At 38.1% G+C, this 72,089-nt stretch overlaps 4 protein-coding genes across 7 annotated transcripts; 1 reads left to right on the top strand and 3 right to left on the bottom strand.

Annotated features, from left to right (window-relative positions):
- Positions 1–27,805: 27,805 nt before the first annotated feature.
- Positions 27,806–40,352, bottom strand: LOC311065775 (uncharacterized protein). The gene is made up of 3 exons (XM_084086519.1): positions 39,840–40,352; positions 39,586–39,695; positions 27,806–27,956 (listed from the first exon to the last, which is right to left on the bottom strand). The coding sequence occupies exons 1-3, from the start codon at positions 40,145–40,147 to the stop codon at positions 27,856–27,858; spliced, it is 519 nt and encodes a 172-aa protein (XP_083942645.1). The 5' UTR covers positions 40,148–40,352; the 3' UTR covers positions 27,806–27,855.
- LOC311065774 (uncharacterized protein) lies at positions 30,499–32,695 on the bottom strand. The gene is made up of 2 exons (XM_084086518.1): positions 31,769–32,695; positions 30,499–31,570 (listed from the first exon to the last, which is right to left on the bottom strand). Exons 1-2 carry the CDS (start codon positions 31,833–31,835, stop codon positions 30,771–30,773), a joined length of 867 nt encoding a protein of 288 aa, XP_083942644.1. The 5' UTR covers positions 31,836–32,695; the 3' UTR covers positions 30,499–30,770.
- A 1,041-nt stretch (positions 40,353–41,393) lies between the features above and the next one.
- sh3glb2a (SH3-domain GRB2-like endophilin B2a) lies at positions 41,394–64,024 on the top strand. Of its 4 annotated transcripts, XM_084087196.1 has the most exons (12): positions 41,394–41,547; positions 41,850–41,991; positions 45,562–45,690; positions 49,561–49,694; positions 49,772–49,864; positions 55,968–56,030; positions 56,380–56,403; positions 56,997–57,086; positions 59,234–59,334; positions 60,639–60,653; positions 60,742–60,952; positions 62,373–64,024. In XM_084087196.1, exons 1-12 carry the CDS (start codon positions 41,485–41,487, stop codon positions 62,478–62,480), a joined length of 1,173 nt encoding a protein of 390 aa, XP_083943322.1. In that variant the 5' UTR covers positions 41,394–41,484; the 3' UTR covers positions 62,481–64,024. The 4 variants fall into 4 exon arrangements, with proteins under 4 accessions (XP_083943322.1, XP_083943324.1, XP_083943323.1 ...); XM_084087198.1 differs by lacking the exon at positions 56,380–56,403; XM_084087197.1 differs by lacking the exon at positions 60,639–60,653.
- On the bottom strand, positions 64,014–70,691 carry prrt1b (proline rich transmembrane protein 1B). Its single transcript, XM_084087200.1, has 4 exons — positions 70,543–70,691; positions 68,407–68,990; positions 65,368–65,496; positions 64,014–65,282 (listed from the first exon to the last, which is right to left on the bottom strand). Exons 1-4 carry the CDS (start codon positions 70,550–70,552, stop codon positions 65,136–65,138), a joined length of 870 nt encoding a protein of 289 aa, XP_083943326.1. The 5' UTR covers positions 70,553–70,691; the 3' UTR covers positions 64,014–65,135.
- Positions 70,692–72,089: the final 1,398 nt, after the last annotated feature.

Below are 72,089 nucleotides of genomic sequence, written 5' to 3'. Positions count from 1 at the left end.
TAATTGAGCATTTTTTATTCACAATGGTTATCTTCGTAATTTTTTAACTGTTTTTCATTGTATTGCTATATATATATATATATATATATATATATATATATATATATATATAAATATATATATATATATATATATATATTTTGCATTACAAGACATTTGAGGTAATCTGAAGAATAAAGTCACAAATCTTAATAGTACTAATAATAGTTTTTTTTTTCTCCAGATTTTGGGATGAAATATGACTTGGACGTTTCTTGAAAGATTTCATGACATTCACTTGTACGCTCAAATATCCCCAAACTCCGTACAACTAAATACAAAATACATAGCATTTCTAAATACACAGCAAGAAATTACTTTGATACTCAGTTTTTTTATACTTGTTTTCCAGCACAAATATCTAAACATTCTTTAATCAAGATACATTTACTGGAGAAGCAAAATGACTTTGAATAATGAGTCTTGATCAATGAAAAATGTATCAAAATGAAATTAGTTTATGCTTAAAATGAGATAAAATATCAGAAACATTTAATTAAGTTTATTTTTCTGACCCCACTGGCAGATATTTGTTCTTGTTTTAAGCACAAACTCACTTCATTTTGACACATTTCTCAGTAAACCAGACTTAATATTTTCACTCATTTTGCTTCTCCAGTAAATGCATCTTGATTTAACAATGTTTAGATATTTGTGCTGGAAAACAAAACAATACTGAGTAAGAAAGTCGTTTTTTTTGCAGTGTACAACTTCTATAAGAGCATGTTGACTGGAAGAAGTCTCAATATGTTCAGATATTAATTTTTAGCATCACTCTCAATGCAGTCAGTGGCTGTTTGATTACTCACAATATAATCATCAGCCACATTATTAAAGTGAGTTTCATCTGCTCTTGAAAGCATTAGACTGAGCTCACAGACTCAATTCTCCAATACAGAACCAGCTGGCTGGTTATTTCCCTCCACTAAAAATCCCTTGAGACGAATTGTGCCGGAGTTTTGCAGTAAGACAGATGCTTTTGTTGAAGACTAAGTGTGTTTTGTGTTCCTCAAGTGCACTTGATAAGCTGTGATCGACTCTGTCGGTGCTGCTCATATGAACTGAGTGCTTGTCGAAATCTGAATTCAAAGCACATGTTTGTTTTTTTACACTTTCAAACCGTTCTCGTTTATTCTAATGAGAGTACACTCACTTTAATGTTAGCGCTTCAGCATGTTGGCCTGCTAAATCACGATCACAGCATAAGCACTAAATAATATGCAGGTTCAGCTTCGGATCTTCCGAGCAGAATGACGTTCATCCGTTCAGCACCGAACACTGAGATCTTTACATGTTCTGTTAGAGAGCACAACATGCACAAGCCCTTCATATCTCTTGCAAATAAGCTAACGTTTTAATGCTATATTAATAAAATAGACCTATAACTTAATAAATCTCTGTAATTTCAGTGAAATTCACTTGTAGTTCTGTATGTAGCGCACTATTTTTGTGAATCTCAAATGTGCTTTTAATCAATAAATTTTAAGAAACTCTTTCACCCGTTCTGTTTTGTTGTCATGTCATTATGGATGCGATATATTATTCTTCCATATTTTTTTCACTAATTAGCATTGTCTGATAAACAGACGGTTTTTCCTGCCTGTAACTCTCTAAAAGGTTTAAACATTTTTAAAAAAGAGTCCTTTTGGTTATTAAATATTGTGTAACGAGTTGATTTACATTACCATTTAAAAGTTTGGGGTTTGTACATTTTTTTTTTTACATTTAAAAAAAAGAAGTTTTATTTGATCAAAAACACTGAAATATTGTGAAATATTACCACAATTTAAATTAATAGTCTTCTATCTGAAGAAATAGTCAAATGTAATTTATTCCTGTGATCAAAGCTGAATTTTACTCCAGTCTTCAGTGTCACATGATCCTTCAGAAATCATTCTAATATGATGATTTGATGCTCAAGAAACATTTATGATTATTATCAATGTTGAAAACAGTTGTGCTGCTTTATATTTGTGTTTTCAGGATTCTGTATTCTGTATTTAATGCATGCTTGCTGAAGAAAAGGCCTACTAAAGAAATGTGTAGGCTACTCACGCCTCAGAAAACAAATTCAATTTCCATGAATATGCATTTGAAATGAATGAAATAGTGAGTTATGTAACAGATTTTGTCCCGTCTGAGTGTGTTTTACAGTGCCGTTTCTTCCTCAGCGTGTCGGTTCTCAGAGGTGGACGAAGTACACAACTTCCTTTACTTGAGTGAAAGTACAGATACTACTGGTCAAATATTACTCCGTTACAAGTAAAAGTTGTAAAGATCTATTTTTACTTAAGTAAAAGTACAGAAGTACTAGTTTTTAAAAATACTTAAGTATCAAAAGTAAAAAGTAAATGTCAATGCATTGTTTTATTATTGTTGCATTGTTGTATGTAATACTTAAAGTACCGTATGCCTCTGAATCTACGCCTGCCTTCCTAACCCTCATATCAATATCAAATTTATTTCTAGAACACAGTTCCAGTAGTGGGACTGAATGTGGGATTGAATGTGAGATTGAATGTGAGATCGAATAAGTCACTCAATAACGTCCACAATGGTTTCGAACACCCAAATGGCTGTTCCCTCAAATATTGCCCTATTTAAAGTTGTTTGGCTTTTAGTATGAATATGTTAGCCTTACTGTTATCTATAAGCTATTGTGCTCCAAAACAATGACAAAAGTCACATTTAGAAGACCAAACCCAACGTTGAAAATGAAAATCAGGTTTATGTCAGAATCCAATGTCAGATTGACATTGATCTCCAACGTTGGACAGACGTTGTATTGTGGTTGAAAATGAAAATCGGGTTGACGTCAGAAACCAACATCAGTCGGGTTCTGACGTCAACCCGACTTTTATTTTCAATCAATATCCAACGTCAATCTGACGTCGGGTTCTAATGTCAACCCGACTTTAATTTCCAACCAAAATGCAACCAAAATCATCCTCTGACTGATGTTACTTTCTACTCAAGGACCTTGACAGAATTGTAGTGGAGTAAAAAGTACAATATTTGTCTTTCAAATGTAGTGAAGTTAAAGTAAAAAGTTTCCAGAAAAAATAATACTCAAGTAAAGTACAGATACTCAAAAAGTGTACTTAAGTACAGTACTCAAGTAAATGTACTTTGTTACTGTCCACCTCTGTCGGTTCTGCAGTGAGATCACAGTGTGTCTCTCAGTGAGCAGTTCTGCTTCCTCCTGACGGTCAGCTGACAGCACATCATACACCAAACACTGTCTTCTGGAGCCATCTGAACACCATGACTCGTCCTGAACGGCCGGAGCGCACATGATCCTGCAGGTACAAGAGAGGACAGGCATCATTAGCATAATGCAACTCTATGTGGGATAATGTACTAATGCCTTTACATGCTCAAAAAACAGTTAAAGTCCCCCTGTGGTGAAATCCAGCTTTTAATGTTGTTTATATGTCTATGTGGTGTTTTTAATTTGCTTTAAGACAAACCATGTGTAAATTCATAAGTCGACTCCATTGCTGAGTATGTTCTCCTTAAAACTGCAGTGAACCAAAGACAGTCTCAAAAACACGCTTTGAAATCGCTGGTGTTTCTGACGTCACAAACTACCTTGTAACCAATCAGATCAACGTGTGATCGTCAACCAGTGGATCTCTGAGCTGAGTGAGTGAGTGGAGGCGGGGCTCATTTGCATATTCATAGAATGGCATATACAAAATGAGGCAAGGGTGTCGAGTTACATTCAAGATATTTTAAGGCATGAAGAATTTGTTTTCAACCTTGTAACCAATCAGATCAACTTGCCGTCAGGCTTTAGCATATCATTAACTGCTGTGATCCCGATTTATACATTTAGCAATATAGCGAGTGAATTTGTATATGATGTATATTATTATTATGTATGTTAATGATGAACTATATGCCTTTCTCCACTGACGTTCTGAGTTGTTCTAAGTATTTCTGAGGATGCTGATTTTTAGAAGGCAGCTGTGTGACTTTGAGATGGCGAACGCAAACATGGTTTGTGTAACATTAGCATAATGTCTGATAATGTAGGCAAGCAAAAGGATAATCATATTAATTATTGTTATTTGTCCGACATATTAAAGAAGTGATACCATTGTGCAGCATTTACTACAGTAAAGTTTACCGAGTGGATCTCTAAGCTGGTGTGAGTGAGTCAAGGCGGAGCTAATTTGCATATTCATGGTTCTGTGCATACTAAATGAGGCAAGGGTGTAGAGTTACATTCAAGATATTTTAAGGTATGAAGAATTTTTTTTCACTGTAAAAAACTTTAAAAATATGTAATTTTGGTGATCAAAAATGAGTTTTAAGGGATACAATTATTGACTACAGGGGGACTTTAAAATTATAGGATAATTTCTGACACGGAATGAAAAATAAATAGCCAAAAAAGGTACAATTTACAATTGAGACTTTCCCCCTGCAATTTTGAAAAGAAAAGTTAGAAACTCACAATAAAATAAAAAAAAGGCTATGAATTGTGACATAAAAAGTTACAATAAGTTCCTTTTATGGGAGCTTGTTCCCACCACTGAGTATAGAATAAAAGAAAGATAATTTCATCTTTTTTCTCACAATTCGGACATTTTTTTTTCTTGAAATTACGAGTTAACGTCTCGCAATTCTGACTTTTTTCTCAGAATTGTGATATGTAAACTCGTAATTGCGAGTTATAAAGTCAGAATTGTGATATATAAAGTGCAATTCTGACTTTTTTCTCCTAATTGTGAGTTTATATCTAGCAATTATGACTTTTTTCTCAGAATTGCAAGATATAGCTAGACTTGCAATTACGAGAACAGTTAAGAAAATTTCACCTTTTTTCAGAATTGGACTTTATAGAATTGGAATTTTTCTTGCAATTGTGATTTTATTTCTCAAAATTGCATGTTTATATCTCGCAATTCTGAGAACAAAAGTCAGAATTGTGAGATAAGAAGTTGCAATTATACCTTTATTTATTTATTTAGGCTTTTTTCGTGGCGGGGGAAAACAACTGCGAAATCTCAAATCTGAGAAAAAGTAAAAATTCTGAGGAAAACAGTTTATAACTCACAATTCTAAGAACAAACGTCAGAATTGAGACATAAATTTTATTGAATAAAAGTTTTTAATTTTTTTATTCAGTGGCGTCCCATAACCGTTCACTATAATCAGTTTGTTGATTGGGTTGTAGTGCCCTCTACTGGACTTCAGCTGTACTACAGGCTCCTCAGCGAGAGATGCAGAATGACCTATAATGAAGTACGCCGTCACACTGATGCAGAGGATGATGAGGAGGATGGTCCCGGGACCCACGTCCACCGGCGCGCAGGCGTTCGGACACGCGCAGGGACTCTCCACCCACATCTGCAGGAGCGCGCGCTCGCTCAAGCTCACGCTGGACGTCACGGAGCGACTCGGGCTACATCGGTAATGAACTACAGTCTGAGGCTCGCTGTCAGGAAACACTGAGGAAAGACAATCAACAGCTGAATGCATGACACATATATTGCTTTTTACATTTAGTGAAATTTCTCTGAATTATGAAGGAGGATGAGTGCCACTTAAAGATCTCGTGAAATCGTTTAAGGAAAAGAGTGCAAGTTTTCTTGAAGATCTCATGATTTCATTAAATAGTTAACAGCCTTTTGCTTTTACAGCCATGAAACGTGATTCACTTTTTTTATCGGGCAAAAAATTGGGCACAATTAGTGCAAGATATTTTTGCTCCATTTCCCAGCTAGAGAAATGCTGTAATTTTTTAAATGCAAATCCAAAATCTGCAAAAATTTTGTTGACTTTTAGTAGGCTAGCATGTAGAAGTGCTCATAATTACAGACAATATATATATATATTTTTTTTTTAACAAAATGAAGGAAAAATATAAATGTAAACAAAGAGGCCTAAATTGCAAATAAATATGCATTTAAGATAATAAATGAATAAATCATTTTTAGATAGACAGACAGACAGACAGACAGACAGATAACAGCGATAGATAGATAGATAGATAGATAGATAGATAGATAGATAGATAGACAGATAGACAGACAGACAGATAGACAGACAGACAGACAGATAGATAGATAGATGGATAGATAGATAGACAGACAGATAGATAGCTAAATGCCTGCTGAATTAAAGGCGTCTTGATGCAGTAACTTACTGGAATAAGACACCGAGAGCGTCTTCTCTGAGTCGTTATAGCTGAATGTATTGCCCTTGTGTTTGCCGTAGTTGAAGTATTGAGTGTCGAACCTGTTGTCCTGATGAACCCTAAAAACAGCTCTCATGAGTTTCACTTCACATAACATTACGTCACGTCTCAACATCTACAGATAAAGACTGGCAATGAGTTGACAATGAAATATTCTAAAGCTTGTCTCCATGCATCCTAACAGTTTTGTGTGATCTCCTCACCGTCTGCTGACACACACAGCCACGCCGGTGCAGTCGGTGTCGGTGGAGCGCTCGGGCTCGGAGAAGGCCAGACACGGGCTGAAGGACAGCAGCACATCTGGGGTTTGAGGCGCTGATGGCAGGGGTTTCAGTCGCTGGATGAACCCGTCCTCATCCGCCACCGAGCCCAGATCAATGAGCCCGGATCCGTCCCGCATCAGACATTTACACTCATTCACTTTAATACAGCCGCCGTGTCTCAGCTCGGATGGAGGATCCGCTGCCGTGAGTCCTAAAGAGAAATAAAGCACAGTCAGAGAGAGAACCATAGTGAACGTTCACTGATACTGAGTCTGAGAGTCTGAACACTAACTAACACTGCAGTCCGTTCACACACCAGTGAGAATCAACATGAGTGTGTCAGATTCCTGCAGAGCTCCACACCAACATCTATCTATCTATCTATCTATCTATCTATCTATCTATCTATCTATCTATCTATCTATCTATCTATCTATCTATCTATCTATCTATCTATCTATCTATCTATCATCTATCTATCTATCTATCATCTATCTGTCTGTCTGTCTGTCTGTCTGTCTGTCTATCTATATTGGGGAAAATGTAAATTATACTGAATTTACCATATATACGTCAGAGGTTTAGAATAATTAAGATTTTTTAATGTTTTTGAAAGATGTCTTATGCGCATTTATTCGATCAAAAATAGAGTAAAAGAGTGATATTGTTACATTGTTAATACTTTTAATTGTAGGCCTACATAAATTATTAATTACAAAAATGTAAAATGTCTTTTCTATGTGAATATATTTGAGTAACTTTCCTTATAGAATGCTCTAACATCTTTTTCATTTTCTTTTCTCTACCGAACAGCTTAGGAGATGCATCCTAAGATGCACAGATCTACCTCTAGTCCACCTTCATTCCCACACCCACCTGGCCATCAATGTTTCATTAAATATGAAATATGCAGTCCATAACCAGTGTCTGCTATGCACAATCTGTTCCTTGTTCATTGCAAATGTTTTAGATTGTTCTATTAAAGCTCATTATAATCTTTGAGACCGGTATTATGGTAGCTGCAACACTTCCTAGGGAAGGGAACTTTCGTGTAGGCTGGTGATCTGACAGAACTCGTCCAGCAGGAGCCAGTCGTGGGCCGTATCGCTCCAAGATCCTCCAATCAGCACCAGGACATCAGCGAAAGCCAGAGTCGTTACTTCTTATACTGTCTATGGTCGTTACTGGACCTTATTTGTGACTATATTCACCTTTATGCTCTCAGCAGTTACTACATTAAATTGTGTCCTTATTTTAAAAAAAATATATATTTAAAGATGGTTTTAAAGTTGAATCAATTCTCTGGAAAGTAAATGGCATTAAATCTGAGGTAATATGAATCAAATTAACATTTGTATATTGTTTCCTCCTAAGGCTTCTTCCTCAGACATCTACAAGGGTATGGCAAGCCGTTTTAGCTTAAAGTACCCAGCGTTACTCAGCGTAATTGCATTTTTACTAGTAAGAATTAAATTTGAGAGCTCTACAATTCAATTCTTACTAGTAGCAATTACAATTAGAGAGCTCTACAAATGAATTTTTACTAGTCATATGTCTCCATTGACTTCCATTCATTTTTAATTACGGAGCTCTACAATTGAATTGTTACTAGTAAGAATGAAATTGCAGAGCTCTTTAATTCAATTACAGAGCTCTGCAATTATACATATCTTTAATTCATTTGTTTTACTTGTAAGTATTTAACTAGAGAGCTCTCTAATTGTAATTGTTACTAGTAACAATTGAATTGTAGAGCTCCGTAATTAAAAATGAATGGAAGTCAATGGAGGAAGAGAGAGGCCCCGCCCCGGGCTTTGGACCCGGAAACAGAGGTTGCTAAGCAACGAGGCAGCCAGCAACAAACAAACAGACAGATAGACAGACAGACAGACGGACAGCAACTTTAGTGAAATAGTTTAACTTTACAAACGCTTTACAAATAGTTTAACTTTACAAACGCTTTACAAATAGTTTACAAACGCTTAACTTTATAGAAACAATAGGAAACATGAAACGCGTGTTAAATTACACTCGACAATGTATCGACGGTATATTACCTGAGAGAAACGCCAGGTGCAGCCGAACAGATGCCCAGAACACGACAGGTAAGTTAACATTATTAATACAAAACTCACATATATGCAGAAATAACAGTCACAGGTTGCCAAAAAGACGATGGCCCAAATTGTGTGCCGAATTGTTGTGCCGAATTTCGACCGTAAAAGAAAGATGTTGTCGACTCCTGCCAGATTTCCACACACGCGTGATTCCTGTCAGAAACTCTGGATTAAGTGTTGTTTTTAGTTCTCTTTATTAATGGTGTGATTAATTTGTACTTTTCATAATACTTTTACTAGGGCCATAATAACGCCAGCATAAATTGTACGATCTGGGTTCCACTTGAAAATGTATAAGTTATTCCTTATGATTTTTTTAAACCATGGTTCATGTAACGTTAGCTGCTAAGTTACCACAAATTGGTTGGAGTACCACAGTTTAACCATGGTTTTACAAACGTATCTTGAATTACATTCAAGCCTAGTTACAACAAACAACAACAATCATCTATGTTACAAAATAACAACAGAAAGACAAGTTACCATGTAATGAGACTTTATTACAGACGTTACATAATCTTATCTTAATATTAACAGGTGCCTTTAACAATCTTGATTACAACCTTACTTGGTTACACTTTATTTGAATGTGTCCCTGTTACAGTGTAATTATAGATTTAAGTACTGAGTAATACTAATTAACTACATGTACTTACTATAGGGTTTGGGTAGGATCAGGATTTGGTTGAGGGTTAATTGCATGTAATTATGCGTAATTTAGAGTTATTACTATAGTAAATACATGTAACGTGTGTAACAAGGACACATTAAAATAAAGTGTTACCCAATTAATTACTTAATTACTTCAATACATTACTAAAAGTTTATTTTCTTTTATTGGAAAATGTTTACACATACTAAATAAGCAGTATTTTTAAGAATGTTTAATATGATATCCACTCACATAAGATAAAGACATGGAGGCAGATGTGTATGTGTGTCTGTGTGTGTGTCTGTCTGTGTGTCTGTCTGTCTGTCTGTCTGTCTGTCTGTCTGTCTGTGTGTCTGTCTGTCTGTGTGTCTGTCTGTCTGTGTGTCTGTCTGTCTGTCTGTCTGTCTGTCTGTGTGTCTGTCTGTCTGTGTGTCTGTGTGTGTTTTGACAATCACAAACATGAACTTAAATCCAAAACCTGCTAATTATCCATATGTGTCAATGTCAAGCGTGTTTTCTGATTTTATTTGTAATCTTCACACTGGTTGGTTCAGTTCAGTCTCATGCTGTTGTGTGTTTTCCAGGATCCTTTGACTCTCTTTTTGAAGTGAGAAAGAAACTGGCATCGAAATGCCATGGCATTGTCCATGAAGGAATTCGAAAATCAGATGGCACACAAGTATGTTGCTCTTTCTGGATACAGCAAACTTTTTGCCTCTTGTTTCCTTCTGTCTTTTTTATTCAAAACATGTTTTAAAAAAGATTGTAGATTATCATGTAAACAACAAAAATGAGTCAGTTCACTGACGTTTGCAAATGTTTTCTTTATTTTTTTAGGTGATCATCAAATCTGTTAAGAAATCCCTGTTTGATTTCTACGTAAGTTGACACGATTTTATTCTTCATGAAAATTACTATTAATAATTATTTATTAAATTCTTATTCGGTAATTGATAATTCTGTATGTAGACAGCATTAGATAAAACTGAAATAGACAATCAAAGCCTTGAAGCGTCAGTTGTAAAGTACATGTAAAGTTCTTGAATTTCCCTCACTCGTTAGTAAGGAGGTTTGAGGTTAGGAGTCAACTAACCTTTTGTCAATCTCTTCTTTCAGATGGGGGATTCCAAACCTTTGTGTCGAGAGGCAGCTATAATGCGGATGGTGGAACATAGCGACCATGTCGTAAAGTTACATGAATGGTTTGACATGAAAGATCACGACATCTTAATTATGGAACATCCAGATATCAGCATACCCTTGTTTGATCACATCAAAGCAAACAGAGGTCGTCTGACAGAAGCAGAAGCAAAAGACATCATGCAGAAACTCATCGCTGTGTTATGGCACTGCAGTGAACAGGACGTTTATTATAAAGGCATAAGCCTGAAAAAAGTACTCATCAACCCAAACACCAGGCAGATCAAGTTAACCGGATTTTACAGAGCACTGACCACCAGAGAAACACGTGAGCTTGCTTTTTGAGCACAAGTCACTGATTTATTATGCACAGGATATGGACATAAGGGTGTTTTACTGAAAACTGAAAACTTACTGCTTACAGGAAAAGGCGATCATAAATCAAGTGGAGAGAGGAGAATTCACGCTTTAATGGAAACAAAGAAAGGTTTACACCGAGTGCTGAAGGGGATGGTCAAAGGAGAATGGTTTCATGGGAAAAATACAGACTTGTCCAAAGGTGAGACCAAAAACAAGAACGAAATGGAAATAGCATTGCTTGGAAACATGTAAAGCTCTTACACAAGTGACAGTAAAATTACCTTGATGACAAATAAGCAAAGTGTAAAACACAGCGGATTGACAGGGAATGTTTAGCCATGAATAAATGTTCATGGGCATCCAGAGAATGCCATAGTAACAGCAACATTACTTTACATAAACTACATACTATCTCAAAATCAAACAGACTAGAGACTAATCAGTTCTCTTCTGAAAACTTTTACAGAATGTCTGGATCTACTTCGGAAACTTCGTCACAGAGAGACATGGATCACCTTTCAGAACATTTTAGATCATGACTGGTTTAAAGAAACACCAGACCCAGATGCAATTGATTCCGAGCCGACAGACGGTGAGTCTCTAGTTAGAGATAATACACCATAGACAGTATAAGAAAGACTCACACCACTGATCTATATAGAATGTCACTGTGACGTCATATAACGTCAAACGCAGGTCAATTAAAGCACACTTTCGCTCATTTTCTTCATTACTTTGCTGTTAGTTTTCTACTGGTATTTCTCGCAGTGTCGTTATTTAGCATTTGAAAATGGGTTCAATCTTTTCTTGTGTTAATTGTGTAGGTGTATGTGACAGTGTGGAGAATTTACACAAAACAGAGAAAGACAAGACCAGCTCAAGTCAGGGTAAGAAAGAGGACCAGACATGTCAATGTTATTGGAATATGTAGAGTATGTAGAATATGTGAAGTTTTGTTTTTAAAGTCTAATAAGTCTAATAGATAATGTAGAGCGAGGCGGTTGTTATAGCGAATACAACCCCGACAGGCTGAACGGGACCCCGACGCGAAGCAGAGTCGTTATTACATGGCTACCTACCAAATAAATCAATAATTACTAAAGGATAATTCACTAACATAACATACTTAACATGTATAGATGAAAGATGCGTAAATGCCTTTAAACAGACATTAAAATTTATTATTACATGGCTTGGTTGAATTCCAATGTAGAATGCGGTCTGTTATTTCTTGATATCAGGCCGCTGTGAAGTATAACACACCGTTGCCATGAAAAACAGAGCGTTGCTGTGGATGCTTTATTTAGCGGAAGCGATACGATAGTTTTTAAATCAATAAACTCCTTTTTAAATGATTTATTTGGTAGGTAGCCATGTAATAACGACTCCGCTTCGCGTTGGGGTTGCATTCGCTATAACAACCGCCTCGCTCTACATTATCCCATACTTAACTTAACTCAGATTTTTATTGAAGTTTTTATGCTGTCTTTACAAGTCTTAAAAAGGTGAAATTTCTCAAGAATAATTATTATGCCGCGTGATTCAAGTCTGAAAATCAAGATGTTGTGCTAATCAGATGGCAAATTCATGAATTCTACATTTGAACATGTATGGTTACTAAAGAATTACCAGGCGACATCTGGATTGCCCCATTAACATTCACACACACAACTGAATGAAACTTAATGAATGTAAACTTAACTTAATGACTGTGTTGAAAAGTTAAACTATTTTTAATTTGACACTTAAACAGAGAACAGAACATTCCTGCATGTGCTCACTGACCGACAACTGAGAAAGCAGATTGCACAAATTAGACCTGTCTGAAAGCCCCAAAAACTCGCTTCATAATTTACAGCAAGCTTAGTTGCAGCAATATTAGTGTCTAGTAATGTATATGGTTATGCAATCTTTTATTAATAGTATTTCATTAAAACCATCTTTTGGTTATATCATTTCCCTCTTTAGATCAGACTTCTCAGCATGTCACCAGTACCAGTGAGGCCGAAGTCCTCCCCATTGCAGAGGAACCTGGTCATGCTAAAGTCGATGATGAGTGTACGGATGACTCCTTCCAGGACTTAGTCAGAGACTGTAGAGATGATGTCCCTCAAGTTACAGACTGTGCCACGTCAGACTGTGGAGTCAACAACGTCCATGTCGGACTGACAGGGGACACTGTATCACCTCGGCTGAAGAAACTGGAGGATAACAAGATTATTGGTAAGTTGACTGTCATGACGCCAACATAACACAATATAGACAAACTTTTGATATTATATCTGTCTTTACTAATGTCAACTCCTATTTTTCTTTTAACAGACACCGGTTTCTACAGCTATGAAATCGGCAGGAAGCTCGGTGAGGGAGGCTTTGGAAGCGTTTATGCAGGGATTCGCTTGAAAGATGGCCTTGAGGTATCACTTATTTTACTTGCATTATTTATCTATCAAAGTGTTCTTGCCCTATCTTATACTCGAATCATTATCTTCTTTTCAAGCATTCTCAGTGTATCTTATGTTCACTACTTAGAGCACTTGACCTTTCAGACCTGTTTAAATTGTTAGAAATGCTCTATATGATTAGAATTTAAATTCAATAGTGCAAAATGCCCGTGCAAAATCAGTTTTTAAGTGTGTTTTTAGTAATTGTTGGTTTGGTGTGTTTGAGTGCACATTGTTACAATTACACAGCAAAAGTTCAGTGACATTTTTATTTGTGCATGGTAGAAAGCACACAGTGAACTCCGAGAAAACGCTATGCTTGAGGAAACATTTTGTGAATAGGCAACTACAAATGATGCCCGTGAAAGAGACTGTGAACACATTGAAAAGGATACGTTTAGTTGGTGAATAGCATTTACACAGTAGCGATAACGTTAAGCGCACCAGAATGAAATATAATATTCAGAAGTAAACAGCATAGCTGACTTATAGATTCAGTTTACATCCACAAATGAATAAGCGCGTTGATTCAGGGAGTGCAAAGTGCCCATGCAAAATCAGTTTCTGTGAGCTGATCGCTGAACAAAAAAGTTCAGGAGATATTTCTTAGCGACGGCTGATTTCAACAGTTTCAATATGATAAAAAATAACTTTTATATTGATTCAATGGATTAATTGCATTTTGGAGAAAAAAAAGTGTCATGAATTTATTGCATTTTTGGGGGAAAATAATCAGTTTTTATAATAAATCTTTGAAAATCAAAATCTGGATTTGAATTTTTTTATGTTATTATAACCTAAAGATGCTATGTGAAAGTTTGAAACAGAAAATAGTGGTTTTCATCTTGCCACTTTCTTGGTAAAGAAAACACATTTTTACTCAAATGAATCAAAATGGATTTATCATGGATTTATCACGTTTTGGAACCAAACTATAATATTCAGAAGTAAACAGTGTAGCTGACTGAGTGTTTATGTCAGAGTGTTTATTTTTAAACCACAACCTTCTAAAAATGATATATTTAACGATATCTTTTGCATTTCTCATCCAAACAACGTCAAACTTGGCACTGCACTTACTCGTGCCCGTGGCAAGACACCTGTCGGGTTTGAAATCCATCGGACTAACGGTTCGAGAGATATGCGAATAACACACACACAGACACACACACAGATAGACACACAGACAGACAGACGTTCCTGTAATTTATAGAGAGATGAAACTGAACATGTCTGTTCAAGGTTAATGACTGAAATGACATAAACTCTGCACACACATTGTAAATAATTCTAACAAAAATCAATTTTTTGTGTTGTTGATCAGGTGGCGATGAAATTCGCTGACAAAGAGGATATAGAATGGATCGACATTGTAAGTACTCTGTTTCTCTCAGTCTATTTTTCAATAGACATACAGGTATTGTCAGTAGTTTAGTAGTGGTCTACATCCTTTCTCCATGTAATATCATAAGAATTGTCTTTCTTCTAGGAGGGTCATCCTGAACCCATTCCATTGGAGATCGGTCTGCTAATTCTTGCCAGCAAAGGCCCCAGGGTTCCCCAGATCATCCAGCTTCTGGACTGGGTCGAAGAGCCTGAACGATACATTATGGTTCTAGAGCTGCCTAAGCCCTGTGAGGACTTGTTAGAATTTTTGGAGTGCCTCGAAGGCAACATCGGAGAAAGCAGAGCATCGGTTATCATGCAGCAGGTAACCCTCGCAGCTCAAACTTGCTGCCAACGTGGAGTGCTGCACCGCGACATAAAGCTGGGAAACCTGCTGATTAACCCGGACACCCTGGAAGTCAAACTAATTGACTTTGGGTGCGGCGAAATCCTGACCAATGCGGGATACACGTCCTATGCTGGTATGTATTATTCCTCAGAGCTGTACGGTGGGCCTCAAACTTTGATGACGGGTCATTAAGGTGTTCGACTTGCATCATGTAATGGGATCCACCATTGTGAATCAATAGCATCAAATAATTCCTTGCATGCTGATGAATACCTAGTCAAAATGTTGCTTTAATACAAACTTACAAATCAGACAAAATGTATTTTTTCCAGGCACACCAGAGTACTGCCCCCCTGAGTATGATTTAAACGGCGAGTATCACGGGGAACCAGCAACAGTTTGGTCACTCGGGATACTCTTGTTTGTGCTGCTGTGTGAGGAATATCCAGAGTCAGAAGAATTGGACAAGCTCAATGATAACATCTGGACCAAAGAGGGCTTGTCACAAGGTAAGATCTTCATTTCAGCAAAGTACACTTGCAATTCTAAATCATACAAAATAGAACAAAGTTATACAAATGGTTGTGTGGGTAATGCAGTAATATTTAGATCTTTCAGCTTAATCAAAGAGAGCGAGTGTGAAGTTTAAGATAATAATAGGACTCTCTTCTCTTTCTTCACAGAATGCTGCAAATTACTTTGCTCTCTCCTGCAAAGAAACCCAGAGAAGCGGCTTGAATTGGACAGTGTTTGTCGCCACAATTGGTTTAAGAAATTTAAGTGTCAGCCTGAGAATAATGAGATTATTGGTAAGTTTACTGTCATAACTCTGACATAACACAAGACAAACACACGTTTGATACAATATGCCCTTACTCAGGCACATAGCAATTTTCATATCAACTCTTCTTATTTTTCTTTTAACAGACATCGGTTTCTACAGCTATGAAATCGGCAGGAAGCTCGGTGATGGAGCCTATGGAAGCGTTTATGCAGGGATTCGCTTGAAAGATGGCCTTGAGGTATCACTTATTTTACTTGCATTATTTATCTATCAAAGTGTTCTTGCCCTATCTTACACCCTCTCAGTGTATCTTATGTTCACTACTTAGAGCACTTGACCTTTCAGACCTGTTTAAATTGTTAGACATGTTCTAGATGATTAGAATTTAAATTCATGAAACTGAACATGTCTGTTCAAGGTTAATGACTTACATGATATGAACTCTGCACACACATTGTAAATAATTCTAACACAAATCCATTTTTTGTGTTGTTGATCAGGTGGCGCTGAAATTCGTTGACAAAGTGGATATAGAATGCATCGACATTGTAAGTACTCTGTTTCTCTCAGTCTATTTTTCAATAGACATACTGGTATTGTCAGTAGTTTAGTAGTGGTCTACATCCTTTCTCCATGTAATATCATAAGAATTGTCTTTCTTTTAGGAGGGTCATCCTGAACCCGTTCCAAAGGAGATCGGTCTGCTAATTCTTGCCAACAAAGGCCCCAGGGTTCCCCAGATCATCCAGCTTCTGGACTGGGTCGAAGAGCCTGAACGATACATTATGGTTCTAGAGCTGCCTAAGCCCTGTGAGGACTTGTACAAATTGTATAAGCATCTCGAAGGCAACATCGGAGAAAGCACAGCATCGGTTATCATGCAGCAAGTAACCCTCGCAGCTCAAACTTGCTGCCAACGTGGAGTGCTGCACCAAGACATAAAGATGGGAAACCTGCTGATTAACCCGGACACCCTGGAAGTCAAACTAATTGACTTTGGGTGCGGCGAAATCCTGACCAATGCGGGATACACGTCCTATGCTGGTATGTATTATTCCTCAGAGCTGTACGGTGGGCCTCAAACTTTGATGACGGGTCATTAAGGTGTTCGACTTGCATCATGTAATGGGATCCACCATTGTGAATCAATAGCATCAAATAATTTCTTGCATGCTAATGAATACCTAGTCAAAATGTTGCTTTAATACAAACTTACAAATCAGACAAAATGTATTTTTTCCAGGCACAGAAGTGTACTGCCCCCCTGAGTATGATTTAAACGGCAAGTATCACGGGGAACCAGCGACAGTTTGGTCACTCGGGATACTCTTGTTTACGCTGCTGTGTGAGGAATATCCAGAGTCAGAAGAATTGGACAAGCTCAATGATAACATCTGGACCAACGAGGGCTTGTCACAAGGTAAGATCTTTATTTCAGCAAAGTACACTTGCAATTCTAAATCATACAAAATAGAACAAAGTTATACAAATGGTTGTGTGGGTAATGCAGTAATATTTAGATCTTTCAGCTTAATCAAAGAGAGCGAGTGTGAAGTTTAAGATAATAATAGGACTCTCTTCTCTTTCTTCACAGAATGCTGCGAATTACTTTGCTCTCTCCTGCAAAGAAACCCAGAGAAGCGGCTTGAATTGGACAGTGTTTGTCGCCACAATTGGTTTAAGAAATTTAATTGTCTGCCTGAGAATAATGAGATTATTGGTAAGTTTACTGTCATAACTCTGACATAACACAAGACAAACACACGTTTGATACAATATATGTCTTTACAAGTCTTAACAAGGTGAAATTGCTCAAGAATAATTATTATGCCGCGTGATGTTTGCCCAGTGGGCCAAATTCAAGTCTGAAAATGAAGATGTTGTGCTAATCAGATGGCAAATTCATGAATTCTACATTTGAACATGTATGGTTACTAAAGAATTACCAGGTGACATCTAGATTGCCCCATTAACATTCACACACACAACTGAATGAAACTTAATGAATGTAAACTTTCATGTAAATAGCTTTAAAATGTAAAACGAATTATTGTATGTTTTCTTTTTAATAAAAGATCAGATAAAATAAGAAAAATAACTTTATCGTTGAATCGGAATCACCAGGCTCCACCCTTGTAATCGTGATAGTAATGAAATAAAATGACTATTAATATTATGAAATAATATGTTTGGACATTTATGCAGGCATTAAGCAGAAGTCAGGTGGATAGCGTGAACTATTCCCATTACTTTAGATTTATAACATTACAGATAAGATTTTAATAGTAAAATGTAAGTTATGTCATTATATTATTGCTTAATTTGACGTCAGAGATGGGTCTAATAGTTATTTTCATTTGTTTTTTCTTCATTTCAGAAAAAGCTCCAGAACGTAGGAAGAGACCTGGTTGGTTCCTCAGGCTCTGGAAGGGTGTTTTCTGCAGCTCTTCCAGTAGTGCTCTGAATGTTGTGGAGCCTTTTATTCCTCCAGCAGATCCAGATCACTCCGGCGTCAAGCCAAATAATGGTAAATCATTATTTCTCCATTTTAAACAGTATTATCTTGTTTTCCACTCAAAATAAGGCTTGTTTTTACAGAATATTAAAATTATTTCCCCCATTATAATAGCGCTGACATTTTTTAAATAAAACAATGAATCTAGCAACAGACACTCTACTGACTATAAGTAACTTTTCAACTACATGTCAACTTATTCTAACCCTACCAGTCTACTAATACTCTACTAATACTCTAATGAGAGTTAGTAGACATATAGGTGTAATGTTACTTATAGACAACTGAATGTCTGTTGGAGGAGCATCACAATAAAGAGTTTGCAGATATTAAGCAGAGAGTCTGTTAAACTAGTAAGAGTTTAATAGTAAAATGTAATTATGTCATTATATTATTGCTTAATTTGACGTCAGAGATGGGTCTAATAGTTGTTTTCATTTGTTTTTTCTTCATTTCAGAAAAAGCTCCAGAACGTAGGAAGAGACCTGGTTGGTTCCGCAGGCTCTGGAAGGGTGTTTTCTGCAGCTCTTCCAGTAGTGCTCTGAATGGTAAATCATTATTTCTCCATCATAATTTAAACAGTATTATCTTGTTTTCCACTCAAAATAAGGCTTGTTTTTACAGAATACTAGTGCAAAATGCCCGTGCAAAATCAGTTTTTAAGTGTGTTTTTAGTAATTGTTGGTTTGGTGTGTTTGAGTGCACATTGTTACAATTACACAGCAAAAGTTCAGTGACATTTTTATTTGTGCATGGTAGAAAGCACAACGTGAACTCTGAGAAAACGCTATGCTTGAGCAAACATTTTGTGAATAGGCAACTACAAATGATGCCCGTGAAAGAGACTGTGAACACATTGAAAAGGATATGTTTAGTTGGTGAATAGCATTTACACAGTAGCGATAACGTTAAGCGCACCAGAATGAAATCTAATATTCAGAAGTAAACAGCATAGTTGACTTATAGATTAAGTTTACATCCACAAATGAATAAGCGCGTTGATTCAGGGAGTGCAAAGTGCCCATGCAAAATCAGTTTTTGTGAGCCGATCGCTGAACAAAAAAGTTCAGGAGATATTTCTTAGCGACGGCTGATTTCAACAGTTTCAATATGATAAAAAATAACTTTTATATTGATTCAATGGATTAATTGCATTTTGGAAAAAAAAGTGTCATGAATTTATTGCATTTTTGGGAAAAAATAATCCGTTTTTATAATAAATCTTTGAAAATTAAAATCTGGATTAGAATTTTTTATGTTATTATAACCTAAAGATGCTATGTGAAAGTTTGAAACAGAAAATAGTGGTTTTCATCTTGCCACTTTCTTGGTAAAGAAAACACATTTTTACTCAAATGAATCAAAATGGATTTATCATGGATTTATCACGTTTTGGAACCAAACTATAATATTCAAAAGTAAACAGTGTAGCTGACTGAGTGTTTATGTCAGAATGTTTATTTTTAAACCACAAACTTCTAACACCGTGTCCTAACTACACGCGACGCGATAAAATTCCAGCGACAGGCAATGTGTCTGTCCACACTAAACGCGACGTGACTGTGAGACACCACAACGCCAGTCAAAAATCACAGCCAATCAGAACAGCGTGTGGGCGGAGTCTCACGGCAAGTGACGGCACTCGCAAGAAAATGGATAAGTAGCTACATAATCAAATTCACAAATATTACACCATTTAAAAAATACATAGGCTACTGAGTTACTAAAACAATCTTTGTCAAATAATACACTTGTTTGTTCACAGTTTTAACGTTCTTGTTTCCATTTGTTTAATTTCAAGATCTGAGGTGAATTATATCCATTGTTGCTTTCACAGCTACAAAGCTGGAGCACTAAATGATATTCAAAGTCACATTACATGCTTTTAACATTAAATAAAGCACATAAACAGTACCTGAGATTATCATTGCCACACTTTGTGTTTGTTATTCCAGCGCGACGTCGCAGAAAAATAGAAACAGTTTCTAAATTAGAAACGTTGCGTGTCGCCGTCGCGCCTGGTTAGGACAAAAACTCTGATTAACATGGAAAAGATACCTTTTATCGCGTGTAAACACAGTTTATCACACTTTTATCACAGTTCATCTCCAACCCTAATCAAACACACCTGAAGCAACCAATTAAGGTCTTCAGGATCACTTGAAAATTAAAGGCGTTTGTGTTTGATTAGGGTTGGAGATGAACTGTGCAGGACAGTCGATCGGCAGGAGCAAGATTGGGCACCCCTGCTCTATACTGTGAAGTCGCTTGTGGGCGTTGCCGTTGGTAGTGCTGTCGCTCTAATGTTAGACCGCTCGTCTGGCCACATCTATACAAAACACCATCACAAGTGATACAACTATATTATTTTAATTTGACTACGAATTAATATGCTGTTGGGAGAGTGTTTTTATATTACCACAGCAGTGTTCAGTGGATTAAATAATTAAATAGATTAACGATCGATCAATCTACAAATTAAACTCACTCATACTGTCATAAATTACTAAAACGTCATCCGAATTTGACAAATAATCAATTTTCTCTTCCCTAATAGTCAACATTATGCAGGGGAAACTGTAAAATGAACTGCAGCAGTGCTAAGCTTGCGTCATAAAACTACAACACTAGTTTTTAAACTATAAATTGAACTATAAATGTATGAATTAAACTCACTGAGACTGTCGACAGTTTCTTTTCCATGCATCGTTTTATTATATCCATGTTTGTGGTTAGTTACAGATAGTCAAATCATATAAAACAGTGAAATCGCCCTCAAACTCTTCTGTCTTGCCTGCACTGCACTCCAGACGGTAACGGGAGCTGAGCTCCACTGAAAGGCTTCTTTCCTATTGGTTGTCACTCGCGAAAGCGGCTTCTCATTTGCATAAAGTTGAAATATAGCCTATAGGTGTCAGGTTTAGAGATGAGTCAGACAGGGGAGTAAAATAAACAGTAGTTTTATTTGGAACAGAAGCACGGAACCATCAGATGTTGTAATGAGTTGATAAATGAACTTACCTGGAGAATTAACAGAATGTCTTTTGCAGATGGAGGAAGACCAGGCTGGTGAACGGAGGATGAAGGAGATCAGTGGTGATGGCAGATGGTAAACAGGAACACAGACTGAAGATGAGTATCGCAGTTAATTAGAACAGGTGAGTCTCAAGATCTCTATCCCACACACCAGAGGGAGCGGAGGAGGCGCAGGCCGCGCAGGTGGATGTAGCTGGAGAGCAGCAGGGGACTACCCGCAGCAATGGAGGGGAGGGGAGGAGGAAGGGGGGAGCACACGAGCCCCAGAGAGAGGACCAGGCCGCAAACCAGTTAAAGGGATACTTCTGGGATACGTCTCCGTAACGAGTCTGCCTGGGATTTCGAGATCACCCAAAATGTCCGGGATTCGGCTTTTGCGTTCTACAGTCGCCATTCATTATGTTTACTGTGGCGAGCAGGACGAGGCTGACGGCCGCGGGAGAACGGCGCGAGGCCGGTGGCGTCATTACTGAGACGTATCTCTCACGGAGGTGCGGGAATTTTCTTAGCAATGTTAAAACGCACATCAACCGATCACTTGTTTAGCGTTCATGTAAACACTACATTCAGATTCACCAATCGGAATGAATTCTTCAGTTAGATTGAAACAAGAGGTGTGCATGTAAACAATGAATGGCGACCGCAGAAAGCAAAAGCCGAATCCCGAAAAAGGAGGATGGTAACCCCTACTACTCAGCTTTCTCCTACTACTCAGCTTTCTTCACAGAACAAGAGCCTGCTAGCTTAGCTTCCAAAGAAAGACGGCTGACACTGTGTACATTCTGTGAGTGAGATCCCACCCTCTATGGGCGGGTTGAAAACATGCGGAACAGCTCCTTCTACTGGCTGTAGTCTTTAGCCTCTGGCCAGAAAATCCTCCGATGACGCAAAATGACGATTTTTGCGTCATCGGAGAATTTTTTCCAGACAAAAAATACATAAATCTCTCCTCTCAGGGGGATATGAGGGTGGAAAGCACGGTAATTCGAAAATACTACAGGTTTTCTACTAATAGTTAGGGAAAGTTAGGAATTTTTTTTGCCAATCTGCAAATTTTTTTCTTACCAATAGCTTTTTTTACCATGTGTTCCTATAGGTGTCTAGTAACACCTCCCAATTTATCCACGGCCAAATCCTCGGGAAAACGCCTGGAGAGGCAATCAAAGTTGGGGTGCCCAGACGGCCTGGGTAAAAATAATGATTTTTTTTTCTTTTTTTTTTTTCAATATTACCTTTTGAGATGTCTAACTAGGGGTTTTTAGGGGTGCCAGATCTATCCCAGCCATTAGTTTTGAGTAAAAATGACTCCAAGTCCATACAAAAACCACATAAAAATGGTTTTATTGAACAATTACAAAACAAAACTTATTAAATCGGTTTAAGGCGAGACACTACAGGTTAATAGAGTAAAATTTTTAAATAGCAGATATCACCATGAAACTTTCCCAGTTGATTAACTATATTAAGATGAGAAAAAAATGTATTACAAGTTTTCTGTAATTTAATGTTTAAATATGCAAATTAGGCAATATCTAATTAAATATGCGCTAATTTGCATATATAAAATAAAATGAAATCTGAGTATTGGATAAAGCCAGGTTAAAAAATATTTTATCATTGTGTTCACATATTAGATGGGAAAAAAATTACAGAGGGATTTATGGATATCTACTTTTGTTATCCTGTAAATCCGAAAATACTGTCAATAGCCTTAAAAAAATGATTTTCGCCATGTTTTTTGGAATAAAATGTTATATAAATCAGACTAGGAATAATATATTTACAAATCCCTCTGTATATGTCTTCATAATATAACTAGTGTATATAGGTGCTACTGAAGTGGAGATTTCGGACTTGGAGTATGAGAGAAAAGTCATTTTGAGAAAACGGGCTTTAAAGATTTATCATCAGCCAATGAGATTGTGCATTCAGCCCTTTTACTTTCACGATTGGTTGCTGATAAAAAGGAAATGACCATATTTGGATCCGACAGCATTGTACAGGAGAGAGAGAGCTTCCTAACAGTGTGTGTGATGACAGGGAGCAGACAGCGATCGCGGAGCAGCATGTTTTTTCAGCAAGTCTGAAAGAAGACAAATATCATTACGATCTTACGATGTCAGAACGATCCGGAAGGCCCTCCTGGAGAGATACCGTAAATACCTGATCTTCCTGCACAGCTTCTCTGGCTGCGATACCGTATCAGCAATTCTGGGTTTAGCAAACCAACTTTGCTCACCAAGCTCTGCAAGACTGACAAAGCAGAGGGGGCCATGGATGTGTTCAATAGCCGCGTTTCCACTGTCGGGCCAGTGCGAGCCAGGGCTTTAAACGGGCCGTGCCGGGCTAATAGCACTGGGCCTGCGTTTCCACTGTTGGGCCAGAAGCTCCACAGCGCTTCACTAAAACACGCCCGTAACACGCCTCTCTGGAACAACGTCACACTAACCCATCATTTCACCAACAAATGGAAGTTTTATCAGAAAACTAATCAGAAATCACTGGAAACAGCGTTGAAAACAACATGATAAAAGTGGCCGTTTGCTGGCATTTTTGTTGTTTACTTGAATATTTAAAAAACCAAGCATCGATGTTTTACCACAGGTTTACAATAAAAAGTGATACATTGATCATAATGAATTAATTTATGTCAAAACTGCACATTAGTCACTCAGAAATAAATTACCGTTAGGTCTATTTCACAAAAGAAAGAGGACACACTTACTACTTCAGTCGCGTCTGTTTCTGTTTATCTGGTAGTTACAGGACATATTTACATCACATTTAGAAAGAATGATAATTTCTACAAATATATGCCACCAAAAATACGACCTGAGGAGCTTTAGCACTCTCTCGACTCCCATACAGATATTTTCAGTCAGAGAAACAGAGGAAGCTCCCGAAAAAAAAGTTGCTTTATTTTATGATAGTCCGGTATAAAGAGACTAAAGAGATGAAAATTATATGCAGCCTACAGTGCTGTAAATAAAGCTGGAGTTTCACAACTAACAGTTCTTCACTGGTTGCTGTCCTCACCTTCCCTCTCCTGGCCACCATCCTCACCCTCCTGGCCATCCACACGCTGCTGTCTGTCTGGCCACAGATTCTCGTCCACATCACAGCGTATATTCTCCCTTGCGATGCAACGAGGGAAGAAACAGCGTGCATGTCACAACCATCCCCTACACTGATCTCCTGTAATATCCTCACACGCAGCGTCCATTGCATGGAGCAGGGACCTCTGATCTTGAGCCCGATGCTCATACACTCTCCACCTCCAAGCGGAGAAATACTCCTCAATAGGATTGAGGAAAGGAGAGTAAGGTGGTAGGAACACCATGACCATCCTTGGATGAATAGTGAACCAGGCCCTGATGAGCGGGCCACGGTGGAAATTCACATTGTCCCATACAATGACATATTGTGGTAGCCCTACGAGGAGCTTCTGTGTATTGTATGGGCCAAGACTGGGGATGTGAGTGGCCACACCATTCTCAGATATGGCAGCACACATAGTTATATTGCCCCCTCGCTGGCCTGACATCCACCATGGCCTGGTGGCCAATAGGCCAATAATATTATATGGTATAATATATATATATATATATATATATATATATAATATATATATATATATAATATATACACACACACACACACACACATATGGTATTCATGGTATTATGTTCTTGACTAATTTTGACAATTGAACAGACTATTGTGCATGTGATGACTTATACAATGAAATGACGCTGACACGTTTTGGCGCGAACAACCATTAGACTGAGAATCAACAATCAGTTTAGATCAACAAGATCTATTCACTTGGAAATTGTGCTAAATGTAGGCTACCTGTACTTAATCATTTGCAAAGATGTACTGAGACATTGAGACATGTACTTAGACATTTGCAATTTGATGAAATGAATGAGAAATTCAATTCTGTTGTGAACAATTGCCAAGTGGTTTGGAGGTTTGTCCATGTTGTTTTGAGAATGTCATTTCTGTTTCAAGAAATGAGCCAAACCAATGGAGAAAAACTGTAATATAGTTAATCAACTGGGAAAGTTTCATGGTGATATCTGCTATTTAAAAATGTGACTCTATTCACCTGTAGTGTCTCGCCTTAAACCGATTTAGTAAATTTTGTTTTGTAATTGTTCAATAAAACCATTTTTATGTGGTTTTTGTATGGACTTGGAGTCATTTTTACTCAAAACTAATGGCTGGGATAGATTCGGCACCCCTAAAAACCCCTAGTAGACATCTCAAAAGGTAATATTGAAAAAAAACAAGAAAAAAAAACAAACATTATTTTTACCCAGGCCGTCTGGGCACCCCAACTTTGATTGCCTCTCCAGGCGTTTCCCCGAGGATTTAGCCATGGATAAATTGGGAGGTGTTACTAGACACCTATAGGAACACATGGTAAAAAAAGCTATTGGTAAGAATTTTTTTTGCAGATTGGCAAAAAAAAATCCTAACTTTCCCTAACTATAATACAAAGCTTAATGCTAAATCCTGAAGTATCTCTTTAAGGGGAGACGAGTCAGATGACCCATATTATAACAGTGACCTGGGCCGCTGGGGAAACAATATTGACAGAAAAGTGCGGGCTTATTGGGCGGAAATGGGACCGGAGTCCTGTAAAAATAAAGATGCTGACGTGTCGGCATCGGAACGCCAATATAAACATCAGAGAAGATTTTTCTCAAAAATGCATTTCAAATGCAAACTCATTAACTGAGAGTGTGTGCCCAGAGAATGGCTCTGTTATTCACCATCAGCAGGTAGTGTGTTTTGTTTTGCATGCAAATATTTGGCGAGAACAAGGAAAAGTCAGCATTTGTGTGTGGGGGTTATTCTGACTGGAAACATGCTAATGATTGTATAGCAGAACATGAAAGCTGTGAAATTCACAGAAAAGCCATGATCGCTTACATCAATCAAGCTGACAGTGGGACAGTGGACTCAGAACTCAAAAAACAGTTCAATGAGGAATGTGAATACTGGACACAGGTTCTACAGAGTTGTTTTTTTTTTATAACTTTTACTTGGCTCTACAGAGAGTTGTTACTGTTGTGAAGTTTTTGGCTGAACGGGGACTTGCTTTCAGGGGTGACAGCCACAGGTTTGGAGACACCGACAACGGCAATTCTAAAAAATCCTTTTTTAAAGGCTCATATTGAAAAATACGGAAACGCTGGCAGAGGAACCTCATCCTACCTCTCCCTGAATGTGTGTGAGGAATTCATACAGCTGATGGGACAGAAAGTGCTTGAGGAAGTAATCAGCAGAGTGAAACTCGCGAAGGATTTCGCTATCAGATATCACACATGTGGACCAGCTCTGTCACAGTGTCTGTTTGTGTATCACTGGTGTCCACTAGAGGTCCTCGTCTCCACGGTGTCATCCCATTCATGAACTGCATTCCCCACAATCCTTGTCAGGCCTGCCATGGCGGTCAAGTCCCCTGAGCAGCCTTCCACATGGGACAGAGAGACTTTTAGGGGAACCCGTCTGGTCAAGTTTAGGGTAACTCGTGGAGGACGTAGGGGAGGAGATACTAGAGGTGAGCACCGACAGCAGTCTCCAGTTCGGTCATTCTCTGACCATGGGCCGGTGAGGTTCAGCCCCGAGCGTACTTCACCGCCGGTTCCGGTGGTCCCTGTTCCGGTGGTCCCGAGTCTGGTGGTCCCAGTTCCGGTGGTCCCAGTTCCGGTGGTCTGGAGACGGAGGAGGAGGAGAAACCCCTCAACGACTTGTCCAGTGGCTCCTAACCCAGAGATCATCCCGGAGGCCGTTCCCAAGCAGCCCGCTGTCATCCCGGAGGTCATCCCCGAACAGCCCGGTGTCGTCCCGGAGTCCGTCCCCGAACAGCCCACTGTCGTCCAGGAGGTTGACCCGGGGCTGCCCACCATCAGTCCTGCCACAGCCAAGAGGGCTGTTTTCCTTTTTTATGCACTGGCTGTACTGCATGCATGGAGGAGACACACGTCTGCCGATACAGAGACTGTTCAGGTCACGTCTGCCGATACAGAGACTGTTCAGGTCACGTCTGCCGATCAGGCGGCCAGGGCGGAGCAGACAGTCCATCGGGCGGCCAGGGCGGAGACGACACTTCGGGCGGCCACTTCGGGCGGCCTGATCCTTGTGTGTGGATCGTGACAAGCTCACTTTCATCCTGCGGTACGTATCACCAGAGGGCTGTATAGAGGAGCGCTTTGTAAAGTTCCTCCCTATTGAAAGCCACACAGGAGAAGCACTGTTCAACTCAGTTATTAGTGTTTTAGAGGAGATGGGCATTGACATTAATAACTGTAGAGGACAATGTTATGACAATGTATCACGGGAAAGAGAACAGCGGAGGCAAAAGCAAGTTAACTGGTTCTTTAATGTGCAAACAGAAACCAGACTCAAAACACAAACAAACTCAGAGCTCGCATAAAGATCACAGGAAATGTCACAATGGTAATTTGAAGATTACTGGAACAGTCTCCGAGAAAGGATGCAGATCACGGCACAGGCGGTTGGCAGCGCAGGTTTGCAGAAGGCAACTTGGTCAGTGCGTGAAGTCAGATGAGTGAAGTGCAGACCCCGAAGTGAAGATGCAGGATCGACGACTGGAACTGCTACAGATAACTCCCCACATGAAGACAGGAACTGAAGCACGGAAACACAAGGATGAACTGAACGGCACAGGGAAACATCCACAAACAACGATCTGACAAACACAAGACGCAAGAGGTGAGTATAAATAGGCACTAGTAATTCGAATCAGCTGGCGCTGATTCTCCCGGAGGATCATCAGCGACCACGCCCACACACACGCATAAACACAGCGCAAGGAAGAGTCAATGAATTCATCAACCGTGACACAATGCTAATAATATGTCAGGAGCCTACAAAGGTGTGCAGGCCCGCATCAAGCAGATCAGCTCATTGGTACAGTGGGTACCCTGTGCAGCACATACCCTAAACCTGGTGGGGGTCAACAGTGTAAACTGCTGTGAGGAGACTTTCAGTTTTTCAGTTTTGTACAAGCTTTGTTCAACTTTTCATCAAAGACCACTTCACGCTGGCAGATGATCAGGGCAGGGTTGCAGCCCAATGATAATAAAAGAATAGAGACTTTGAAATCGCTTTCTGACACAAGATGGTCAGCACACGCTGTCGCAACCAAAGCCCTATGTCAGAACTATGCAGGGATCCAGCAGTCATTACTCAACATTGCTGATGATGATGAGCACCAGAATTTGAGCACAAGAGGAGGCTAGGGCACTGCACAAAAAGATGAACAAACTGGAAATTGCACTAATGTGCAACATGTGGAGGCAAAATGCCATCCTTCAGCGTTTCCAGGGTGTGAGTACAAGTGGTGGAATTGGATCTGTGCAATGCTGTGGATCTGGTTCGGTCATTGCGTGAATATGTAGCAGGCCTCCGGGATCAGTTTGATAGCTTTGAGACAGCTGCAAGGAATGTCCCCCATTGTGTCTCATGAGTACAAAGCAGACACCCAGCGAAAGAAAAAAAGAAAGAGACGAGCTATCAGGCCGCAAATGCTTCTGTACATCTGTGTATATCTATATCATTGACCGTTTAGTGTCAGAACTGGACAGAAGGTACCAGTCATACAAAGAATTGTGTAAAAACTTCGGGTTTTTAAATAAGTTGCACTTGATTTCCCCCCAAGACCTCCGCTCAGCAGCATTGAGCCTGCAGAGGAAATACAACAGTGACTTGGAAGAGGACTTTGTGGAGGAGGTGGTACAGTTCAGAGAATTTGTACAGGATGAAAATGTGAGCAGTGGAGTTACTGAAATTTTTAAGAAGAAGAAAACTCCATACAGTGTTTCCAAACACAGACATAGCTCTACGGCTATTCCTGACTATGCCAGTGACCAACGCGAGTGGAGAAAGGTCCTTCTCCAAACTGGGCTTGGTGAAAAATAGACTGCGATCAAGCATGCAGCAAGACCCGAGTCAGTCATCTCACACTGATGTCTATTGAGCATGACATCCTTCGTGATTTGGATTTTAAGGACATAATTGGGGCCTTTTCTTCAAAGAAGACCAGACGAAAGCACTTCTAAAAGGGTAAGAAAGTGCTGTATTTATAGCTTGTGCTGTGCAGGTTTTAAATTGTTGTGGTTGTGCATTGTTTTAAGAGAAATGCACATTTATACTGCAAACCTTCTAGAAATGGTGCTCAGTTTCATCTTTTTGGTACCTGGCATTAGGCCGTGTTGCTATCCATGGTTCTGAATGGAGTGTGTTTGTGTCGCGATCAATGAAACGGAAGCAAGGATGCAAGTAAAACTCTTTATTTGTAGTAAAGTGAAAGTACAGATCCTCTGGCAGGCTGGTGACGCAGGGACAAGATGGTCAGCAATCCGGTGATGAGGTGACGTGATGATGAAACAGTGAAGAAATCCAGGTGACGAATGAAAACCAGTAGGACATGGAACAGGAAACGAAGACACGAACTGAAACTCCGACTGGGACTGGATACACACACACTGGAGACATCAAACAACGATCTGACAAAGAGAGACAAGTGCGATGAGTATTTAAAGGTGATTGAATTGACTGCAGCTGCCTGGTGAGGAGAGTGAGATCAGCTGGATCGCTGATACCCTTGAGTTGAGAGGTAACGCCCACTCGCACACACCCACACCCACATAACAACAAGTACACGAGACAAGAAGGAAACAGTGAATTCATGAACCGTGACAGTTTGTTGGTTCAAAGGGCCCGCTGATCTTTGCTTATGCTTTTTTGCTGTTCTTTGCTTATGCTGTTATCAGTTATTATCAATGTTTGTGCAGACAGGTAATGGTTGGTGATGTTTTTCATAATATTGTTTGAAATCATACAGGTGCTGGTCATATAATTAGAATATCATGAAAAAGTTGATTTATTTCAGTAATTCCATTCAAAAAGTGAAACTTGTATAATGTATTCATTCATTACACACAGACTGATATATTTCAAGTGTTTATTTCTTTTAATTTTGATGATTATAACTGACAACTAATGAAACCCCCAAATTCAGTATCTGAGGTTTACTGAAGTCAGCTAGCCTGGGTTTCCCCATGCTGCCTTGAGCGCAGCACAATTTTATTCACGCTGCTAGGCAGCCTGGATACCATGGACCAGATTTTCCCCTCAAAAAGGGAACCAATCACAGAACGGGGAGGGAGCAGCAAGACGATGATGACGTCTATGCGACACACCGAAGCAGTTTGTTTATATCTATGGATCCAATATTTACATTTACATTTAGTCATTTAGCAGACGCTTTTATCCAAAGCGACTTACAAATTAGGACTAAATTAAGCGAGTCATCATGAAGAGGCAAAAACAACAACAATGCAAGAAGTGCTCAAAATACGAAGTTCAGGCATTATTCAGAGTAGCATAAGCCTGATAAGTGATGTTTCAAAGGGAAAGGAATTTTTTTTATATTTTTTTTTATGAGGTTAAGTGCTCACGGAAGAGATGGGTTTTCAGCTGTCTTTTGAATGTTGTCAGGGATTCTGCATTCCGGATGAGGGTGGGGAGAGCGTTCCACCAGCATGGAACTGTGAATGAGAATGTTCTGGAAAGTGATTTTGTGGCTTTCTGTGATGGAACCACGAGACGTCGCTCGTTGACCGATCGTAGGCTTCTGGTAGGGATGTAGACTCGTAGGAGTGAGTGAAAGTAGGAGGGAGCTGAGCCTGTGATAGATCTGTAAGCAAGCGTCAATGCCTTGAACTTGATGCGAGCAGCGAGAGGTAGCCAGTGCAGAGAGATGAACAGAGGAGTGACGTGGGCCCTCTTGGGCTCGTTGAAGACAAGACGAGCTGCAGCATTCTGGATCATCTGTAGGGGTTTGGTTGCACATGCTGGAAGTCCGGCCAGAAGAGCATTACAGTAGTCAAGCCTAGAAATGACCAGGGCCTGGACGAGAAGTTGTGTTGCATGCTCAGTTAGGAAAGGCCTGATCTTCCTGATGTTGTGCAGTGCAAACCTGCATGATCGAGCTGTCTTTGAAATGTGATCTGTGAAGGTCAGCTGGTCATCAAACGTTACTCCAAGATTTCTGACCGACCTTGATGGGGTGATTGATGATGACTCTAGCCGGATGGTGAAGTCGTGCTGTAGAGACGGATTGGCAGGGAGGACGAGAAGCTCAGTCTTTGCCAGGTTGAGCTGCAGGTGATGTTCCTTCATCCATGTGGAGATGTCCGCCAGACAGCTTGAGACCCGTGCAGCTACTGTGGGATCATCTGGTTGGAATGAGAGGAAGAGCTGCGTGTCATCAGCATAGCAGTGGTAGGAAAAACCGTGTGCCTGTATGATGTGTCCCAGTGATGTAGTGTAGATGGAGAAGAGGAGGGGACCAAGAACTGAACCCTGGGGAACCCCTGTGGTCAGTTGATGTGCTCTGGATACCTCGCCTCTCCATGCGACCTTGAAGGACCTACCTGTGAGATAGGACTCAAACCAGTGGAGTGAAGTTCCTGTGATGCCCAGTGATGAGAGGCTGGACATAAGGATCTGGAGCCAGTTGCACCAACAGGGCTTTACTAAGCCTGGTCCTAACTGCTAAGTAGGTCTTAGTTAAGACCAGTCTTTAGAGTTGACTTAACGTCAGTTGCACCAACCAAACTTAAGCCTAGGCTTAACTACGCCTGGTCTTAGCGTTGCGCGTTCATGTGAATGACCACGGAACGTGCGTTGCTAGGTTACGCTGTAAACTATCTTCCGCTGTTTTGTTAACTTGCAGCCGTATCAATCGACACGCGGTGGATTTGTGGACATTAATCATGTCTCCAACAGTGTTTTGAAACGCACCATTTGCATAATAAAGCGCTATTAACAGCTGTACTGCTGGTGTCAATGCTGCGTTGTGGTTCGACACAAACTGTAACCGTTTATCTCTCTGACAGAATCGAAACCTCATTGTAACAATGTAAATGTCCAATGGATTGCTTCTGTCCCTAATAACTCTCTCCCGTCTATTTTTTTGTGATTGATACATGTATCCCTTGTGCTTTTTGTTTAATAATAATAAAAAAAAACGAAAAAAAAAAAAAAACTCTCTCCCGTCTAAAAGCCCGCTATGTCTTTACTGCTGAGTTATCAAGTGGTTACTATAGAAACACTATCTGTCGGATAACGGCTATTAACACTATTATATGCCTAGATTTTGAATTTACGCCTGCTACTGACTAGGCGTAAGATTTACGTCCGGTCTTAGTGAGAAGAGGATTTAAGCCTGGATGGTGCAACTGTCGTAACTTTTAGGTCGGACTTAGAATGCTGAGTTAAGACCTACTTACCTTAAGACCAGACGTAAGCCCTGTTGGTGCAACCGGCTCCTGATGATTCACAGTGTCGAAGGCAGCAGACAGATCCAGGAGAATGAGAACTGAAGATTTGGAAGCAGCTTTTGCGATCCGTAGGGCTTCTGTGACTGACAGTAATGCAGTCTCAGTTGAATGCCCTTTCTTGAAGCCAGATTGGTTGACATCCAGCTGGTTGTTTAGAGACAAGAAGGATGTTACTTGGTTGAAAACAGCTCTTTCAAGTGTCTTCGCAATGAATGGTAGGAGAGAGATAGGTCTGTAATTCTCTACAAATGATGTGTTTAGCGTAGGTTTTTTAAGCAGTGGAGTAACCCGAGCCTGCTTGAATGCTGTAGGGAAAGTGCCAGTATGGAGGGATGAGTTGATGATGTGTGTGAGTGATGGTAGAAGTGTGGGAGAGATGGCTTGTAGAAGGTGTGAGGGGATGGGGTCAAGAGGGCAGGTGGTAGGGTGACTGGAGAGGAGAAGTGTAGATACTTCTTCCTCGGTTAGCGAAGAAAAGGAGGACAGAGGGATATTGGCTGTGGAAGGGGTTGGTCTGGGTTCCTGTGTGTGTGGAGCTGAGAACTGACTGCTGATAGATGTTGTTTTGTTGGTGAAGAAGTTCGCAAAATCGTCAGCAGTTAAGGAGGAGGCGGGTGGTGGTGGAGGTGGACAGAGGAGAGAGTTGAATGTCTTAAAGAGTGATCGTGTGTTGGAGGAGCTGTTGATCTTGTTGTGGAAGTATGAAGATTTTGCAGCATGAACATCAACAGAAAAGGAAGAGAGGAGAGATTTATACATACTCAGGTCAGATGCGTCTTTTGATTTGTGCCATTTCCTCTCCGCTGCCCTGAGTTCGGTCCGGTGTTCCCGAAGAACCTCAGATAACCAGGGGTTAGAGGGAGTAGCGCGTGCCGGCCTGGAGGAGAGAGGGCAGATGATGTCTAGAGAAGAGGTTAGAGTGGAGCATAAGGTGTCCGTTGCGGTATTCACATCCAGAGATGAGAATTGTGAGGGTGGTGGAAGAGAAGATGACACAGCAGAGGAAAGAAGGGCGGGAGAAAGTGAGCGCAGGTTTCGCCTGAAAGTGACTGGTGGTGGGGTTGGTGGTGCAGGGGTAGAGAGTTGTAAACTGAAAGTAATGAGGAAATGATCTGAAACATGGAGAGGTCTCACCAAAATGTTCTCTGTGGTGCAGTTGCGTGTGTAAACCAGGTCCAGTTGGTTGCCTGATTTGTGAGTACCTGTGGTGATGAGTCGTTTGAGATCGAAAGAGGCTAGGAGAGAGGTGAAGTCTGTTGCATGCGGCTTTTCGAGATGAATGTTGAAGTCACCGAAGACTAGAAGTGGGGTGCCGTCCTCAGGGAAAGTGGACAGCAGCACATCCAGCTCATCTACAAAGTTACCCAGCTGACCTGGGGGGCGATAAATGACTACAATATGGATCTTAATGGGAGTTGTAAGTGTAATAGCATGATATTCAAATGAGTTGTTGTTGCGTAGAGAAGAGAGCGTGGAGTATTTGCAATTGTTAGAAACGAGAAGCCCTGTACCCCCACCTCTCCCAGACTGGCGAGGGGAGTGAGAGAAGGAGAAATTGCTAGAGAGAGCAGCGGGGGTTGCTGAGTCTTCTGGACGAATCCAGGTCTCAGTCAAGCCCAAGATACTAAGAGTAGAATGAGATGCAAAGGCTGGAATGAAGTCAGCTTTATTGACTGCTGACTGACAATTCCATAGACCCACGGAAAGAGAGAGAGGAGTGTGTGAGGATGAGAGAATGGGACGCAGATTGGCAGTATTGCGCTGCCTTTTGCGCGTGATGAAAGGGCGTTGCCGAGAGATAACAGGAATGTATTGAAAGCACATGTTGATTAAGGTGAACAATAAGATAAGAAGAGGGAAGAAAAAGGGGAAGAGGAGATACTTAAGTGCCTTCCTGGTGTCCTTGCTCGGTGGAGTCGCGCAGGTAGAGTCGCTGGTCTTTACCCGAGTCGGTCTTCACACGAGGAGGCTGAACACGAGAGCTGAACGCTTCCGCTGACCCTTCCGCGACAGCGCGCAAATTACACAGATATACAGATAATGCTTTCACCGCTTGAGTGAGTACAGCTGTTTCGGTCGGGCAATTAAGTCAATAACGCGAAAATGTGCCGAATCGAAACTGCTAGGAGCAAATGCTTAAGTGCAAATTAGACTGCAATAGTAATAATAATAATAATTTTCACTCGCGGCTGTTGTTTAATGTGGTAACGTGTCTAACTAAAATAAGAAGAGAATCGAAGATAGGCTTACCTTGACTAAAATACAGCACTGAAATAACAGGAGAACAGAGTATTCTAGAGAAAACACTTGCGCGCTCTTGCCGTGCCTCTTGTACTAAAATACACAGATTATAATGAAGACAACAGGTGAAGGTGATGATGGTAATAAACTAATTAACAATGCACAGGTGATAGAACTGAACTAATGATGATGATGACAGAACACAGGTGAAGACAGTGATGATGAAGACAAACATGGTGGAAACAGAACACAATCCTGACAATACTCCCCCCTCCCGGGAGGCGCGTCCTCGCGGCGGAGAAGGACCAGGGTGGAGACGACGGAGGGAGGAGCCAAGGAGACCACCCATCGGTGGTCATCATAAATCCTGATGTACTCGTTATATCATAAGAAGAATGGCATCTACGCTAATTTTAGTGTCTTTGTTTATTCCAAGGTTTTCCCGCAGCCTGCCGGATCCGGACCGTATCCAGATCTGACGAAGGACCTTCGCCTGGACCCGATGACAATGCAGTGCTGAAGTGCCAACTAGTCTCTCCCTATGGAGGATCCCTTTACCACTCTACAGATAAAGCGTTGTCGGGAAAATTCGTTTCGCGTCCCTACCCCGAAGTGACAAAATAAAATTCTGTATCAAAATTTATAAGGAAAATCCAGTACTTTGTTTAGGCTTGGTTTGTAGGGAATTCCAAACCTGCTCACATATATTCAAACGCACATAACTATAGAACCAATTCTTAATGCACATGTGAACGCCATCAGCGTTTCTCACAGGTTTCACGTTTAAATTTTATGTAGAGAAAATGGTGTCATCTTAGTGGCCCCTAATTTAATAACAAATTATTGTTGCGACGGAAGCGAATCAATCAAAACTAACTTTAGCTGGAAAATAACTTTATTAAAGAACCGCTATAAAGCCAAAACAATCTCTGTTACCATAAATTATATGCATATCTCTGTAAAGCTGCTTTTAAACAATCTACATTGTTAAAAGCGCTATATAAATGAGGATGACTTGACTTGACTTGACAGACACAGATATATGGAAGAAAAATAATGTCAAATGTTTTTGAAATAAAAAGCCTGTTGAATTGCACTACTTGAAAAAAATAGGCATTACATTAACCATGCTTGCATTTTAATGCATTGTATTTTTAGGGCTTGCATTTTAATGGGCTGAAATTCAACATGGTTGAATATTTAAGCTTTGAATATTTCAATTAAAAACATTTTCAGACTCAGAATATGAACTTAACGCGCAGTTTCATGCAGAGCGTTTCGTGATATACTGGCACAAAATCAACACTTGATCAATTAATACTAACAGTTTCTTTTCTCCGCTCTCTCTCTCTCTCTCTATAGTATAGTAGGCTATGCCTACGTGTATTGCATTAGTTTAAACTGGGAAGAGTCATCATAGCACTTGCATATTGTCAGTGGCGGAACTAGAGTTTTATACATGGGGTGGCCAGGGGGTGGCCACTGCTACTTTCGGGGGTACACAGTACACACACACACACAGTGGAAAAGCTTATGGAAGGAATTGGGTCACTCTGTTTGTGTCTATAAGTGTTGAACATCCAAAATATTTGCAGAAAACAAAGCTTAAGCACCAAGGAGATAAGATACCGTAGCATGTGTCTGTTATGTACTGCTGCGTTTATTTACAAAAAAACTCACATTTACAACCAAAAAAAACTGTTTTTTTAATTGTACTTGAAAAATTTAAACAATTGTATTGCCCATCAATATAAAATCTTATCCTAGGAAGATTTAATACAACATAATTCTTTCTTTATAATAATTTATAATTATTCTTTCTAATTATAATTATTTTTTTGTGTTCATTTTTGGGTGAACTATCCTTTTAATCTGGCAAAATCATCTCAACTTAAATTCCTGAATTGGGTATGTGATTGACTGCCTGACTCTGGTAGATGCTCTGACCTGTTGCTGGTCCTGAAGTCTGACCACACTGACTCTGACTAGCCAGTGGTGATGCAAGGGCTGGGGTCTGTTTGCACCTGATCTGCCTGTTAGTCATTTTAAGCCAAAATGGGGGTCAACCTTGAACAAATTGCAACAGAAGCAAACTCAACAGAAGCAAGAGATTGGGTTTGGGACTGGGACTGTTTCTGGGGGACGAGTCTGAGGGAAGAACAGGAGACAATGGTAAGGAGAATGCAAAGGACAAAAGGTAAAATAAAAAGTGAATCCCCAGAAACAGTTTTCGAAACTTTCCCCTAATGGGATTCTTCTAGACTTTTTTTCCTTACTCAGGACATATTGAGGATACAAAATTATTTGAGTTTGCTTCTGTTGCAATTTGTTCAACCTTTTTTCATAAAATGTTATTTTTGTGACTATGTTTGTGCTTATTTAAAAAGTACTCTGATATCTCTCCCTTTCTTTTCATGTTTAATTGACCCTGTTCAAAAATATGACAAATTTAAAATATGATTCCAATCATATTTATATTCTAATCATCATCCAATTACCAACATTTTTATCTTAACTCTTTCTCGCAGTAGCCTATAAAAAAAATGGTGTTTTTGGTAATTTTCACAATTTCATGGCACCCCAGAATATTTTGTTGTATGAATATCTGAACATACCAAAAGAATGAACAGACAAAAAATTGTTTTATTCTAGCTTTGTGCATCTTTTTTTATCAACACTTGAATGTTGGCAAGTTTCATAAAAAGCAACATGAGCAAAAAGCTGAGAAAATCGCATTTTTATCAAAGACTACATCTAGATCAGATTCATAATGATGATCAAAACACAGTAGATCAAGTCCATCAACACCCTACACCCATAAAGCTTCATAGTCCTATAGTGATCGCATTATGATATCACTTGTTTCTGCTTTTCTTTGCCTGCGTTTTGATCTCCTATCCTCACATTAGCTAGAACATTTGTATACTGTAACGGCAAGGTACTGCATATGCGTGTATTAGGCCTAATGTAGGCTATTCGGAGCAAACCACCCTGATGCTAAACCTTAAAAACTTACTTCAAATATGATGTTTTCTTATTCGGTGAAGTTCTGTATCTTGCAACCATCTCTCGTCCTCTGCTCGTCCGTTTGAAAACTGCGCGCGCGCCGCGCTGCCGGCGAACGTAATTTTTTTTTTTTTTAAATCAGCATTAGCAACTGCCAGTAGCAAATAAAATTTTGGGGTGGCACCCGGGGTGGCCAATCGCATGTCAGGGGTGTCCAGTGCCACCCCGGACCCCCCTCTGGCTCCGCCACTGCATATTGTTGTCCTCCTATTGTTAGTTGAACTGTAAATCGCTTTGGATAAAAGCGTCTGCTAAATGACTAAATGTAGCCTAATAAATGTAAAATTGGCTTGACATTGGACATTTGCACATTTAAGGACTGTCTCCAAAGTTGCATACAACATTATACACATTTCTAACTTCAATAGCAAACTTTAATTTATTTGAATCAAAAATCCAAAGGGTGCGCAGTATGCCTGACACTAAATAAACACTTTACAGTTGGTTTTATGACTGTAAGTCGTTCTATTCAAATGCTATTGAAATTAGAAAAGTGTATACCAAAGTCGTATACACTTTAGAGACGGTCTCTAAATGTGCGAATGTCCAACGTCAAGCCAGCTTTATGCCAGTCTATCACTGGGAAACGCTCAGCATTAAACTTTGCGCGTTATTTTGAGTCCATCTGGAGCTGGACTTGCGTTTGGTTTTTAATATCACTGTATTAGTTATATTAGCTGTTAAGCGTTTTGTATGTCCAGCAGGGGAATCCTGAAGTATTGAGGGAAACCCTAATAGACTGCATGCAGCACATCGCCACAATATAAAGTTAAGGCAACTAAACAACCAAGAGAAATATATATCAACCTAAAAAATGTAACATTGGATCTGTATATCCGCATCGGGGAACATTATAATCTTGTTCACGGTAGAGAAAGATGCATGTAGGCTACACAGGAAAAGTAACCGTGAAGACACTGAATTTAACATAAAACCGCCTTATAATAATCACAAATACACTTACATTGCTGTAAATGAGTTTTATGAATGAATGGCTTGTTTTAACTGTTGCTGGTCTTCGTCAACAACACACGCTTTTGCACCACCTGCTGGTGAGGTCGATTAACAGCAGATGGAGAGTATGCTCGGCAATCTACTGCTTTTCCTGCAGTTCCTGGATGTCAATGTTGAATTTACTGTCGAATTTTAACCACTGAATTTGTGGAAGCGAATTTGCAAAGAGAAATACAATGGACCGAAAAATGCCTGTTGAATATTATAGGTTGTATTTTTAAACAGTTTGAATATTTTGGAAGTGAAATATGAAAGGTGAATATGGATTATTGAATTTTTAATAATAAAAATGTGTTTGAAATGTTTTTAATTGAAATATTCACAGCTTAAATATTCAACCATGTTGAATTTCAGCCCATAAAAATGCAAGCCCTAAAAATACAATGCATTAAAATGCAAGCATGGTTAATGAAAGGCCTATTTTTTTTTTCAAGTAGTGCAATTCAACAGGCTTTTTATTTCAAAAACATTTGACATTATTTTTCTTCCATACTGATAGATAGATAGATAGATGGATAGATAGATAGACAGACAGACAGACAGATAAATGCCTGCTGAATTAAAGGCGTCTTGATGCAGTAACTTACTGGAATAAGACACCGAGAGCGTCTTCTCTGAGTCGTTATAGCTGAATGTATTGCCCTTGTGTTTGCCGTAGTTGAAGTATTGAGTGTCGAACCTGTTGTCCTGATGAACCCTAAAAACAGCTCTCATGAGTTTCACTTCACATAACATTACGTCACGTCTCAACATCTACAGATAAAGACTGGCAATGAGTTGACAATGAAATATTCTAAAGCTTGTCTCCATGCATCCTAACAGTTTTGTGTGATCTCCTCACCGTCTGCTGACACACACAGCCACGCCGGTGCAGTCGGTGTCGGTGGAGCGCTCGGGCTCGGAGAAGGCCAGACACGGGCTGAAGGACAGCAGCACATCTGGGGTTTGAGGCGCTGATGGCAGGGGTTTCAGTCGCTGGATGAACCCGTCCTCATCCGCCACCGAGCCCAGATCAATGAGCCCGGATCCGTCCCGCATCAGACATTTACACTCATTCACTTTAATACAGCCGCCGTGTCTCAGCTCGGATGGAGGATCCGCTGCCGTGAGTCCTAAAGAGAAATAAAGCACAGTCAGAGAGAGAACCATAGTGAACGTTCACTGATACTGAGTCTGAGAGTCTATCTATCATCTGTCTATCTATTTGTCTGTCTGTCTGTCTGTCATCTATACTGGGGAAAAATGTAATTATACTGAATTTACCATATATACGTCAAAGGTTTAGAATAATTACGATTTTTTTAATGTTTTTGAAAGATGTCATATGCACAGCAAGGCATTTATTCAATCATAAATAGAGTAAAACAGTAATATTGTTACATTGTTAATACTTTTAATACATTTAATTGTACATAAATTATTAATTACAAAAATGTAAAATGTCTTTTCTATGTGAATATATTTAAATAAATTTATTCCTGTGATCAAAGCTGAATTGTCAGCATCATTACTCCAGTCTTCAGTGTCACATGATCCTTCAGAAATCATTCTAATATGTACAAATATTAACTGTAATGCACTATAAGCTATTTTTATCTAATAATTGCAAGACAGTGTGTCAGTCTGATGTATGGAGCAGTCTTTATTTGTGTACAATAAACCAGTTTTTAGTCCATGTCATCCGTTCCAAGAGCATATTTCATATGTGTTTACACTCATTTTTTGGGTTGCATTGAATGATTACATACCACATGAAACAAAGGTGAATATTATGTTTATTTGTCTAACTTATTACCCACATCAATCACTTTCCAAAGAGCATTCACATGTTAAAGAGTGCTCTAAACGGTGGAATTTCCCTTTAAATTAGACTGATGATGCCTCACATTAAATACACACACTAGCTATAAGAAGAAGAATGGATATTTGCAGGAATAGTTTTACAAATAGGTGGAGAGCTGTCAGTAATTGGTCCGTAATAATTATTTTAACAAATAATAATTATTTAAAATAATATTTATCTTATTATTTACTTCTCAGTGTCAAATTCTGGACTAAATTAGTGTAGACATTCTCTGGTCGGGATATGTGCTAAAACCATAGGCTAAAACGAGAAACAGCCTTAAGTCACGTGACTCCTGTTACTTTACTCAGCGCAGCTAGAATGGACCAATCACAGTGTGAGTCTGGTCACCGATAGTCATTTTATAGAGATTGATTTACTGGCTTAATAAATAAGATATTAATCCTTAGAATTTACGGATTATAACGATAATACTCTTACATACACAAACGTTTCCAACAGGAAAAATTAAAACCATACTGAGATTTAAATGCTACTAAATGGAGGATTGCGTCTGTGAGCCGCTGAGCGCCCTCTAGAGGAATAAACAGTGAATTGCAGAAACGGTTGAGCGACAGAAACACACTGGCCTCTGCGGAGCGCCTGATGCCGCGGGGATTCCGCCTCTTTCTCCGCTTACAACATGGATTTCAACGTGAGGAAACTCGCTACAGATGCTGGAATATTCTTCTCTCGGGCTGTTCAGGTATGAAGCCTCGTTTATGGATAAATATATGAGTTTAAACGCAACGGTCAGAGTGTCGTAGACAGTTGATGTGTTGCGCGTGACTCTGCGTTTACACCAAAACACGAAGCCGTTTTTACAGATATCATCACAAATCCACTGTACTAAAAAATAATTAGTTATTATGTAACGTTAACAGTTAAATGGTGATGTTGATTGAACATGAGGCTTATTTAGATATTTTAGGGTGTTTGTAATTATTTTGATGCGTTTCCTCTCAGGAATATAACAGATTCTCGTTGATCTCGTTACTTTTGCTCCAGTTTACAGAGGAGAAACTGGGACAGGCTGAGAAGACCGAGCTGGACACTCACTTCGAGAGTCTGCTGTCCAGAGCTGACTGCACCAAAAACTGGACCGAGAAAATCTACAGACAGACTGAAGTTCTGCTGCAGCCGAACCCCGGTAAGCAGGAGCCCAGAACTCACACACACAATTAACGTTAAACACGCTTCAATTAAAGGGACAGTTCGACCAAAAATACAAATTTGCTCACCCTCAAGTTGTTCCAAACCTGTATTAGTTTTTTTCTTCTACTGAACACAAAAGAAGATATTTGGAAGAAGATCGGTAGCCAAACGGTTGTGGGGAACCATTGACTTCCATAGTACAGGGTGGGCCATTTATATGGATACACCGTAATAACATGGGAATGGTTGGTGATATTAAAGTCCTGTTTGTGGCACATTAGTATATATTAGTACACACCACCCATCTTGAGGAGTTTGCCCCCTCACATATACTAATGTGCCACAAACAGGACTTTAATATCACCAACCATTCCCATGTTATTACGGTGTATCCATATAAATGGCCCACCCTGTATATTTTTATTTCCATAATATTGAAGTCAATGGGTTCCATCCACTGTTTGGTTACCGACATTATTCAACATATCTTTTTTGTGTGTTTAACAGATCAAATAAACTCATACAGGTTTGGAACAACTTGATGGTGAGCAAATGATGACAGAAAGATAATTTTCATTTTTGGGTAAACTATCCCTTTAAGGGCTCTTTTGCCTAATTATGTGAGCTGTGTTTCATCTATAAATGTCTATGTAATAAATATCTTATTTTGGCTTTGATCAAACATAAACTACTGTGTATGATGGTTGTGGCATTATTCAGTTTTTGGAGAAAATGCTGGATAAGTCTTGGTCAATTAACATCTAAAAATGATAAGAAATTAGTTTATAATGTAAAATTCTCAATTACTGACAGATGTCATAGTAAATTAATAAAGCAATGCTCAGATCGTCAAATATTATGTTGTACTTTTACAAAAAAAATGGTATATTGTAATTGTACTTTTATATGAAAATTGTACTTAATAACGTAATCTATAAAATTACACATTTGAATCATTATACAATCGGACTACTTATTCATTTTTTTTAACCTAACTTGTTTGATTTGAATATGATTATTTTGTATCATATTCATATCATAAAAATAAAAAACTATTGGATAATATTTAGAGCTTTGAAGTGCTAGAAAAAAGTGTGACGACTTTGAAAAGTGCTTGAATTTCACTCTCAAAAGGTTTGTTCGAACACTGAAATTAATAATGTAAAAACATTTGACTATTTCTGCCACAATACCATGGTTACAGTCAGCCTTGCTACATTAAATCCTTGTATGTTGGTGATTTGTGGATTGAAAAGCCTTTTTATAACTCGTTCGTTCATGGCACAATGTCTCCTGGTTTCCACGTCAGCTCAGGTTTGATCTGAGATGCTTAATTCTGCAGCGAATTCAAATGCTTCTCACTGGATCTCTGTGTAGTAACAGTGTCACGTGATCGAGTTCGGCCCGCGAGTGCCTGTTCTGAGTTTACTCTGCGCTCTCTCTTATTGCTCTGAGCTGACAAATGGTCCTATCCTCCTTATTCCTGACGACCTTTATTGACCTTTATGAATTATGGGAGGCACTTCCGGTTTGGTGAACTTCCATTCAAAAAGACTGAAACGAATCATTTCAAATCATAAGGTTGCCCATCAAAAAAAATCTGATCTGTCAATTTTCCTTCATGATTTATTTTCAGACATCATGAGAATAACGTTATAGCCAACTTGGTATTTTAACGTGACATGTTATAACAAGAATATCTATGGCAAGAGCTCTTTTCAGTCGCTGCTTTCTTTTCCTCGTGATTATTTTATTTTTTCCCTTTGCAATCCGCTGTAAAAGTATGAAAAAGGCCAACATATGCTGAACATTTGTGGTCTGTTCTCCCGAATTTAACTTACAATATATATTCCACTAATAATTCACTGGAATGCAAGACGAATCTCTCATTATTCTCCTCAGATCCTCACGTCTCTTTCCAGGTTTGTTTTCACAGGTAAATGCAATTTATTATCAGTCAAAATGACGGAAATCACTTTGAAATAGCATCACGTAATGCTAAAGTTAATGAACATTTTTGGTTAAAGGCACAATATGTAACTTTTTTGCTTTAAAATTATCAAAAATCACTATATCTATGTTATATATTTTTTTTAGTTGTGTACTTACATTATCCCGACTGTTTCCAACAACTTTCAAACCAGGAGAAATTTTAATTAAATTTTTAGACACGGCACGTTTCTTTATTTCCGTTTTGTCGCAGTCAATGGCGTCATATCCGCGTTGTCCCTGGTTTCCGCCTATGGTTTCCGCTCGTACTGCCATGGCAACCAGAGCTATGAACCAGAGCCCTCTGATTAACCAAAGCGGCAGACGCAGACAACTGTGGAGTTCGCAATGTCTATCTGCACGCTGTTGTTGTTTCGTTCAAACATTACGGACCATGGCAAGCAGACTTTGGATAAAAAAGGAGAACTAAAACGAGAATCAATATCAGCGCGGTGTTTTCGAGATGCCGAGAGCTCCCATAGACAGTATATAAACGAGAGCTCCACGTCCGAGACTTCGACCGCTCCTACATGTACTTTATTAAACAGGTGAGCACATTTACATAAAACTAATCAATGTTATATAGTTCAACAATGATAAAATGTTAAAATACGATCTGTATGTTATTCTAATGTTGATCTAGCTTACTGCTAGTCTCATACAAACAAACTAACACATACATTTCAACACATTTAAATGCAGTTTAGTGTGCTAGTGTAGGCTAATGTTAGACCAATGAAACAGCGCTGCGTTACCTCACAAGTTTAATTTGTCTAATAAACTGACCTGTGAGTAGTGATTCTGCGTGTAGTTCGGTAGAATGAAATGTCCATATTCCTTTTATATCCGCGGGACTCGCGTCGCGTGTGGAGCTGATAGCTGTCTCTTAGCAATCCCGAACTGCTTCATATCACAGTCATGATAAAAGCATCTGTATTCAGTCATCCATAAACATTATTAGATCGGTCGGCTTGACGTTGACGACAAGATCCATAATTCTTAGCAAATGTTGCGTCATCAAACTACGCCTTTGTTATTGTAAAGAGGTTAGCGACCCCTAGTGGAGAAAAATTCCATACTGTGGCTTTAAGGCAACATAAGTTACATAATACAGATATTACTACAGTGATATTTAACCAAAGACTCGTGGTTTTGGGGTTGTTTGATCTGTTGAAATACCTTGATGCTTTTATACTTTTAAATTTCCTTTTAATGTTCGATGGTTGAAGGGTGAGTAGATTTATATCATCTCATTGTGACACTTTTTTAACGTATTGCGTTCATAGAGCGAGCGTTTCACTGATTGTTTACAGCTTGACGGAAGTTACACACATAATTCGCGCACAGCGTCATGGGGTGCAGGAATAAGGCGGATAGCGCGGTTTCATTCCGCTTTCATTTCGTTTGTCGTGTCTCATATTATGTAACAGAAATAGGCAACTCTTATCAGTTGAGCAGTGTATTAGTGGCTCCTCTAACAAAATTTAGTCACACCAGCAGGAAAAAATGTCAAAAAACACAACCATTTAGTCGCAGTCTGGAGCCCTGACTTGTTATTTGTCTGTTTGTGCGGCAGGTGCTCGCATCGAAGAGTTCCTGTATGAAAAGCTTGACCGGAAGATTCCACCGCGAGCCACTAATGGAGAAATATTAGGCCAGTTCATGCTGGAGGCAGCGAAGGAGTTCGGACCAGGAACCCCGTATGGTAAGAATCCAAACTCAGAAATGTTCACCAATCATGTGTCTTCACAATTTGCATTCATGCATCCCTTTTTTTCCAATGCATATTAATTAGCAAATGTTGCATCTTCACAAACCTGCAGTTTTGGCTGCCAAGAGTAAATGCTTGATTTATTTTGTCTGTACGAGTAGAATAAGCTGAACACGGCTGGATTGAGGACAAATCCATTGATTTGGCTCTCAAACGTTGCTCTTAATTTAATTCAGTGACATTTGTAATTCTAACGCTGCTTTTGTAGATGTCATTTGTAAACACAATAGGTTAGTTAGCGGTGCGCTCTTTAAGTGGTGGAATAATTAAACCGCACAGAAAGTTTTTCAGTGATTGAATTGATTTCCTAGTCTCTGATGGGTTTTCCCTGCAGGCTGTGTGGAAACAGCCCAACCAATACATCTCGATGCATTTTCTTTCTCCATGCATGTTCCCCATCGCAGTGATCAATAGTGTCAGAGGTCACAGCAGTGTCTGATGTCATTTCCTGGCCAGCATTCTCCCACAGAGATTTTCCTTTTATAACTTTCCGTAGATATGAAGATGCGCCAAGGGTCATGTGTGCAATCAAAAAAACATTAATAATTGGGTGCAAAATTCATCTGTCACTATGAACAAAAACAGGGGAAAAGAAAATATATATCCAACTTTATATAAAGGGTCATATGTACGTCCAACTTTATTTGCATTCATGCATCATACTTGCGTAGAGCAATACAGGTGAAACTCGAAAAATTTGAATATCGTGCAAAAGTTCATTTATTTCAGTAATTCAACTTAAAAGGTGAAACTAATATATAGAAAATTACATGCAAAGTGAGATATTTCAAGCCTTTATTTGTTATGATTATGGCTTACATCTTATGAAAATTTGGGGTTTGCATAAGCTGTAAGCCATAGGCTAATCATCAAAACTATAACAAATAAAGGCTTGAAATATCTCACTTTGCATGAAATGAGTCTATATAATATATTCGTTTCACCTTTTAAGTTGAATTACTGAAATAAATGAACTTTTGCACGATATTCTAATTCTTCGAGTTTCACCTGTATATATACTAGGCCTATATAGCAAATCTCAGCTGGTTGATTGCTTGTATCATTGTAAAATATGACTATATTATATATCGCACAACTCTAATCTACTAAATCCGGCTATAAGGCATGAAGACGTTAAGATATTATAAACACTAACATAATGATTTTAGCTTGTATTGTCAAAAAGTGTCAAAAATAAATTTGACTTGACTACATTAAATATGGATTAGTGTATATATAATATTAGTCAATAGCTATTAATAAGTGAATAAATATGAATTCCAGTGTTGAAGTTTTTTTTGTTTTCTATACTACCATGATAAATGGTTTTATTGCTGTGTTTGGTTCCCACTTCTAATATCTAATAGATCCATGCAGTGGAGAGGGAACTGGGCGTTCTGGTTTTTCTCTTCTCAAACTAAAGTGCACTTAGTGGTTTTAAATGGCTCATTAACGTCCCGTGACTGACCACATGCTGTAGGATGGGCTGTAGTGTGAGGGGAAACACACGGCTGATCTCTGTAAGTACGGGACTAATGCACGGCCCATCTAAAGTAGAAAACCTTGAAGTGTCTATTTGTAAAATTAATGGAGTCTTTTTTTCCTGTTATCTTTTGACTGCATTTGCAGTAGGCCATTAATTAGGTTTGCTTATGTCAAGAAAGCACGCTATAATTTCCACATACAGTACATTTAAATGCTTTTGTTTACAATTTTCTAATTTTAATGCAGTTTTTAACTAATTTAATGAAACAATTTGAGAATGTTTCAGTATTTGGTGTGTGTCTCCTTCACTTTAATGACAGCCGCAATGAACACAACCTGATGATCATATTCTCCAGCAGGATTTGAGATGATCCACAGAGCATTAAGAACATCTGACCTAGTCACATGATCAATGAATACTCATTGAATTACATTTGATTAGTTTCATGGAAGCTTTATTTTTAGGTCAAACAAGATTAGATCAGCCGATTCAATTTCGCAGTTGAAACCAGTGTGTGCTGCAGATGTAAAGAGCCGTTCATCATTCATTATTGATTCAGTGGGCCGAACAGCTGCTCGGACTAATGTGTGTTTGTTCCCTCTCTCAACCAGCTGTGACGATTCGTCTCCATTTTGGATCCACATCGAATCTCCATTGATTGCTATTTGCAGAACTCAAAAATTGCACAAAACCTCTTATGGATCTAAAATTAGGATCTGTAAATTCCTAATATTAATAACAAATGGCAAACAGTGGGATATATACACCATGAACAAGCTCAATTAATAATTTTTTTGCTCACTTCTGACATGGATCAGAATTTGTTGCACGTGTGTAAGCTCAAAAATCTGCACGATATCCGTATTTTTACGCATCCAATCTGAGCCACTTCCAAATTTGGTTTTAAATCAGATACATATCCGATATTTGGACATCCGACCATGTCTAAACGCGCATGTCCTATTCCCCTTTGAATTCAACGCCATCACAAGGCGAGGGTGACACGTTGGCCCACAAAGATAGCTTTCTAATGTTGTGTTATTTTATTTCAGAATTCTAGATCTAACGAGCTGAAGATAAAATAAACGAAAATTACCGTTATTTTCCTGTACGGATCCGTTCGGTCAGATTTTGCGCTGCAAAACATCAATGACAGCTGTTATCTTATCCATGCTGGCAAACAATCAAGGCCACCCGACATGAATTATAGCCTATTAATAATTCTCTACTTGGGCTGCTTGATAATGAAGAAAAGTGCGATATGCAATAACTCATTAAATCATGCAATATGCGATACGATAATGCTTAAAGTGTGTAAAATAAACTTAAATTATCTTTAAAATATCTTTAAAATCATATAACTTACATACATGTTTCACATTCTTTTTGTGACAAGAAAACATCCCTAAACTTCTGAAAGTGAACATCACTGTAGCATAAGAAGTGTTATTTTAACATCAGTGTAATCCTCGGGGTTTAGGGGTTCAGGTTATCCTACATTAGGGTTATTTAACAACAGAAACTGAAAAATCAAACGCAAAAATAAAACACTGATGAGTGTTTTAAATGAGACGCGCTGGAAGTCTTTTAAAACAGCTGGGTGACAGCCGATTGGACGCCGAAGAGCCGCCCTGATGATGATAGACAGCTGACACGGCCTATCACAGGAGCCTGAGAGCAAATAGACGGCGTACAAGAGAGGGAGGGAAAAACAAAAACAAAAGCACAACAACAAACACGTATAGAACGTAACAGTAACACTTTACAATAAGGTTCATTAGTTAACATTAGTTAACTACATTAGTTAGCATGCACTATTAATGAACTGCACATTTATTAATCTTGTTAGCATTAGTTAATGCACAGTGAACTAACATGAACAAACAATGATCAGATGTATTTTTACTAACTAACATTATCAAAGATTCACAAATACAGCTACAAATGTATTGCTCATGGGGTAACACTTTATTTGACAGTGTCCTTGTTACATATGTTATATGTACTTACCATAGTAATAACAGTAAATTAAGCATAATTACATGCAACTAACCCTCAACCAAACCCTAATCCTACCCTATAGTAAGTACATGTAGTTGCTTAATATTACTCAATACTTAAACATATAATTACACTGTAACAATGACACCTTAAAATAAAGTGTAACCGCTCATGGTTAGGTCATGTTAGTTAATACACTAACTAATGCACCTTATTGTAAAGTGTTACCAAATGAATTAATGCTCTTTAAACACTGGGAAATGTTTTTATTCTATATCTGCCCACACTTTGACTCATGTGTGTGTGTGTGTGTGTAGGAAGCACGCTGATCAAGGTGGGCGACTGCCAGAGGAGACTGGGCGGCGCTCAGAGAGACTTTCTGCAGACCTCATCCATCAGTTTCCTCACACCCCTGCGCAACTTCCTGGAGGGAGACTGGAGGACCATTTCTGTGAGTTTGACTATATGATTGTATCTCTGTTAATCAGCACGATTCTGATGCATTGAGAAATGCTCTTGGCTTTACAGAAAGAGCGGCGGCTCCTGGAGAATCGGCGCTTGGATCTCGATGCCTGTAAAGCTCGACTCAAGAAGGCCAGAGCAGCGGAGGCCAAAGCGGCTGTAAGACTCATTTACCCCGTTCTCTCCTCATTTACCCTCTCTTTTCTCTAGGAATGGGAATCATAGGGGATTCAGCATTTCTGATTCTGTTTCACGCAATCAGATTGTATTATTGAAACTGAACTGAATGAGCAATTAACTGAATTGAGCTGAATAATAATGGGCATCCCAGGGGTAGAAACAGAAAAGCAAATGGAAAATAATTAGTGTAGCTGCTGTTCATAACATTTCAAGCGAATATAATCATGCACATTTCATCAGATATAACTGGAGTACAAGGTTATGAGATATATTATGTGAATGTTTGCCTTGAGAGATGCATCTTTAATCTAGATTTAAACCGGGAGAGTCTGAGCCCTGAACATCATCAGGAAGGCTATTCCAGAGTTTAGGAGCCTAATGTGAATACGCTCTCCCTCCTTTAGTGGACTTTAGGACTACCAGAAGCCCAGAGTTCATTTTAAGGTGATAGAAGATCATTTAGGGCTTAATTGATACTCAACTTAATAGGTAACCAGTGTAGAGATTATATAATTGGTGTTATATGTTCATATGATCATGATTTCATGACCTGGTAAAGCACTCGCAGCTGCAATTTGGACTAATTGTAGCTTGTTTATTGAGGATGCTGGACAACCAGCTAGGAATGCATTACAGTAATCTAGTCTAGAGGTTACAAATGCATAAACTATCTTTTCTGCATCAGAAACAGATCGCATGTTCTGGAGTTTAGCACTGTTTCTGAGGTGGAAGAAAGCCGTTTTTGTAACATATGAAATATGATTTTCGAAAGACAAGTTGCTGTCTAATATAACACCCAGGTCTTTAAAGGGATGGTTCGGAGTAAAATCAACCTAGGGTCCTTTGCACCATGACCTCGAGCCAAACACCCCCCCAGAAGCCTTTTTTCCCTTGGTCGAACATTATTAAAGTTAGAGCTTATTTAGAGATATCAGCCGGATGGCTTAGTGCAGTCGCTAATGGATCCAAGGATCTATCTCGTAAATTACCCCACTAATAATGCCCAGAATGTTAGTGCATTCCTGGAACTGGGCGTCGTTACACTACATCATTATGCATCGCTTTCTGCCAGGACTTTTACGGGCTTTTCCCAAATCACGGAAGTGACCTCGACGTCCGGGTTAGCGGTAGCATGAGCCGTCAGGCAAGTGTTATTTAAATGAACTCCTGATGTACTTACAAACTTTCCAATGCCTCGTTTTATGAGTACAGAACCTATTTGTACTACTATAGAAGTTTGGTGTCATTCTGGGTATTATTAGTGAGGTAATTTATGAGATACAACCTTGGATCCATTAGCGCCTGCACTAGCAACTTTAATAATGTTCAGCCAAGGGAAAAAAGGCTTCTGGGGGGGGGTGTTTGGCTCGAGGTCATGGTGCAAAGGACCCTAGGTTGATTTTACTCTGAACCATCCCTTTAACTGTAGAGGATGAAGTAACTGTACATCCTTCTAGATGCAAACTGTATTCGAAGAGATTCTGTGTACAGGTTTTTAGTCCAATAAACAATATCTCAATCTTATCCGAATTTAATAGACAGAAAATACTGGTCATCCAATATTTCAATATCTTTAACACACTTGTCGTGATGAAATATAGCTGAGTATCATTGTAGGCCGCTGTCGGTAGCCTAAAAGAGGCCTAGAAATATGGTTTCGTTCCACCAAATGGGGCACTACCTACTTTTTTTATATTTAACATCAGAAATATATAGAGATTCCTTAGGAAAAAGTTCTCCACACACAACCTTGCAGTTTTTGAGAAAAATGATGCTAAAGGTGCCCATTTTGAAAAAAAGGGAAAACAGGGAATTTTGCACTTTCAAACCTGTTTATCATATAAACCCAAATATGCCGAATTACCACTTGAAGTACAAAATAAACCAGTTTGAAATGTGTGATATACCTGAAGTTGTAAACATGTAAACATGATAAGATTATCAAGAAAACTTCTACTGTAGCATTAACATCCCAATTACTTCTCATTATGTTGTTCCAATTCAAAGGTAATATTTGAGGTAAAATCTGAATAACAAATAGAATTAAGCCAAAATATAATAACAGAGCTGCCAACTCTCACGCATTCACCGTGAGACTCACGCAATTGACACTTTTCACATCCATTTTCTCACGCACAGAAAAATCGCGAAGCAAAGAGGACATGGAGACCGACAGACTAGACAGAGCAGGTTAGTTATGATATGAAAAAAATCTCAGCTCTCAGATTCTGTCAATTTTATACGAAATTCAAACAATAAATACCGTTTTGGCGTTTGTATTTGTGACGCGACAGATCCCTATAGCGGCACGTGACCCGATCATCTCTAGCTAATAGTAGGCTAAATAAACACGAATGAACAATGGTGAAAGAAACAGTACAGCTTACCGAAATGTAGCCTATATTCTTCATACATAATATCGATCGATCAATCAAACAAACAAAGGGGTCAACAAAACAGCTGGAGAACAATTATGTCACATAACATTTAGCCTACCTCAGGAAAGCCATTTAATGACCATAATATAGGCACGTTAGTTGGCTAGAAAAAGAGCTATAGAGAGTATTTTGCTAAATATGTGCACTATATTACATATTTATTATATTTGTACTTATATCATTAAATAAAGTTGTTATTATAATAAAAAACGCATTATATTTAATGTGAGTTATTTTTAACCTTAAATAATACTACCAGCTGATAGGGCTGTCTGTATGTAGCCTATGCATTTTTTTTTCTTGAGAAAAATGAACGCCTATCTTGTGTACCTAATATTTATCCAAATGAGTCAATATTAAATCAAATCGCAAGAATTGAATTGAAATCGTGAAATTTGTTTCAAGAAATTTGTTTAAAAAAAAACGTAGCTTACCAGAAATTGTACCATATAGCCTAAACATTGTAACATGTCACAAAACCTAATAAAATTCAGTTTAGTTACTAAAATGTTTTGACAATCACAATACACTTATTGTGATGCAAGTTTTTTTTTGCAACCCCCCCCTAATCTCCCCAAATCTCACTCCAAGTTAAACTCAAAAGTATATAAAAAAAAAAACACTTTTAAAAATAACATTTAATGGTGAATTGTTAATTTGCATACACGAGCAGTAACTGCACTACATGTACATATTCACAGGAATGATTATTGTAAACAAGATTTAATTTTGATTTATTTATTTACCTACCCATCTCTCTCTCTCTCACACACACACACACACACACACACACACACACACACACACACACACACACACACACTAACCCGACCCCTAAACCTACCCATCTCTCTCTCTCTCACACACACACACACACTAACCCGACCCCTAAACCTACCCATCTCTCTCTCTCTCACACACACACACACACACTAACCCGACCCCTAAACCTACCCATCTCTCTCACTCACACACACACACACTAACCCGACCCCTAAACCTACCCATCTCTCTCTCACACACTCACACACACACACACACACACACACACACACACACACACACACACACACACACACACACTAACCCGACCCCTAAACCTACCCATCTCTCTCTCTCACACACACACACACACACACACACACACACACACACACACACACACACACACACACACACACTAACCCGACCCCTAAACCTACCCATCTCTCTCTCTCACACACACACACACACACTAACCCGACCCCTAAACCTACCCATCTCTCTCTCTCTCACACACACACACACACACTAACCCGACCCCTAAACCTACCCATCTCTCTCACTCACACACACACACACTAACCCGACCCCTAAACCTACCCATCTCTCTCTCACACACTCACACACACACACACACACACACACACACACACACACACACTAACCCGACCCCTAAACCTACCCATCTCTCTCTCTCACACACACACACACACACACTAACCCGACCCCTAAACCTACCCATCTCTCTCTCTCTCTCTCTCTCTCTCTCTCTCTCTCTCACACACACACACACACACACACACACACACACACACACACACACACTCTAACCCGACCCCTAAACCTACCCATCACACACATACACACAAGTCAAGCGTTTTTTTGTCTATAAAACACCGATAGCAGGCCGGGTGAAACCCGTAGTTGTTGGGACATCAGAGACCGGTTTGAGGGCAACATATTTATTAGCAATAGCTAACGTTAGCTCCGTAGTGTCCGACGTTTTGAGCCATTCCTACGCACAATGCTTGATTTTTTTCCCATCGGACTTCAGTAAAGGGCTGCGGACCTTTCCCACCATCTTTTCCGACATGAAGAATACACTTTACGGGTGTTAATCGAGCTTGATCGCCGCTATCAGATGAAGATGCGCTGCTTACGTCCTCCTCCATGTTTACATGTGCGTAGTGATATTGGCTTGATTTCGGCTCTGACCTACTTACATTTTCGATGCTGATTGGTTGAAAATCTAGCTCAACAGTTTTATGTCTCAATACGCAGTCAATATAGTGCGCCAATAAATTACACTTTTCTCATTAACTGCAGGATAATGCGTGGAGAACTTTTTGCTTGGATACCTTTTATTAACGTTGAACATATTGAGCAAAAGAAAAAGTAGTGCCCCGTTTGTCGGAACGAAACTGAACGATACAGCTCACGTACAGCGGCCTATTGGCATAACAGTGTTTTCTAATAATATTAATGACACTATTATCAGCTTCAGCTGCTCTACAGTGGAATTTTAATTTGAAGTTTGCATCATTAATTCTGTTTTTTTCCCCCTGCTTATTACTGAGGATGAATTGAAACAATTTCTATTGTATAAAGCACTATAAAAATAAAGGTGACGTTTGAGGAAGAAATAACAGATAATGATTTTCAAAACGAGCCTTATTGCATTTACTGACCTCAAGTTTTGTCGAATGATGAACAGTCATGGCAAATCAGAAATAAACAGTATAATTCTTGAGGAAAAACATGCTCCACATCTGTAAAAACAAAACAAAAGTGTCATGTCCCTCACAGTACGCTGCATTTACAGGTTTGGTAGTCTGGAAAACTCGCCTCTCATATGTAATTGGTTCTTAATAAGTACCGGTTCTCGATTCCCAACCCTCTCATTCCCCTTTCTTATTGTCATGCTTTGATAGCATCACTTCTTCCTCGTGTTTGTTGTGAATATTGAGCGATTTCTCCCCTGTTGACACTATGAGCACTAACCGCGTGTCTCTGCTTTAACCTTCACAGTGTGAGGGAGAAGTGAGTATCGCAGTCAATTTCCTCATTATGCTTTTCTGCCTTTTTAACATTTTTGAGTGACAGCAACAAAGACTTTGTTTTGTTCCTTCATTTTTCATGCATTCCACTTGCCAGGATTTACATAAGACCTACTTTTAAATGATATGATGTAATTACATGAATCAGAGTAAACATTAAAAATCCAGGTTACACTTTATTTTAAGGTGTCATTGTTACAGTGTAATTATATATTTGAGTAATATTAAGTGACTACATGTACTTACTATAGGGTTAGGGTAGGATTAGGGTTTGGTTGAGGGTTAGTTGCATGTAATTATGCATAATTTATTGTTATTACTGTGTCAAGTGTTACCAAAATCCAAATTTCCAAAATGCAACAACATAGCTTAATTTTTTGCAATAATTGCAGCGATTATGTGATCATTTATTCCATCATATCATAACAATAAATACCCACTATAATTGTTTTGTTTTGGATTTATTAATGCATCATCATTTATAGATAATGCACACCAAAAAAATGCATTATTTCAGTTCACGTATTTCTTTATTTTGCTTTTCCGCAAGATCAAAGATCAGATGCTTCTACTATCACTATCATACTTTTTAAAGATCAGCTAAATATCATCTAGATTTGAACAAGCTTACGCACAATATTCTGATCTTTGAATCTATCTGTTGTTCTGATGCATGGCATTTAAAAGCTTCCCACAATGACCAGCAGTTTTCTTCCCATAGTTCAATGGTGCCAGTCAGTCTCTTTCCTAAAATATTTGCAGCATTATTTGTTGATTGCGTTTTGGCATGAGGAGTGCATCAAAGTGTGTTCCTGTCTGTTTCAGGCTGCTCCAGACTTTCAAGAGACCAGACCGCGTAATTATGTGCTGTCTGCCAGTGCATCTGCGGTGAGAACATCTTCACTGTCTGAGACGCCCTCCTCCACACACACATATACTCTGTTACATATCCAGTGTCAATATTCATGAGACACAGCCTGTCATTCAATATCCTGACATTCTGTTGTCAAAAGTGCTGATTCTGTGCATCATGAGTTTGTGATTATTTTACCATGACACAAATCTACATGCTTCACCCTGGTGTACAGCACAGTAAATGAGCAACCTCATACTCACCACTATAAGCAAACCAATCACATATTCTTCTGCACTCTTATTGAACAGTTTTATTACACGTTTATAGTTTGGTCAGCATTCTGAATTATATTATCTGCATTTTTCTCTCTCCTCTGATCAGCTCTGGAATGAGGAGCTTGATAAAGTAAGCGTGACATCATCACATATATATTGATGTTTATATATATTCTGTCAAAATGTTTTGTTACTGTCTTCTGGTTTGGTTGTCGTTAATTCGTCACTTTGTACACACAAGTGAATTAAGTTAGTTGAATTTCAATTTGACTGAATCTCGTGATGATTCAGTCGTTGGGTCATATTTCAAAATAAGAAATTAAATATTATGCATCGAATATTTAGTATAAAGTAAACATTTTACACAAAGTTTAAATAGTGAAGAATGTTAAAATGTTTTGTGTTGTGAGATTATTTTCATAACTATGCCAAAAAAACATTTTGTGATTCAGTAATGAAAATCATTAAACAGAATATATATACTGTATATATTTTTTTTGTTGTTGCTGTTTTTAACTAAATTCAGAGGAAATTGAGATTCTTAATCATAAAAATAATGTCGCAAATACACAAATCATGTAAAATAAATCAAAATATATTTATTTCCTTGTTTTTGTTTCCATTTGACTTAAATATGAACTTGAGATTCAATTTATGTTTTCATCAGATCAGCGTTTAGATGCAAATGTTGCTTATGTAATGTCTCCTTCTCTCTCTGATCAGGCGGATCATGAACTGCGTGTTGCTCAGACAGAGTTTGACAGACAGGCTGAGGTCACCAGACTGCTCCTGGAGGGCATCAGCAGCACACACGTAAGTCGTGTTTACACACTGCATGCTGCATTAACACACAGTACACACACATAGTGCTGGGAATAGAAAATTGAGTCTGGAAACGGATACTTGTTATAGAATTAAAAGTTTAATTCCGCTTATCGATTCCTTTGTGCGCATTTTAATGTGATTTTAAACTATTCAAGTGCAAGAAGATGTGAAATAGAACTCAATTCGGCACTCATGCACTGTTTTCTCTCCGCGCACATCTGAAGCACTCACCGAAAGGGCCTCTCATATAGTGCATAAATACTGAATTGAGTTCTCTTTCACCTGTTTTTTTTAGCTTAAACTGCCAAATTCAAAATTATGTCAAAATATCTTTGTAAATACAGTCGGGTTTGTCTTAAAGGGGACATATCATGCCAAATGCACTTTTTTAGCCCTTAAATGCATTTTGTTGTATATTTGGAGTGTTTAGAAGTACAGAAAATATGAAATTATTCTCTTCAGGTGCTTCGTTGATATCTTTATATTCTGTTTTGGTCATATTTTTCAACCTGTTCCGATTTTTCTGTTATCTATGACGTTTTTTGAACTATTACGTCACAGTATTTGCAGCGGAACTGCCAAATAAGGACATTGACTTCCGGCCCAACACTTCGAGCAATCCGCCATTTTTATTTCTCGCTGCAATTTTGTAGTCCAAGCTAAAGGATGCAGAAGTTACGAGAGGGTAAGTTAAAATGTTCGGTTGTTGGATGTAGTAACCCACACGCTTCATTACACCGTTTAATGTAGATGAACTGCCGCGCTTGTGACAGGCCGCATGTTTAACTGAAAGAACGAGCAGAGAGAGAGACCCGATCGCGCGCGCGCTCACTCTCTCTCTTCAGAGCCAGGCGAAAGTGTAAACAAGACTTCACCGTCTCCAAACTAGACGCTGTCTTGCACATATTAATCAAAATAAATCGACACGGTGGTAAAAGGTCGGAAGACCAAAGTTTCATGTGTAAATACAGTAACACACCATTGCGATACATCCATATGAAGACGTTGTTCTACAGGTTCGTCGTCTTCATTTTCATCTCGCTCCGGCTCCGACTCTGGCTCGAACATGTAAGGCTGGCTGGACAAGTCTTCCGTTGTTGACATTTTGTTAATAACGTGTGAATAAAAAGTTTCTGTGCCGCTAGATAATCGTATCTCTGCTATCAGACTACAAAAATGGCAGAACGGGGTGGAGTTGAACCGAGTGTGGGCGGGGTATGAAGTGTCTCATTTGTATTTAAAGAGACCGCACCAAAACGAGTTGCTCTCAGACGCACATCAGAAAAGGGGTAGAAAAGGGGCTTGTGGAGCTATAATAATGAGGAATTCAGACCCAAGCATTGCAGTTCCGCTTTATATAGACTACAAATGTATGATTTATATGTAAAAAGGAACAATTTAAAAGCATGATATGTCTCCTTTAAACAGTTGAGAAAGGAAAAAGTGAGTGTAACAGTATATTGAGTCTGTGCATTCTGTCTGAAAGTGACAGCATCCTTTCAAATGTTAATCAACTTTTGTAACTGTAATAAGTCTATGTATTATTTATAAATTGAAGAATATGCTGTGTTATTTTACAGTTGATTTCATTTGATTTCAATTTCTGTACCTGAATACTAGACCAACCTGACTCTTTAATTGTCTTTAATCATTTTTAAAATCTATATTAGTTAGTTTTTTGCTGTGGTATTTTTGTTAAAAACCATAGACAAAAGTTCCTCATGTAAGTGCTCTTATTCAGCTGCAACAAAATGTTTTGTGCAAAAAGTGAATAAAATAAAACATGCTTAATTTTTGGGAATCGAAACTGGAAATCAATAAGAATCAGAATCACTAAGATTCAAACGATATCCAACCCTACACACACCTGATCAGAAGTGTTTGTTTGAACAGTTTAACGTTAAACAAGACACTTTAAACGGATAGCCCTCATTGCCAGGATTGGCTTAAAGGCTTTCTTAATAACCTCTCAAAATATGCACTCTTTGAAACTCAAAACATCACGCAGTAATGGCTATAATAATCATATTTCAAAAGACTCTGACAACAAGCTTAAATATCTATTATCCTTATGCAAACAAATGAAGTGCAGTCTGTGTTTGCACAGTTTAATGAGGTCTTTTGTGTCTGCACAGGTGAATCATCTGCGCTGCCTGTGTGAGTTTGTGGAAGCGCAGACGGTGTATTACAACCAGTGCCACAAATACATGCAGGAGCTGCACAGAGAGCTGGGCAGGTGAGCAAATCTAATACTTAATGATGTTTAGCATGCACAAAATCAAAAACGGTCATTGAAACTCAACAGTCCTAAAAATATAACATTAAATGGTAACACTACAATTAGGTCTCATTAGCTAACATGAGCAATATATTTCTTACTTGTTAATAGAAATACAATTGTTCGTTGTTTATTTATGTTAGTTCACTGTGCGTTAACTAATGTCAACAGAGACCGCTTTTAATTTAAAAACGTTAGTAAATGTTAAAATGAACATGATCTGAAATGAATACATGTAGATAAAATAATAATAATAATAATAAAAGTAAAAAAAATAAAAAAATTATTATGTATTATATTATGTTTTTTCACGTTACCTTTCATGTAGTGTGTAAAAGAGCTGTTTGTGAAAGTAAAAGCTCTGCATAGTTTCACAGATCAAAGTGCAGATAAATAGAGTTTTTGTCTCCCAAAAAGAAAGAAGTGATTCTGAACTGAAACGAGTCGTCAGTAATTCAGTCTCACTTCCTGCATGAACGCATGTAGGTTTGTAACACGTTTGCATAATGCTCGTCTATTGGCTGCACTGTGTGCGAAGTGCTGAGGAAGATCTGGAGCTGAAATTCGGATATGGTAATGGCTGTTTGGTTTTCTGCACGCGCTGTAAGCGATCGACCAATCACAACTAACTGGACCATCTGACCAGTCAGAGCGGAGCAGGCTTGAGGAAAAGAGGGGCTGTGTTTCTCTGCACTGTGAGAAAAGAGATGATGCTGCTATGTAGATTATGAGAAAATTAAATCTTTTTTTTCTTCCTTTACCTTAGATGCATGTAAACCTACTGTAGGAGACCAAAAAAACTAAATTAGGAACCTTTAAAAGAGCAAAATATGTGCACTAATATAGTTAACAAATGGAACCTTATTGTAAAGTGCAAATATTTTGGTCACACTTCAGTTTAAGGTCCAATTCTCAGGATTAACTATGACTTTTACCTCAATAAACTCCTGATTACTGCTTATTAATAGATAGTGAGGTAGTTGTTAAGTTTAGGAATTGGGAGGATTAAGGGATGTAGAATAAGGTCATGCAGAATAAGGCATTAGTATATGTGCTTTATAAGTACTAATAAACAGCCAATATTCTAGTTATATGCATGCTAATAAGCAACTAGTTAATAGTGAGAATTGGACCCTAAACTAAAGTGTGACCAAGATTTCTTAAAAAGGAAATCTTTACAGTGGAAAATATGACTTGGTGTACCTTCATTACATGACATTATTCTAAATGATTGTTTTACTTTTCCCATCGTCTGCTCACAGTTCCAGCGGAGACATGTGAGTTTTGAGTTTGTCGTCTTATCAGTGCACACATGAGTCAGCAGAGTCCTCATAGCGTCTCCTCCGTCCATCTTCTGTGTTTCAGAGGATGCCCCGACTCACTGGAGGTGATCTCCCCCGGTGTCGGCAGCCCCACAGACCCGTCCGCCGTCCTGCCTCTACACTCTCCATCTCCAGACACAGACGCTCTTCAGATCGAAGAAGTGCAGCCGCCCGCCAGCGGCACACGCAAGGCCAAAGTCCTGTATGCCTACGATGCTGGAGATTCCAGTGAGCTCTCGCTGATGGCTGATGAGGTGAGCAGGCGTTTGCTGGAAGATGTTCAAGCTCATGATAATGTCCAAAGATAACCAAGGTTTTATGTAATCTCTTAAAAAATATCACTGCATAAACTGTATCCTCAAGTCCCGCCCCCTAAATTATTTCTCACTGAATTTCCTGCATTACAGAGATGTAATGCATTATAGGCATTATAGTTTATATTGGCTATTAATATTAATAGGTTTGGTTAATTCAGTCAAGTTAAATGCATTAAAATTGCACTTTTCACAATACATATTGTTTCAAAGCAACTTTACAGAAAATCATGATGATAATGTCTTAATATTCTAATGCATTATAGTCACATTTAGCAGATGGGTGATAATATAGTTTACATTTCGCAACGATTCAAGTTTATATCGTCCTGTGCAAGTATACTGTATGCATGCAGATAAAGATGGACATACTTATACTGTATATTCAACTTTATATAAAGAGCTGGGCGATAATATAGTTATAATATAGCAGTTGAGATTTGCTATATCTTATATATCACTTTAATAAACCTGATAAACCTGGATATATTATACATCAAACTTTATATTTAGAGCTGTGCAATAGTACAGTTTACATTTTTCAGATGAAATAAACAATCACGCATCTGAGATGTGCTATATACTGTATGTTGCTTTACGTGAGTACTGTATGTACGCAGGTAAAGTTGGATCTACTAAATGTATCACATTTTGTATATATTACTCAGTGATAATATACTTTACAGTTGGTGTTATTAATTATTAAGATATATTCTAGGGATGCACTATATATCGGCCACCATATCGGGATTGGCCGATAATGTTCCATTTGATGTTAACGTTATCGGTCCAATATTTGGCTGAGATATTAAAGCATAAATACATAAATAATGTATTATTTCCTTCAGCTGAGACTTCAGATGCACACTGATGGTTTTGTATTGCTTGAAATATGATTGGAATCACTTCAAAAAGGAAAAATACATTTACGAGCAACATGTGCAGCACAAGTCTGTCATATCGGCTACATAAAATTATCATGAGAACATCACTGTAATTGTGTTTTTGGGACATGGATTTTAATGGTGACACTTTTGTTTTTATATCCAGACTCTCAAAAATTATATAAAAATTTGGATTTAGATTTATCGGCCAATATATTGGTTATCGGCTTTTAAATATAAATTATTATCGGTTATCAGTATCGGCCAAAATGTTCATATTGGTGCATCCCTAATATATTCACAATTATTTTGCTGGTGACAAAATTAAACATTGTGAATATAATAAAAAACAGACATTTGAATATTGTTGAATATTAGAATGTTCATTAAATCCCTCAGCCCTTCTATTTAGTTAAAAGGCATTTAGACTCTAAACTGATGAAATGTTTTTCTCCATCGTCTGATTGGACGATCAGCTCATCACAGTGTACACAGTGCCTGGAATGGACTCTGATTGGCTGATCGGAGAGAGAGGAAACCAGAAGGGGAAGGTGCCTGTTACATATCTGGAGCTGTTGAGCTAAAGAGGCGAGAGACAAACACACACTCTTCCACGTCTTGACACACAGTTTCCAGCTTTAACACCCAAACTGAATCATGGACGCTTATGAGATCGACCCATGCGTGGGTTTATTTACCGAAAAGCAAACTATTGTATGTTTACATGCATGTCAGGGGGCTTTATTTCTGTTTGATTTTAATATTTAAGATGTTCACGGTGTCTCTGACAGTTTTAACATGAATATTGAGTGGAAATCAGGGCATCACAGTAAGATTATAATCCGTCCTTCTTTTTTTAATACCGAACATCAAACCCTTATGAATTATTAAATGATGTTAATACCCAAGGTATTAGTCAGCATTATAATTCATAAACATTATAATTCTTTTTAAATTTCAGACTAACACACAAATATTCACCATTACAAAACGAACAATTCATTCACAAATGCCTGAAACATTCATTACGAGCACATGCATGTATGTGCCTGTTTTCTGCACTGGAAACTGTTCTGTGGTCAGTCAGAATGTCTTTTCTGCCTTTAATATAGTGAATAATCTTTATTCAGGTTCTCCTGAAGCTGACCACTGGTCTAAGCTCCAATCTAAATGTTTATCTACACCGTCTAAGCACTAACACGTTTGCACTGAGTTAGTTTCGTATGACCTCCATAAAGCCTAACTGAAACACAGCCTTAACTGCGTCTCATAAAGACGTTCATCACTGCAAACAACGTCAAACTAAATATTCCAGCAGTGTCCGGAATATGAATGTTGATCTCCAGCCTTAAATTCTTGTTTTTCATGCATGATGGAGCTGACACTAATAGCCGCTCAGAAAATCTGCCACTGTATGTGCCACTTAAGTGTTTTTTAATCTCTTTTAATTAGACAAAATGTAAACAAATTAAGCATCTCAATTTTAAGGCCCAATTTGACATGATTTACAGAAATGTATTGTAACTATTATTGTTTTGAAAAGTGCTGTCGCCACATTCCATTGTTCTTTTAACAATTCAAACTATTCTGACTGATGTAATTATATTAATGATCATTTTGTTTATCTAACAATATAGTTTCCGAAACCCAAGTTTGCTCTGTTGATTAAAACCATACTTGATTGATTTATGAACCCACTGCACTGCACGACCAGTTTTATATGATGCCTATCAATGTATTTATTTTAAATTTATTTCAGACCTTTCTGTATTTAGAGTTTGGCTTCATAGCTTACTTCCTGTTTATTTATTTATTTATTTACATTTTTAGTGCCAAAGTGCAGCTAAACATTTTAGATATTGTGACGTTATTTAGATATTGTGTTCGGTGTGCAGTATTTATTGTATTATTCGATTTCTGATCATTTTATTATTTTATTTTTATTGCAAATCACACTTCGGTTTATGTATAATGGCCAAAACTGAATTCATAAATTCATAAGCCAAGTTTGGTTGCCCTCTGTTGGTCACTTCTTGTTTTTCCAGCTCTTTACTGTATTTAATGCGGGCTCTCCAAACCATGCGGAGAGAATCAGGCTTAATAATGTAATAAAAGTCATTTTATTGATTATATATCTTTTTCAAGGTCTTCATTGATCATTTAAACACATAAATAGCTTTTTTTAACTGAGTGCTGCATGGTGTGACTACATAAATGTCACACAATAATGCTTATATACAGATATTTAGATGACCACAGAGAGACTGTACACATAAATCTGTTTGTTAGCAATTATAGATGACGGTAGTCTTCATGTAATAAAGTCAACAAAGGCACAAGGTTTATTACCAGTGACAGGAAGGTGTTTCATTTCCGATTCTAGTAAGAAATTATATATTCAGAGTTGGTTGTCACTTCATTGCTTTAAGACCTTTGAATGTAAATACAAACTCTATCAATGATTTGCTTCTGAAACTTGAAATGCTACAGTATAATACACTTTGATACAATGAAGTCAAGGTTAAATCTGTTTACAATGCAAGACTTCAGTGTTTAAATCTCACACAACATGGGAAATCACTTCTAAATACAGGAGATTCGGTTTTCTGTGTCAAACGTTTGGACGCCGTTTTCAGATGCACTTTATTAGTGTTATTTCAGCGTTTTAATGACGTGATTATTACAATTTTCCACATTTGAGAATAATAGTATAGAATGAGAAGTGACACGTTCAAACGACTTCTCCGTGCTGTAAAACTAATTTCTTCTCCGCTGTTACACTACCGTTCAGTGAGATATGTTAAAATAAATTAATACTTTTATCCAGCAAGAATGCATCAAAACATTTATAATGTTACAAACTTTTCTATTTCAAATAAATACTGTTCTTTTGAAAGCCTGAAAAACTAAATATGAAGCAACATTGATAATAATCATAAATGTTTCTTGAGCATCAAATCATCAAATTAGAGTGATTTCTGAAGGATCATGTGACACTGAAGACTGGAGTAATGACTCAGCTTTGATCACAGGATATTAATTACATTTGAAAATATATTCACATAGAAAACAGCTATTATGAATTGTAATAATATTTCACTGTTTTTACTGTATTTTTGATCAAATAAACACAGGCTTGGTGAGCAGAACGAGACGTCTTTAAAAAACAACAAATTCTTACCAACTCCAAACTTTTGAACGGTTGATTATGTAATAAATGTTTTATCTGTCGGTAGTTTCTATACACAAAGAATTATCACCACATAAATAATCCAGGCCACAAAAACAAATATGCCGAACATCAAACTGAACATGATGAGCAGACGAGCCTTCTGGGACGTTTTCTCAGCTTCACGGATATCACCCCTGGCCAGCGCGGCACGCGTCTGCAGAGAGGTCAGAGGTCAGGATTCATGAATATGGTGTGTGTGTGTGTTTGTACTCATCCTGCAGTGTGTTTCAGGTGCTGACCTCATACGAGTACATGACCGCGACGAGGCCGCTCATGATGCAGCAGAAGATGGTCACCAGCAGAGACTCCACCAGGTAATCTTTGGGTACGGGCGGCTGCTCCTCTCCCAGCGCCGGCCCGTTCATGTACTGAAATACATCCACGAATAAACAATCACTAGACCTGAGGCTCCAGACCTAATCATTAGTCATTTGGTTGATGCTTTTTATCCAAAGTGACTCATGGTTTACTTATAACCAAGAATAACCTGAATTGGTAACACTTTACTATCAGGTTCATTAGTTAACTACCATGAACTAAGAATGAACAATTCTTCTTCAGCATTAATTAATCTTGGTTAATATTAATTTCAACATTTACTAATACGTTATTAAAAGCAAAGGTTGTATTTGTTAACATTAGTTAAGGCACTGTGAACTAACATGAACAAACAATGAACAGCTGTAACTAACATTTAACAAAGATTAATAAATACTGTAACAAATGTATTGCTCATAGTTCATGTTAGTTAATACATTAGCTAATGAACCTTATGGTAAAGTGTTACACCTGAATTTAAAGATTTTGTTCAAAGAGACAACGGTAACACTTTACAATAAGGTCCATTATTGAAATCAACATTAACTAAGATTAATAAATGCTTTAGATGGATTTTTGTTATTAGTTCATGTTAACAAATGGAACCTTACTGTTAAATGTAAATGTACTGTTAACCTACAGGTGAAACTCGAAAAATTAGAATATCGTGCAAAAGTTCATTTATTTCAGTAATTCAAAGTAATTCAAGGTGAAACTAATATATTATATAGGCTCATTACATGCAAAGTGAGATATTTCAAGCCTTTATTTGTTATAATTTTGATGATTATGGCTTACAGCTTATGCAAACCCTAAATTCAAAATCTCAGAAATGTTTTAAATGTTCATAGGCCATAATCATCAAAATTATAACAAATAAAGGCGTGAAATATCTCACTTTGCATGTAATGAGTCTATATAATATATTCGTTTCACCTTTTAAGTTATATTACTGAAATACATGAACTTTTGCACGATATTCAAATTTTTCGAGTTTCACCTGTCTTGTGGTCTTACTCATTTAGTATTATGTGAACATAAACATGTAGAGATGCACTGATTTCTCAGCTAATCCCGATAGCCGGTTATTCAGAATGATATCTGCTGATACTGAGAGCTTTGTTTTTCTTATTTTATCCCTTAAAAACCACAACTAATGCTGTAAACCCTACAGGGAACCCTCTCATTTGGTACATTACTGTAATATTAGAGGTTAAAATTAACAACAGTGCTAATATATTCAACTGCTATTTATTTTCAGATATAATAATTACACTCAAATAAAAACTATTTGTATGCAACTCAGTAGCACATAAGGCAGTTTTGATAAACATGAACGAACTTGCTTATATTCAATGCAAGCTGGTTCAAACATACATGAAATTAAATGTTCGCTCACTAAAAGTCCCATAATGCACTGTGAAAACCAAGGAGGATTGATGCTCACATGTTCCCTAAACTTATTTAGCTAAATTTAAACAGTTGCTGCATTTTGTTTCAATCTCACATGCTTTTTAACTGTATAAATGTAATAGTTTTCAAAAATGAACAGATTTATGCTGATTCGGAGTTATATGAATAAATGCATTTTGAAAATATGATTTAAATGAACTCAAATAGATGCTAATATAGTTAATGATAAACAATGCCATGTTTTTTCTTGAGTGCATTGCACATTTGCATCACAGACACTTTATTAGTTTATGCTAAAACTGTGTATTCCAAACGCATGGGAATTTTATATGCAATTTAAATACATATAAATATTAGATTTAGGGCTAAATATTTGGGTCACGCGACAAGAGCTTTTTATTAGACATCAAATGACTTTATGGCTTGGTTTAACAAACAGGGTTTAGGTTAAGCCAGGATTAGGCATTAGTTCAATTTAGACATTTAAGTAGCTTTTATAAACATCTTAGAAAAAGAAAAATATATTACTGATGTGCATCTTCAGACAAAACAATGGCAATGCAAGTTGCTTTCAGTTAAAACAACCAGAACATGCATTTTAGTCTGGGACTAGCTTAAGCCTGGTCTATGAGTTTAGTGGGGATGCACGATATATCGGCCACCATATCGGTATTCATTTTTAATGTTATCATTATCGGGCCGATGAGAAAATTTGGCCAATATATTAAAGCCAATAAATAATGTATTATTTCCTTCAGCTGAGACACTTCAGATGCGCACTGTTAGCCATGATGGTTTTAAATCACTTGAAATATGATTGGAATCACTTCAAAAAAGGAAAATATGTGACCCTGGATCACAAAACCAGTCACATGTCGCATGGGGATATTTGTGGCAATAGCCAAAAATACATTGTATGTGTCAAAAATAGATTTTTCTTTTATGCCAAAAATCATTATGATATTAAGTAAAGATCATTTTTCATGAGGATATTTTGTCCTATTTAAAAAAGACAATTATGCTATGAGGCTAACGATATAAAACATGTATTTTTGTGAGTGAATGCTGCACAATCGCGAACATAAATGAACAACTTTAAAGGAGATTTTCTCAATGTTTTGATTTTTTTTGCACCCTCAGATTCCAGATTTTCTAATAGTTGTATCTCAGCCAAATATTGTCCTATCCTAACAAACCATACATCAATGGAAAGATTATTTATCAGCTTTCCTATGATGTATAAATCTCAATTAAAAAAACTTGACCCATGTGACAGGGTCACATATAGTTAAGTCCAGTGTATATAGGCTACATAAAGTTATAATGAAAAAATTATAATTGTGTGTTTGGGACATGGTTTTTAATGGTGAGATTTGTGTTTGTAATCAGGCTCTCAAAAATATATACATAGAATAATTTGGATTAAGGTTTATCGGCCAATATATTGGTTATCGGCTTTCAAATATAAAGAATTATCGGTTATCGGTATCAGACAACATTTTCATATCGGTGCATCCCTAGAGTTTGGAGATAAAGCGTGATCTTACTATAGTGTAGGACGGGTATGTGGCGGGTGGGAGGAAGGAGGGCTGGTAGAAAGCCGGTGGATTGGCTCCCGGTTGACATGTGATGACGGGCTGGTTGGGGTAATGTGTCATTGGTGAGGGGAACATGAGGTAGGCTGTTTTCGGATCCGGCGGGGTGTATGGAGGCGGGGTCAGTGAGATGCTGGAGGTCGGACCGTCTCCTCCAGGAGGCCCCGGGACTCCCTCCATGGTCCCCCTGTCCAGTGTGTACACGGGGTGGAGTGTGTGTGTGCTGTCCGTGTCGAACGCTGGGTTCAGGGTCCGGTTGCTGTCCGTCTCGTACGCCAGATGGGCCGTTTGGTTGCTGTCGGTGTCGTACGCGGGGAGTCCCGTCTGGATGCTGTCTCCGTCGGTCACCGGGTGTCCCGTCTGGATGCTGTCCGTGTCGTTTGTAGGGCCGGCGGTGAGGATGCTGATCGAGTCGTATGCAGGAACGCTGGGAAGGATTGTGGGCTCTCGCTGTGTGGATGAATCAGGAGTTTCTTGGAGCCCAGGAGGCCTTTGATGAAGCCGTCGTGGATCATCGGGGAAGTTCGGAGGAGTGGCTGATGAACGAAAGAGGTTAAATGTGATGTTATTTTCAGATTTACTTTATATTACACCACTGTTAAAAAGTTTGGGGTCAGTACGTTCTCTTTAATGTTCTCTTCTGCTCATCAAGGCTGCATTTATTTGATCAAAAATACAGTCAAACAGTGAAATATAACTGTTTTCTATGTAATAATATAGTAAAATATAATTTATTCCTGTGATCAAAGCTGAATTTTCTACATCATTACTCTTCAGAGTCATATGATCCTTCAGAAATCATGCTGATTTGCTACTCGAAAAATATTTCATTGAAAATCTCAATTGTTAACATTATTAGTTAACATGAACTAACAATACACAATACTTCTACGGCATTTATTAATCTTAGTCAGTGATAATTTCAACATTTACTAATACATTTTTAAAATTCAAAGTTATATTTGTTAACGGTTAACATGAAAAAACAATGAACAGTAAGAATTTTACTAACTAATATTAACAGATTAATAAATGCTTATATTAAAATATTGCTCATTATTTCATGTTTGCTAATGCATTAACTGCTGTTAACAAACGAGACCTTGTTGTAAAGTAATACCCCCCATTTATTATTATTAATGTTGAAAACAGTTGTGCTGCTTCATATTTTGGATGGAATCCGTGATAAATGTTATTTTTCAGGATTCTTTGATGAATCAAAAGTTCAAAATGTTCAAAAGTTCAAAATGGAAATCTTTTGTAACATTATGATCAATTTAATGCATCATTGATGAATAAAAGTATGAATTGCTTAAAAAAAAAAAAAAGACGGACCCAAAACTTTCAACGACCGCAACGTATCAAATTCTGACTCAATGAAAGTTTGAGGAATGCACGAGAGTGCTTTGGCATTGGCTGTTTTCTTTAGACAATACACAAATCTAGTTGCTCTTGTCTTTTAGTTTAGATGCTACACACACGACCTGTAATCTTCCACCTGAGAGTTACCTGAAACGTCAGTCTCGTGGAGAAACCTTCACCTCAAAACAGCCCCTGAATTATTCAGAGCTGACACACAAGCCCCTTTAAACCCTCAGAAATGGAAATGTTTGATCAGGTGACCCGTTTCTGTTCTTCAGATGAAGAACTGTTTCACTGAGCTTGTTAGTCAGTGTGAACTCTCAAGGCTCTTCTTCTCGGCTAGTTAATAAGTTAATGCACTGTGAGCTGACATTAACAATGAACAATTGTATTTTTTATAATCTAACATTAACAAAGGTTAATAAATGCTGTAATAGCATAGTGCTCATTGTTAATGTTAACTAATGCATTAACTAAAGTTTTACCCAACATTAAGATTGTTTGTAGGTTTTCTTTAATGTTCTTTTGGTTCATAAAATGATCTCTTGATCTCTTATCAAAACTCTTGTTTTCCGTTTAGTCTGTGTGTGTTTTATAAACAGATTTACGCAACTAACTCTCTTGGACGCTCTCCAGCCTCGCAGTGTTCTGATATGACGATGAACAGAAGTTTCCAGAAGTCTGGTCTGGACTGAAAGTGTAAATGATAAAGTGTGATGATTTTACCTGTGTCCATCAGCGACGGTCAGAGCTCACCGAGAAGCAGAATAATCCTGTGGGAAATATCCAGCGGGAGTGTGTGGATGTTCAGGTGAGATGAGTGAAGTAGCTGTGTGTGTGTGTGTGTGTCTCTCTCTCTCTCTCTGAACAGTATCATGTTTGTTTAATAATTGACGACTGATGCTGTGTGCTTGTGTGTTTGCACGTGTGTTTATGAGTGTCCTTGTGAGCATACCTGCACGTGTTGGTCTGTTATTATAGACACATGTGTCATGCATAAAATATATAATGATATATAAATAATAATAATGTACATATTATATATATCTAACATATATATCTAATATATATATATATACACACACACTACCGGTCAAAAGTTTTAGATCGGTAAGATTTTTTATATTTTTAAAAGAAGTCTCTTCTGCTCACCAAGGCTGCATTTATTTGATTAAAAAAACAAACAAAAAAACAGACATACTGTGAAATATTATTACAATGTAAAATATCTGTTTTCTATGTGAATGTATAGTAAAGTGTAATTTATTCCTGTGATCAAAGCTGAATTTTCAGCATCATTACTCCAGTCTTCAGTGTCACATGATCCTTCAGAAATCATTCTAATATGATGATTTGATGCTCAAGAAACATTTATGATTATTATCAATGTTGAAAACAGTTTTTTACATTTTTATTTCATGATGCTATGATGAATAGAAAGTTCAAAAGAACAGCATTTATCTGAAATCTAAAGCTTTTGTAACATTAAACACTACCGTTCAAAAGTTTGGGGTCAGTAAGAATTTTAATTTTATTTTTGGGGGAAAGAAATAAAATAAATCAATACTTTTATTCATCAAGGATGAGTTAAACTGATCAAAAGTTACAGTAAAGACATTTATAATGTTAGATAATATTCTATTTTAAATAAATGCTGTTCTTTTGAACTTTCTATTCATCAAAGAATTTTTTTTTTAAATTGTACACAACTGTTTTCAACATTGAAAATAATAATGAATGTTTTTTGAGCATCAAATCATCATATTAGAATGATTTCTGAAGGATCATGTGACTGAAGACTGGAGTAATGATGCTGAAAATTCAGCTTTGATCACAGGATATAAATTACATTTTAAAATATGTTAAAATAGAAAACAGTTTTTTTTTACATTGTTTTTATCAAATAAATGCAGCCTTGGTGAGCAGAAGAGACTTCTTTTAAAAACATAAAAAATCTTACCGATCTAAAACTTTTGACCAGTAGTGTGTGTATGTGTGTGTATATATATATATATATATATATATATATATATATACACACACACATACACACATACACATACATAGGAGAAAGCCCCTTATTTCACCCTTCAAGTGATTGTTAGTAAACTGACCTTGATATATCTTGTCAATATGAGACCGCATGTATCATGAATGTAATGATGGATGAATGTAAGATCTACACTAGAGTATAAAGCCAGATACAGTGGTCATTTACATGAATTGCTTGCTTTACAACCAAACACCCACAAGTTCTTTAGTGCAGTTTGTGC

The sequence above is a fragment of the Abramis brama genome, assembly GCF_963993115.1.
Source record: "Abramis brama genome assembly, chromosome: 16".
Lineage (NCBI taxonomy): Eukaryota > Metazoa > Chordata > Actinopteri > Cypriniformes > Leuciscidae > Abramis > Abramis brama.
The sequence above is the reverse complement of the archived record's forward strand: the minus strand, read 5'-3'. Positions and strand labels throughout refer to the sequence as shown.

Excerpts from the sequence above, each read along its gene's own strand:
- LOC311065774 (XM_084086518.1), bottom strand. The coding sequence starts at position 31,835 with ATGTCCAGCCTCTCATCACTGGGCATCACAGGAACTTCACTCCACTGG. Across the intron at positions 31,571-31,768 it reads GTTTGAGTCCTATCTCACAG|ATGATCCCACAGTAGCTGCA; the intron begins GTAGGTCCTTCA and ends CATTCCAACCAG.
- LOC311065775 (XM_084086519.1), bottom strand. The coding sequence starts at position 40,147 with ATGGTTCTCTCTCTGACTGTGCTTTATTTCTCTTTAGGACTCACGGCA. Across the intron at positions 39,696-39,839 it reads GCTGTGTGTGTCAGCAGACG|GGTTCATCAGGACAACAGGT; the intron begins GTGAGGAGATCA and ends AGCTGTTTTTAG. Across the intron at positions 27,957-39,585 it reads GCTCTCGGTGTCTTATTCCA|TTCCTGTCTTCATGTGGGGA; the intron begins GTAAGTTACTGC and ends TCCGTGCTTCAG.
- sh3glb2a (XM_084087196.1), top strand. The coding sequence starts at position 41,485 with ATGGATTTCAACGTGAGGAAACTCGCTACAGATGCTGGAATATTCTTC. Across the intron at positions 49,695-49,771 it reads GAGACTGGAGGACCATTTCT|AAAGAGCGGCGGCTCCTGGA; the intron begins GTGAGTTTGACT and ends TTGGCTTTACAG. Across the intron at positions 57,087-59,233 it reads AGGGCATCAGCAGCACACAC|GTGAATCATCTGCGCTGCCT; the intron begins GTAAGTCGTGTT and ends GTGTCTGCACAG.
- prrt1b (XM_084087200.1), bottom strand. Across the intron at positions 65,497-68,406 it reads CATACCCGTCCTACACTATA|TACATGAACGGGCCGGCGCT; the intron begins GTAAGATCACGC and ends GATGTATTTCAG. Across the intron at positions 65,283-65,367 it reads CGGTCATGTACTCGTATGAG|ACGCGTGCCGCGCTGGCCAG; the intron begins GTCAGCACCTGA and ends ACCTCTCTGCAG.